The sequence below is a fragment of the Cavia porcellus genome, unplaced genomic scaffold (assembly GCF_034190915.1).
Source record: "Cavia porcellus strain 051 isolate PalLab524CR breed Dunkin Hartley unplaced genomic scaffold, mCavPor4.1 scaffold_18, whole genome shotgun sequence".
In the NCBI taxonomy this organism is placed as follows: Eukaryota; Metazoa; Chordata; class Mammalia; order Rodentia; family Caviidae; genus Cavia; species Cavia porcellus.
The window spans coordinates 46,878,724-46,949,893 of record NW_026947501.1 but is presented as its reverse complement, the minus strand read 5'-3'; the positions used below and the strand labels follow the sequence as shown (position 1 = coordinate 46,949,893).

Here is a 71,170-nt window from a genome sequence, read left to right as displayed (position 1 = left end):
CAGAAAAAAACCCAAATGGCTTCTTAAAACCATAAGAACAATGAACTGGTGGTAGTAAAAGACTCCCAAAGCACACATCCAAACACAAGTCATAACACAGCAGGACGTACAAAAGCACCCTCAAACTGATGGCACATCCAGCCAAATGGGGTCACTGTCAGCCTGATCGGTGGGGCACATTTCAGGAGGGCCAGAGCGCTGAGGAAGCCCAGAAGAAGACAGGAACAGTGTGGGTGAGAAGCAGTGATGTCCATGGTGGCGTGCAAACAGATCCTCTCCTGAGATCACCCCGAAAGGCTGTGATGCCCAGGAAGTGATGACCATGCCGCATGTGCTTCCCTGAGTAAGTGTGGACTGCTGGAAAGGATCTGTGTTGTAGTCAGGGGTTATGCGGAGAACAACCAGAATCAGGACATAGATTTTATAGTATTATTATATAATGGTCACGGGAGTTAACACAAGAAAATGCAGGAAATCTATCCGCAACATCAAAAACATAGAATTGATTCAGTCAAGGCCTAAATCCCACAGCAATGTCCCACATGAGTCCAGATAAAAACCCAGAGCTCATGACAATGCCTCCCACGAGTCCAACTGGAGGTCCAGAGCCCACGAGAAGAATTAATGCCAGGCTCTTTTACAGATCTGTGCAGGGAAGGTTCAAGGGTCAGCCGTGGAAGCCAGAAAGTCCATGCCAGCGGGGTGAAGGAGCTGTGCTGCCGGGATGAGGGTTCTACGCTGGAGCTGAGAAGTCACACTCACAACAAAGACCACGGCTATCTTGAAGGCACCACAGCCATCCTCAGTGACATGGAGACCCCGAGCTCCTCCGATGATAAGCACAGTCAGGTAACGCCAGGAAGCCAGCGTGGGACAAGTTCATCCTGGAGACCAAGCGGCACACGGCACACGGCACACGTCTTCCCCTCTGGAGCCAGGAAGCAATGCTCGATGTAAGGACCAAAGCTTCTCCAGGAGAACCAACAGCTCAAACAGCAACTTGTGGGAGAACCCACAATGCCTTAGTGCAACAACGCCTTAACACCTCCCTTCTTCTCCACCTATTTAACCTAGCAACTTTCCTCTGGTGGAGCATCTTCACTCAATGCCATGCTGATGTAATCCAGCTGGCATTAAGTTGACCGCCAGTTCTTAATCCATAAGAAGCTGCATGCATCTGGGGTTGAACTTGGACTTCCAGGCGTAACACGGCTTCGGTTCCGGCTTCAGCTGGGTATAGGAACCATTTCAGCTCCCCAGAGCCAAATCAAACAGTTTTACAATGTGGTGCCTATAAAGTAAAACAGAAGAGAAAGGCCGTGTGTGCTCCTGACAGGCTGTGAAGGGGCCTTGCTGCAGGGAAGCCCTCTGCCACCACGAGGACCAGCTCAGGCTGGCATGGGGAAGGTGCCAGGGCACCAGGGTAAGGCAGATGGGAGCTAGGTGGGATGGCAGGGCGGGGCTGGCAGCTACTCGCATCTGAGAGGAAAACAAAATGCACCAAACAACTCTGCTGGACAAATTCGTAGTCCCTGAGAATGTACGGAAGCAGGGCTTTCTCTGCCTATGGAGAGCTTCCTCTTTGAGATTCTTCAGTTTTGCTCTACTGTATTTGGATGCAGGATTTTATTACCTACTCTGTGAACGCTTTCCAGTGGGGGCTCTGAATTATTCTCCAGTGAGAACCAGGTAGGTGTCAGGCAAGGCCTGATTCTTTCATTCTTGGAAAGGGATTGTTAAATTCTGCCTAGTACACACCAGACCCTGGATTCCATCCCCAGCACTGCAAGAAAAGAAAGCTAGTAAAATAAAGAGAAGTTGGTAGTATGTTAATACGCAACATCACAAATAAATCCTATTTAATGGCACCAAGTATTTTAAAAGAAACCAGAATGAACATTGATTAAAAGCTATAAATGTCAGCTCTGGCAGAAGGGGGAAGGCAGTGTGAGCGCTGGAGTAGGCTGCCTGGAAAGAGATGTTCACAAACCAGGGGTCAGAGCAACAAGGCTTCCTGCAGAGCGGCCAGATGTGACACCATGCCAACATCAGGCTGCCGTAGGAATGCTAGAAAGGAAGAAGACACACCAGGTCAGGGGAAGCACCTGGAAAAATTTGAAAAATTCTTAAAATTTGCATTAAGAAAAAATCAAATCACATACAAAGGGCCCAAATGTAGCCGACTTCTCAATGGGTCCTTGGCACAAGAATGTAGCAGAGGCCCTGGGAAGAGACCCAGAGAGGACAGCAGGGTGGCTCTGCAAAAAGGAGAGGGCTTCTTGTCCTGAGAGGCACTGCTGCTGTGATTTGAATGCATTTCGTGCCCCCAGAACTCAGGCAGAAGCTTGATGCCCAAATCTTCATCAGTGGTATTAAGGACCGCAGTGTTTAGAGGTGATCAGGTTAGATTGGTCTATGGGAGGAGCTCCCAAGGTTGAATCCTGATGCCTTTATAGGGACAGGGAAAGAGACCACACAGACTCAGGTCCACACTCACCCACAGAGATGACACAGCCTGAGGGTACTCACATGAGCCTGAGCTGTGCTGTGTGGACCTTGTCCCTCCAGAGCTGAGAGGCAGACCTCTTTTCTTCAAAAAGTAGCCTGCCTTGGGTATTTTATTATAGCAACTAAAAGCTGACTACAGGAGACAGCGTGGTGGTGGAGGAGAAGTAGGGAGATAAGAGAGCAGTGGAGTATGAAAAGGTCTGCTATTGGAAGGAATGGCAACCAAAGAACATGTAAGGAAGCAAAGCATTTTATGAGAGAGAGGGTGAGGGGAGAGCGAGAAGGAGGAGAGGAGCAGTGGGGAGGATGGAGGAATTCCTAGAAGATGCCGGATGTGATGCTATCTGGATTGCTGTGTGTGGTCCAGAGCCAGATTCAATGAACTGAGGAGGGTGGACACAGAGGTGGCCAAAATACAGCCGCAGGAATTCAGAAACCTTCCAAGGAAGAAGAGCTTGGACTTGCACATGTTTCAAGCAAAGCCCATCTGACCGGCGGGGCCCCGGGGACGTTCTTCCAATGACATCTGGGTCACAGTGTTTCATGTGCAGAGTGACCCCATCCTTCCCTCCAGGCAGTCCTGCACCTGCGTCCTCCCTGTCCAAACCATCTGACCAGTGCCACCCCTCCCCTGGGCCCTCAGCCCTGCCTCTTTTCGTCCTCATTGCACGTCCTGATTCCTCCCCCTCTGTCAAAGCCTAGCCTCCTCCAGAAGCTTTCTGAACACCCCTGATTTCTCCAGAACACTGTCCTCGGGGTCCCCTCCACCACTCACCCAGTTCCATTCCACATACACACCAGTTACCCTGCGCTCCAGGGCCTGCATCTGTGCACATTCATCATGACCCTTACAGCTCAGACCTCGAATGTTCCCCCCAGTTCTTGGGGGTATAAAAGGCAACTGGATCTTGGGGTCACTGTGCTCATCAGCAGATTCCCCATGTCATCTCTGCCACCCACAGATGGAAACACTGAGCCAAAATGAACCTCTCCTCCTTTAAATGAGGGATGTCGTGTCCAGCAAAGGTAAGGTGACGGAGACGACCAGCCTGGCAGGGAGAGGCACCTTGCCTAATATTTGCTTCAGCTCCGGCTTTGTGAGCTTCTCTGCAGTGTTTAGTAACCGTGTTAGTTTTCACAGCCTGTGCCGCCTCTGTCTCCACCACTCAGCAGTGCCATTTTAGCACAAAAACACCCACAACAATGTGAAAACGCAGGGGACCACCCATATAAGACATCAGGGAGCAGGTCTGGCCTCAGCTTTGTCGCCAGCTCCCACTCTGAACGGGCCCTGGCCCAGGTCTGCACCAGCTCCGCCGGAGGAGGTCCTGCGGAGGCTGTGGGCAGCCAGACCTGGTGTCACTGGTGTCCCTCGCGTGGACGTCCAGGCCTCTCCTCAGGTGTGGAGGGATTCTGAGATTCTTCAAGACGATGTCAGCTCCCATGCCGGCTTTGCCGCCTGCTGCTTCCTGCAAGGCACACTGCTATCCCTGTGTCTGGGCTCCCTGAAGCCCCTGGACTCCATGTCGGTGAGCTCTGAGTGTGCCAGGCCCTCCCAATAGTATGCCACATGTTGGTTGGCTTAGCGACTGAGGTAGGATCCCTCTGGAAACTGCCATCAAGGCGGTCACAGCACTAACTCCCCATTCTGCCCTCCCTTGTGTGGGGACAGTGGCCCACCTGTCACAGCTGGAGTCTCTGTCTTAATCTCTTCTTCTCAACAGGAAGCCAAGCACAGCACACTGGAGCATCGCCCAGTAGCATGGTCTGAATGCAAATGCCTCTTTGAAGATGTTGTCCCCAGAAGCAATGAGTACATGCTGAGATACCAGACTTAAGACCTGGACACCCCCTCCACATGGCTGTCCTGTGAGGACACAGTACAGCTCCTGATAACAATCATGGTAATTTTCATAAAGAGCGTGTTGACATAGAAGGGGTCACCTTATAAACCAAAGAGGGAAACTTTCAGAAAGTCGGTGGCAGCCCTTTTGCATCACTGCCACAGTCATCGCTACTGCCTGACTCGTGTCCGGGCCTCTGTGTGAAGGCCTGGCACACTCAGCGCTCACCGACTCGGAGTCCAGGGGCAGACAGCGTGCCTCATAGGGATCTCCACCTTCCACTGAGGAATTGTGCTCACCCAGGGTCCCTCAGGGAAAACCACATAGGCTGCGATGTGATGGGGACCTGAGCTTGAAGCCCTGAAAGTGTCCCTGGTAGGCCATCCTCCTTGGCTCCTGTCACGCACCCTGCTGGAGACCGCACTGCCCAGCTACACAGGGAGGGGCAGCAGGGTTTCCACGTTTTGTGCCCTCCTGGACTCTGTTTGAGCCCCTTTCTCCTGGAAAACTCCTGCCTGTGTCCCTTCCCTGTACTCAGCTCTCACCAAGAGCACAGTGGCTCTTGGTGTCTCCTTGTTGAACCCAGTAGTGGGTGCAGGAACCCTGACCTCAAGCGCAGCATCTGAAGAGAGGGTGACCTTGTGCGGGCCACTCCTTGGTGTTCTGCCACTTGTATTTCTTTTAGATCCAGCTCTAGAGCAAAGTCTTCAAAAGAAGGCTTTCGAGGTGACAGGAGGGCTGCTGTCAGAAACAGATGCTGCTCCTTGCCAGCAGGGGAAGAGAGCCCTGGGCTCCCTCATCCCCCTAAATTCAAAAGCACATCCCTGGCAATGCAAGCACCCAGCACAGTGTTCTCAGCAAAGTGAAAACAGCTCATAACCCAGAGGTCACACTGCTTATTAATTTTTATTTTATGGAAAAAGGTAAAACAAAATTTTATAACAAAATGATAGGAGAATAACAATAGTTAATACAATGGACATTAAACTATCTTTAAAGTAGTTACTCAGAGTACTAGATATGGATATAAAAATTATGCAATCCATATTAGCATGACCCTCCCTTTTCTATGAATTAAGAAACACTAATAGTATAACTAACTTGCATTTTTCTCCCTTTTCCCTTCCTTTCCCCTTCCCCATCCGAGTGTCTTTTGCCTTTTAAATAGTTTCTTCTCATTTCACAATATCTATTGCACACGTTAGACCTTACTCTTTCAATTTCTCACACCATGGAGATAACGTGATGGTTTTATGTGAGTCTGATTTATTTCATTTATGAGTATGGTCCACTTACCTATAAAGTCTCAAGTTTATCCTTCTTTGTGGTTCAGCAGTAATCCATTGAATAAAAATACTATATCTTTTTTATCCATTACTTGGTTGATGGAGACCAAACTACTCATATCACAGCATCAATAAAGTTGATAATCCTCTCCCCCAAAAGACCAGAGCAAACAGACAGAAGACAAAAACTGGTATCAGGAAAAAAAGAAAAAGATGAGAAAATCACTACAGACTCTAAAGACAGGGAAAATGGAGAAAACTAATTTTCGACAATAAAGCCTAATAAGTTCAGCAGGAAAAAAGGGTAATCTTTTCATCAAATGCTTCTGGAACATTCAGATAACCACATGCGAAAAATAATCTTAACCTCTACTTCACACCATATACAAATTAACTTGGATCCTATATCTAAATGTTAAGACCCAAATCTAAAAATCATTCACAATAAAATATAAGAAATAACCATAGTAAACTCTGATTCAATAGAGTTCTCAAATATGACACAAAGTATGAACTATAAAACTCAAAAGTATCAATAATTTTAAAATTTGCTCTTTATAAATCAATGTTAAAAAGCTGAAAGGCAAGTGATGTGCTGGAAGAAATTATTTGAAAAATGTAGATTGGATTACAGGCTGTGTAAAGAAATTTACAACTCAAGAATAAAATATTTCTTAAAAATTTCTTAAACTGACAAAAGATTTGAGCAGATACTTAGCTAGTGAGATATACAAGGGGCAAGTAAGTTCGTGAAAAGTTGCTCAACATCATCAGTTATTGAGGAATTATAGATTAAAACCTCAACACTTCCCCACACACCCACAAATGGAAACACCTAAGCATCCATTAATTACCGAAAGATAAAATAAAGCATAAGTTAACCCTTGGTAAGGAATACTACCCAGTGAGGAAACAGAATGAACTGATACAGCTCATGGATTAACTTTAAAGTGGTTGTCTGCATCACAGCAACCAGGTCCCCTTCTCATTGCCACTAAAACCTGAATAAGTGCCACATGACTCCACTAACATTCTAGGCACAGGACACCAAGGCACAGTGACAGAAAGCAGATTGGAGGTTACCTGTGACCAGCGTTGGCTGAGGGGTTACCGAGCGTGGAGCAAAGCCGTTACCAGAAGGATGTGCTCACTCCCTGGGATCATGGTGAGGGTTCCATGGGTGTCAAACTGCATCAGACACTGCTCACTTCAAGTGGGTACAGTTCAAACAGGTGCCTCCCAACACAAGGGCACGGAAGGAAGGAACAGCCGGCAGACCAAGCCGGCAGACCAACTCGAGCATCTGGGAAGGCTGGGCTGGGTTCCAGTGCAGTGTGCCTTCTGCTGATACCCTGTTTTGCTCCATGGATGTTCGGTTTGTAGCTGTATTACTAATGGACATTGTGCGGTACGTCTCAGTGTGAGCCTTGTTTCAGCGGGCTGCTTCATTGCTGACTCTTTTGCTGCGCCAGTTGTTTTAAAGGTGGTGAGCTATTTACGCTACTAACACCAGTGTGTCTGCTCATGTGTATGTATCTGGAGGAAGCCAAGCCATAAGAAAGGGGTTAACTAGTCCTTTTCAACCATGGGCCCTTTCAGGATGGCTAAAGGACCAGAAGAGGTCTTTGGCTTTGAAATAACTTGTAGCTTGCTTTGAGTACTCAGAGCATTTTAACTATAAAGTTTATATGTTCTAATTATATAACAGTTACATGTTCAAATGAAATATTTACCAAAGGCATACAGAAAGGATAATCTATATTCATGCAGCACTTAATAATTACTGTCAATATTTGGATGTTTACTTGTAGGATTTTTAATACACTTCTAAACAGTGCTAACTACAGTATATACAAATTTTTCTTTCTTTTTTCCTTTGTTGTTGCTTTTGCTGTGCTAGGGATTGAACCTAGGGCCTCATGCATATCTGGAAAGCACTCTACCACTGAGCTGCCTCCAAAGCCCTTCTCTCTTTTGAAAATTACATCTATATCCTGTAGGTAGCTCATTGGGTGACTTCTGTGCCCACCCTGTGTGTGGGGAACTACATCTGCTCGACTGCAGTGCTGGCAGTACATTATAGAAGAAATCATCACCCACCAGCATGAGCTAGAAGACTTTTGCTCGTTTTCCTGTGTGTGACTCATGCATTTAACTTTTGCCTAATGTTCTGTCATGAGTGATCATTCAGATAGATTAAGGACACAAAGCTGTCCTGGTCACAGATAACACCCAGTATCAACTTATTGAATCATTACTATATTAATGTGCACCACTTAAAATCAGCTAATGGGGAGCTGTGCATTGTTGGCTCCCTTTGGAAACTTAACAAGACTTCCGGGGTTCAGTTTCCTGACATCAACTTTGGGGATGAAGAGGCTTTTTCAATGGGAATGTGTGCATTTGATGAATGCTAATTACACGGTTCCAAATCTTCTTTAGCCAATCCAGTTGCAGCTGCTCTCCAAGTTATTTTGTAAATGTCTGGAACAGCTGTCAACATTCTGTGGGGAAAGCTCTTCAATCAATGAATTGACAGAATGCAATACTTAGATTTTTCTGAGCAGAAGGCAAGAGTACATAATATACATCTATTTAGTGATGTAGCCAGCAATGAAAGGGAAGGATTGGTGCTGTTGTGCTTTAGAGCAATGAAGAGCATGTTCACGCTCGTGGGCACAGAAAAGATCTCATAAGACAGTGGTGCTCGGGAGGGAGACCTGAAAGTCAAATGGGGGACCAGCGTGTCCTGAGGACATGAATGAAGCAATCTTATTCCCATCAATAAGAATGTTTCCAGCGGTGCATAGCAGTGCTGTAAATCATAATTTAATTAAAATTTTAGTACTTGTTGATGTTATTTGTTTATTGTCTCAATAAAGCATTTTTTAACAGATGACATCTGGACATTTTGCTTAATTTCTTTCTCTTTTTTTCTTTGTAAATTTTCTTTCGTAAATCTAATTGTTGGAAAGTCATCAGATTGACAGCTTCAGAAAATGAAACTTTTTCTCAGTGCTGTGGTTGGAATCCTGAATGTCCCCAAAGGTCCGTGTGGTAAAGGCTTGGTACCCAGAAGGGTGCTATCAGAAGGGAATGGAACTTTTAAGAGGTGAGGCCTCAAGAGAGGAAGTGAAGTCATTGGGTGTGGGTCCCTACAAGACCTCACCCCCTTCTTCTCTTCTTTGTCTTCCTGGCCCTGAGATGAATGGTTTTCTCTGCCATGTGTTCCCTGCCATCCTCTGCTGCCTCCCCACAGATCCAAAGCACAGGACCAGCCAGTCATGGAATAGAAGCGCGAAAACCGTGAGCCAACATAAGCTTTCTCTCTTTGTTAGTTAATTACCTCAGGGGTTTGTTATAGTGATAGAAACCTAACTTACATTCAGCCTCAGCTTCAGGATGTAACCAGAGAACTGCCTTGTGCTGGGACTGGCCTCCCTGTGGCACCAGAGAAACCCCTTCAGAGGAGGAGGCTCTGATTACATTTAATCTTGGTCTAGTCTCTGCTGCTTTACTAAACCTGCAGCCTAAAGTGGGAAGACAATCGTCCAACAGTGTGGCACTTTCTGGATCGCCATGGGTCAGAATTTTAGTTGAACCCACTATTTCTTTCCACCTGCAAGTGGCCCCCAACGGAATTTTGCACCTCCATAGCCTCATTAGAAATAAGTCCAAAGTTCAAGGAAGAAAGAAGTTTTCGTCCACTCTGACTTTTCATGTAACCAGGTCCCTGCATGGACAATCATAACTTCCTATGTGCTAGTAACCAAAGGATATAACTGGAACAATAGGCTGGAAAGATTTCCTTAGTTAGGTTCTCTGGAAGAATTCACACATTCACCTCTGCATGTCTGGAATTGTTACTGATGGCCACATGCAGAGACCTGTTCCTATCTCCTAATAGATAGAGCATGGTCACCACTGGATGATGCTTCTGGGGAACTTTTAAAGAACACAAAATAATTTTAAATTTTCAATGAAGATTAAAAATAGTCCCTAGCCAGGTGTGTGGCATGCCCGTTGTCAGCCCAGCACTCTATTAGGTTAAGACAGAAAGACGCCCTCCTCTCCACAAAAGCACCTGCACTGGGAGAATCTATCTGCTGTGACTATTCTAGAACTCATCTGGGATGCACTAAAGACTTGGACTGTACATTGCAGTTCATTTTTTGTCATCTTAATTGCCTGGCATGTTAACAGCTTCCCATCCTGAGCCTCTGGTCCCCAGGCAATGGTATAGGCAGCAAGGACTTTGCCCTCCAAATGTCAGAGCTCCACACCTGCCTGCCACTTGTGCCTGCTCTCAGAAGTGCAGACACAGGTTGGAGCCAGGCTGCCCACTCCCTGTGCTGCATTGGGCCCCTTCTCTGACTATAATGATTTTGAGAGGACTTAAGGTGCCAGTGACTTTTCAACTTCTCTTCTTTTCATTTAGTTTTATTTTTGAACCAGGTATCAAAGACTAAGGCATTTCAAAGCAACTGCATATTATGGTTTATATCTGGCTGTCCCACCAAAGCCTCGTGCAGCAATAAGTGGGACCTTGGGGAGGTGAGTGGATCATAAGGCTGTAACCCATGAGCAGGTTAGTCCACTAAAGAGTTCACAGATACATGGGATGTTGCAAGGTGGAGCTTGGTCAGAAGAGGTGATTGCTGGAGGCACAAACTAGAAGGGTTCATCCCCCGCCATTTCCCCCTTCTCTCTCTTCCTGTTCGCCATGCTGTGAGCAGCTCTCCTCTGCCAGGCCCCCTACCAAACCTAGATCTGGTCAACCATGGACTGAACCTCTACAAACTGTGAGCCGAAGTAAACCTCTCCTCCTTCAAGTTGAAAGTTTCATTACTGTGTCCCAGTGATGAGCACGGTGAGTAGGACACCACACACATACTGGGTATTAGAAGGGGACTCCCCCTGCCCAAGAGAGGCACCACTCAGAGAACTTTGATGACCTCGGGTCTGCACCACAGGCAGATCCTTGGCAAAGTGACAGCCACACGATAAAAAGTACAAACAAAAACAAAAATCAGCAGATCCTGGAGCAAGAAGAGAGTCTGACTTTCAGAGCTAAGTGCAGTCTTAGATTCAAACATCTAATTTTCAAAAAAAATCAAAAATCTATGCAAGGAAGTATAAAAGAATGACCTATTACAAGGAAAGAATACCAGAAACTATTCTTGAGATAAACCAGATGATAGACCTGTTAGGCCAAGACTTTAGTTTTTAAATTAATTTTATTGCTACATTTTGGTTATATACAATGATGACATTCATCATATGGAATTTGTACCTGTGTGTGATATATCTTGATTCTTCTTTTTTCCTTCCTGTCCTTTCAATCCCTTTTCCCCTCTTTATTTACAAAAGCTTTGTTTCCATTTTTTTTTCCTAGACAAAGACTTTACACAATTGTTTCAAAGATGCTCAAAGAACTTAAGGAAAAAGTGGAGAAAGTCAAGAAAATGATGAATGAATAGCATGAAAATAACTACAAACAGAAAGAAAGTCTTTAAAAAAACAAAAAACAAAACAGGAGCTGGGGATTTAGCTCAGCGGCCTAAGTGCCTTCCTTGCAAGTGTGTGGTCGTGAGTTTGATCCCTGGTACTGATAAAAATGAAAAAGACCAAAAAAAAACAAATTCTGAGCTGAAAGCTACAATAACTGATATAAAGGCACAGGAGAGGAATACAGAGGCAGAACTGAGCAAGAATTGGTGAACTGAGAGACAGAACAATAGAAATGATCAAGAGTAAGCAAAAGAAAGAACAGAGAATAAAGTTCACAATGTGAGTTAATCTTGATTGCTGACTTGGCTGGGTTAAGGCATTCTCCCAGAGGTGGTTGCACTGTGAGGGTGCTGACCTCTGCAGGGAGTGCACCCACCAATGAGTTCATAGCTGAATGAGCTATGGGGGCAGAGTCTATTGGAGGAGGTGGGGCATGGGAATAACCTTGGGAACTGCCTCTGGCCCTTGACCCTTTCCTCTTGGCCTTTCCCCTGCTCTCTGCTTTTCAAATGCCAGGAGCTGATGGTGTCACCAGCTAGGCAGATACAAGCTGGATATGGGAGTATGGTCTATAGACAAGGAGAGAACACTCCCAGCTGAGAGTGATCTGAAATTCCCGAGCTCACAGTCTCCTGAGAAGGGCTCATCCAGCCCTTTCAGGTACCACACCATAAGTCTACAGTTGTCAACACTTGCATACCTACAAGAGACAAACCCCACATTGACCCCACATTGGCCCAGTTGCATCTCTTGAACACACACCTACATTGCCATTTGGATCTCTCTCACAGAGAAAATCACCATGTTTATTCTGGCCAAGACCATGAAAAACCAAAAGCACCCACTCTGGAGGAAAATGTAGCTTTCTGCTGTTAGAGAAACACTCTGCTAGTTGCCATGCTCCAGTCTTCTCCAAGTTCTAAAAATGTCACAAGCAACCCTGTCCTCAGGCAGTTGCTGACTCTGCTCTCCTATGTTGAAGGGGTACTTTCTTTAATAAAATCCTTTGTTGAGAGTGTACTACTTTTGCCATTCAATCAAATTGCTTGGTAAACCTACATTTTAGCTCTGTATTCCTTTGCTGTGGGTCTCCTCACAAATATTCTGGGGAGGATCCAACACCCGTATTCAATAATTCAATTCTGATCACTAACTCAAAAATCCAGTAGCACTTCCCTCCACCATGCCTCTGCATCATGATCTTCCTGCCTTGAAGTCAGCCAACCATGGACTGAAACCTCTGTAACCATGAGTCCAATCAAACCATTTCTTCCTTTAAGTTGTACAGGTTGGATATTTGGTGACAGTAATAAAAATCTGACTAAGACAAACAGTGAAGAGAACTTGAAGAATCAGAAGATCTCCATCCATCAGACTACCAAGTGCACTGTGGAAGTCTCCAAGGGTCTCCAAGAGAGAGTGCAGCAGAGAGCGTACTCACAGAAACTGTGCCCCAAACCTCCCCAATCTGATAAAAGTCATGAACACACAAGAAGCTGCAGGAGCTCCAAACAGGACAAGTGCAGAGACCCACACCACAGGAGACACTGTCAAGTGCTGGAAAGACAAGGACAGCAGCGAGGGAGGAGCAACTTCTCCATGTAAGGACACCCAGTGAGTCTACTGGCAGATTTCTCGGCAGAAATGTTCAAGGCCAGGGGGCAGACGGCTGCTGAAGGCTAACAGAAAGGATCAAGCAGAACCTGCCTGCAGCAGAGCCATCCTCCAAAGGACAAGAGAAGTTACAGCACATCGCTAACGACTGCCATCAAGAAACCTCACAGTAACAGACTCGGGAGAGGCTGCTGCTGGGACAGTAAACACGCACGGCTGCTGAGGGAACCTGTGTGGCGATTCCTCAGCAAACTAGAACTAGGAATTTCACTTGACCCAGCTATTCTTCTGGCTGTTTCCATTTGGCCCAGTCTAGGTGTCTTCTAGAAAGAGCTAAAGACATCATATTAACAGTAACCCAGGCGTACCCATGTTTGCAGCAGCATGATTCATAATAGGTAAATTTTGGAGCAGCCTGTGTGGCTGTCAGCAGATGAGTGGGGAAAGAGAACATGACGGTCACACACAAGCAGATACTGCCCCACCAGGGAAGGGTGAGCCTAAGTCCTATCTAGGAAAACGGAGGCACCTCGAGACCACACTGCTAGATGGAACAAGCCAGACACATGAGTTCAGATACTGCGTGGTTTCTCTATGTGAGGGATCCAAAGTATAAATAAATTAAAGCACAAAACAACAGATAGATAATGGGAAACAGGGAGATGAGAGTTCTGCAAATGGGAAGGGGACTGAGAGATGAATTGGGCAGGGAAGCAGGAAAGGATGAACAGAGGGTGAAGGTGTGCTGTGAACAGGTACCAGCACCCTGCGATGAATGTGACTTTTATGTACAGTAAAAATGTTCTAATAAAGGGAATAAGAGAAGCTTTGGAGGTTGGTTCCATGGGCCCACTGTGTGAGAACTGCTGGGGGGTCCCGCAGGGTGGAAGAGGGACTAGGCAGCACCCCAGAGTCACTCAAAGCACCCTCGCAGAGCTCTTGGTGAAGATAAGACGTGGAGTGTGAAAGCAAACTAGTCTTGCCAGCTAGCTTGAAACTGTACCTTTTGTTTCCAAATAATTAATTGAAAAGTTGGTGTTATTATAACTGTGGTTTGTAAACATTACATTTTATTTTCCACATAAGCTCAAAGTCAGAGGCAGAAAGTCAAAGAGCAGTTGCTAGGGGTATCAAGAAAGGGGAGGGTAGAGTATTACTGATCCATATCTATAGATTCAGTCTTGCTAGGTAACAAGAGTTCTGGATTTGGAGCTCTGGATGGTCGCATAAAAATATGGATGCGCCTGACAGTGTTGGCTCCAAATAGTTAATGTGGCAAACCTTGTGACACATATTTCATCACAGTTTGAAGAAGCAGAAGATACTGACTGTGGTGGTACACATCTGTAAGCCCAGCACTCAGGAGGCTGAGGCAGGAGGAGCAGCACAAGTTTGAAGACAGCCTGGCTACATAGTGAATTCAGGTCCAGCCTAAACTGCACAGAAAGACCCTGTCTAAAAAAATAAAATAGAGGAGAAGGAAGAGGAGGAGAAGGAAGAAGAGGAAAATTAAACATCAATATCAAGGTAAGAAAGAAAATGTTTACATGTGTGGGACACTAAACCAATGGAGGAAAATGTTCAGGAAAGGCTGGAAGGACTTTCTCAGCCAAACGTTTGTTCTCAATCCTTATTTACTCAATGGAACATTTAAAATGTAAGAGATAATTTTGTTTTCACTACCAATCTTGTTAGATAACATTTTTATTTTCCCTTTGAAATATTTAGCTGTCATTTACTTAATAGGTGGCTGTTTTCTTTTTGATGTTAACACTGGTCCACTGTTAACATGTGTTCTTAGCAGGTAAAATATGCAAGCCTCTACCTCCAAACCTAACACCATTTCTAGTGCGCTGGAAATCTAATTAGGTTGTTCTGGGAATCAAATAAAGTAAAATACGTTTAAAATGCTTTGAAAAGCATAAATTATTGAATAAATATAAAATAAAAATTTTGTTTTAGGTATGGCTTAGAAATCAAATTTGGAAAAAAAATCTTATTAAGTAGAAGTCTGTAAAAATAAAAGATAGCATTGTGTATAGTGTGCCATAAATTCATTTTAATTAATTCCTAAAGGTGCTGAACTTTTGATACTTCAATTAAATAATCATTACAATAATTCCTATATAGAAATACACAGATGCTGGGTCTTTGAACAAAATGAAATGAAAATTTATACAGATGCCTGACAGAAAATGAAACACCAATACATTTTTTAAGGACTCGTAGAAAACCCTGCAGAATGAACTGGAAATAAGAAAAGAGATGTTTTCCAAATCGCTGGCCTTCTCCTTTCCCCCCACACCAGGGAAACCAGGGCAAGCTGTGTGCTTAACTCTCACGGTGATCCTTAGCTTGATTAACTGTGCTGTATTTGCCTGCTTGTTCTAAGTTTAGAAAGCATTTTCTACAGGGTTAAAAATTGTCCGTGGTACTGATTTGGGCATTAAAAAGAGATGCAGCACACACACACACACAGGAGAGAGAGAGAGAGAGAGAGAGAGAGAGACCCATAGATGGTCAGACCTATACTCGGTTAATTACGTATCAAGACCTATTTAGCTGCAATATAAACAGAAGACACATACAAATGTCCTCACACATTCTCAGTTTAGGAAAAAAAAATCAAGTGGCAAAATTATGAAAGATAAAATCTCTATGGCATGGAAATTGAGGTGCAGTCCATATGTGACGATTCCTTGAGATAGGAGAAAAAGATAATTTACATTGTGCATAACCACTCACTGATCAACTGTGCACTGACTGCTTACCGTGAGCAAAGCATGGTTCATGCTGGGGACACTGAGAACAGAGCTGACCAGGAACCTGTCCTCCAGGGGTTTTAAAGGGACCAGAGTTCAGCTCCCAGAACACCCGGCAGACATGAAAACTACACCCCTACAACGTGTTGCAGAGACAGTGGGTTATAACCTTCGACCCCCATCCCAATCTCCTTCCTGAAATGGAACTTTATGCTCCAGGTTTTTTGCCCTGGCACTGCGTAGAAAACTGTCAGCAACAGAGCATCAAGCAAAATAGTCTCAGAACGGTCTCCTTCCTCCACCTGAACAAAGCTTGAGTAGCAGGGCTGCCAGAGGGCAGCTGCTGGGCTGTGGCTGCTCAGGGCAGAGACCACGGCATTGCAGGGACAGGAAGACTGTCTGTTCTCGGGGTCCACCCATGGCCTGACCACCTTCCCTCTCAACAGTTCTTCACGCGAATTGACCACTGGAAATGAATTTCTTCCTACTGAAACCAATGGGCATGATTTCTGTCGCTTGTAATTGACTACATGAAGTGATGCATGGTTGTTAGTACAATGTTAATAAAAGGACAAATCTCTACTGATATCTCCTGCATCTCTTTTAAAATCTAGCAGTCATGCTAATTCATACTATTAGTTTTACCTTTCCTGCTACAAACTGCAGGAGCTCCTAGGATTTCAAAACTGCATTTTTGATTCTGAAAACATAAAGAAGCACATTATATTGACAGGGTAAGAAGTTACAAAGAATATAGAGTCGGGCATGGTGGCTCATGCCTGTAATCTCAGCACTTGGGAGGCTGAGGTGGGAGGATCGTTGTGAGTTCGAGACCAGCCTGGGCTACAAAGTGAGCTCAAGGCCAGCCTGAACTGCATAGGGAGACCTCATCTCAAAAAAGACAAAAAAAAAAAAAGAAGTTACAAAGAGTACAAACATTTGGCAACTGCCTGCCCTGCGGTCAGTATTCTACATCTGCAGTGTGTAGGCCATGTAACGAAGAAGGCAGGGAAACGGGTTTATTTTGCAAGCATAAATACCTCTAAGTTTCGAAGGTTATCAGGAGTGTTCCTCTAATAGTTTGGTTAGAACAGTGACATTCATATTTCAGGAAATCTGTATTTCCTAAGATAAAATGTTTTTTGGGGTCTATATCAAACTAACATCATGTAGGTATTTACAATTTAATCACAGAAAACCATCCATAAGGAGAGGAGATAGTTCAGTCACATACTAGACGTGATGCACTCACTGAAATCGGATACAATTGCAGATACCAGACATGATCCTGGATTTCGGAAAACACTTGGAAAAATGAGCCATGAAGTTTCTTTGGGTGGAAATGGGAAAGCAGGTAATGCAAATGCTGAAGTCATTTAAGGATACTGGAAAATAATTTTTAATCACATGATTTGATAAATGGAGACACAAAATTCTTATAGGTATTATTCATTAGGATAGGTTAATTGCCTTCACTGAGTTTAGAAGTAGTTCGGCCAAGAGTAAAGAAATGAAATAAAGAAATAGGGTTTCTATATTTTGATTTCCAACTCTATAAAACATTTAGGAGATAAAACATCTTGACCCATTTGAGCATGTACAGTGTTTTGCTTCCTGATTTCTTAAATCATTCAGCAATTCTTTCGTGACTGTCACAGCCTTTCTAGAATTAGCTTATTTATGTAAATACCCTGTTCCCCTATGTAGCTGTCAACCTCTGAGGCAGGCATCCATCATCTTGCAAAATGTGTATTAATAGATATTAGCTGGTATAAATGAAATAGACACTGTAGTTTACATTTTTACTTTAATTCCTGAAAACACTAACATTCAATTTTCTAGCTGGGCAGCAGAAGCAGTGGGGATGTCAGGAGCACCTTCCATGGCTCCAAATCCTTTTCTCTGGAAGAATCCTTCAGGCCCCACAGCCTCGGCATGAATAGTCTTTGCTGTGTAAGCAAAGCCACGGCACTCTGGGCTCTGTCTGCAGCAGGAAGCACCTATCAAAGGCACATGTGTAGCCTTCATGGGAAGTCGTTGGCAGGAAAGATAAACAGAAGCACAAGGAAAATCATAATCTTAAAATTGTATTTTTAAGAAAACTGCAGCTTCAGGAATCAATCAAAGGTACCCAAGGTTACAATACTGCTTGTCCCTTCCAGGAAACCCTTACTAAAAACTTTTGAGTGTCTCGAAGATACAATAATATTGTACATTGGGCCCAGGACTGAGCCTCTGATGTTTCACTTTTCACACTTCCACAAATTTCACCCTCAGGGAACAGCACTGTCGATCCTGCGCTGTATCCCTGACCCTCAAAAACCCGCACCCTGCACTCTAACCGGTCACCTGATGACTGCAGGTGCACACTGCGGATCACGTCCTAAGGACCCAGCCCCAGACTATAACACATCGCTCCTGGGACCCGCACTGTCCCTGCCCAGTGTGTCCTTCCTCCCTCCTCATAGATCTGTGGATGCCCTTCACTGGTGAAGAGTTGTGTATAATGTGTGTGTCAGTATGCACGTGCACACCTAATCATTGTAATTCCCTTTTCTTGATGTTTACACATGTGTCTTATTTATTTCACTACTGTGTGTGATCTCAAGTTGCATCCATTTACCTATAAAAGGCTCCAGTTTATCCTTCTAATATGGCTGAGAAATACCCCATCATATAAAAATACCACATCTTTTTTATGCATTCCTCAGTTGATGGTTGTGTTGCAGTCAGGGGTCATGAGAAGAACAATTAGAATCAAGACAGAAACAGAATTTACAATATTATTTTATGATGGTCACCCAGAGTTAAACTCAGAAAGTGCAGCAAATCTGTCCACAACACTAAAGACCCAGAACATTCAGCCAAGGGCCTGGATTCCATAGCAATGTCCTGCATGAGTCCAGATGAAAGTCTAGGGCCCATGACAATGCCTCTCATGAGTCTAATGGGAGGCCTAGAGCCCTCGAGAAGGACTCATGCCAGTCTGTTTTACAGATCTGTGCTGGGAAGGCTCAAAGGTCAGTGGTGGAAGCCAGAAAGTCCATGCCAGTGGGGTGAAGGAGCTGTGCTGGTGGGTTGAGGGTTCTACACTAGAACCAAGAAGTCATGCTCAAAATAAGAACCAGAGCTGCCCTGAAAAGTACCACAGCCATCCTCAGTGACAGAGATCCTGAGTTCCTCCAACAGATAAGAACAGTTGAGTACATGCCAGAAATCCAACATGATGAGTTTGTCTTGGAGATTAAGCAGCACACATCTTCACCTCTGGAGCCAGGAAACAATGCTTGATGTAAGGATCAGAGCTCCCCCAAAGTGAATCACAGCCACTCTCACCAACAAGGTCCTGAGCTCCTCTGATAACAATGGTTGAACTCACACTGGAGAACCAACAGCTCAAACAGCAACACTTAGAGAAACCCACAATGCCTCACTCTTCTTCTGCAAGTCTCTATTCACGCTGGCAACTTTCCTCAGGTGGAGCATCTATGCTCAGCACCATGCTGATTTAATTCAGCTGGTGTTAAGTTGACCACAACAGGTTGTTTCCAAGATCTGGCTATTACAAATTGCACTGCTATAAACATGCACGTATATCTCTTTGGTATGATTTTTTAAAAATTATTTGTGGAAGATATCCAGAAAGGAAATAACTAGGTTGAATGGGAACCCTAATTCTGGTTTTTAAAGGACTCTACACACTGATTTCCACAGTGGTTGTAGCAGTGTAATTTCCTTTGGTACAGTATTTCTGATTGGCTCCATGGTCCCTTAAAATCCCCATCCTGTGCTTCCTTTGCTGCCTGAGAAAGTTCAAAATGAAAATCACAATTGCAGAACACTTCTCAGGTTCCAGGTTTGGGTCACGACTGTGGACTACTTTGCATTTTCAGGCTACATCTGTTGACTTCTTACAAGCTCTGCTTTTCAGCTATTTCTCTGCTGTGTAAAGTGGCCCTTCCTCTATTTGTCCCAAAATAATCTTTTAATGCCTCACGGAGTTTTACCTGGGTTCTAGTTTTCTGAAATTCAATTATTAATGTATTTATTTGCACCATAGTCTTAGTGACTTTATTGGTTTCAATTATATTATTCATTGTTCATTTTCTTCTCTCTCTCTCTCTCTTTTTAAAATTCTCATGGTCCTAGTACCCTGACTGTATCCAGCCCATAGCCTTGGCCATTCAGTGCTCTTTTGCTAGCTCATCTTTTCCTGCACTCGTTATTTGCCCAGTGGAGCCCAACTCCTTACTCAGGATGGTTGAAAGGGGCATTCATCAGGCCCGGGGTACAGCTCAGCGGCAGAATCCTTGAACAGCTTGCACACGGCCTGGGGTTTGGTCCCAGCATCACAAAAGAAAAGATAAGGCTTAGTATTATTTCAAATAGAGGAAACACTTTGAATCCCATCAACCTTCTGCAGTAACTGATTTCATGGTCTACAAGCACTTCGTAAAGATGTCAAAATCTACGTGAAGAAATTGCAGATGCCGAGAAGGAAGAGCAGGCCCTGCCCACATGGTCCCTGGCCCGGACCTTGTTTGAAGATATTTTCAATGCACAGTGAATGGTGCGGTTGATCCACCTTTATGTTCCACATAAATCTGTTTTATTTTTGTTAACTTTGCCTGGAGAAATGATGCTTGAAGCAGCACAACAGCAGTGACTGACAGCTCCCTAGGTGCATTGTCAATTTCACAGCGAACATAATTGACAGCTCCTAGGTAAGGAGCAGATGTGGAGGAATTGGGTCTGCACTGAGCAGTGAAAAAAGAATCACAGAAGATACTTGTTCTATTTGTTATTTATTAAAATTCAATTAATATGGTGAAATGTATGCATCTCCAAAAGATAGATTTACATCTGGGCTGAGAAAGATTTTGTTCTTAAATGGTTATAGAAGCTTGCTATATAGCAATGTATACTGAAATTACTTTCTAAATATTTTGCCACTTCGGTGAATTTTGTGATTCATATTCTTACATCAAGTATACAATTTACCTAACTGGGAGTGGTCTTCATAACTAGAGACTTTCCAAGTTGTGGATTTGAATATCACTTCCATTTTGTGTTCTGGGCACCTGCCTGTGTGAATTAAGTTAAAAATCTGTCTATATTAAAAAGAAACAAATCTGAAATTGCATTTCTAAGTGCACAGGCTGTGTCTCAACGACAGGGTGGTTGCTTAAATAAAGAAGCAAACTACAGTTAAGGTCATGTTGCCATTGGTCCCCCACATTCCCCCTGCCCCGCCCAGAACAGAACGGAGCTCACTGATCCCTTTATCATTTCTACTTTTTTTTATTCTTGCTGTTTTCTAAAGCAGTTCTGGAAATCCTCTTTCATGAGTATCTTTAGGATGTGTGACCAAAATCACAGTGAACACGGCTACCAAGTGCCACCGATGTAAAGGCAGACTCATAAAAACATCACAGTCTTTCCGCATGAACCTTATCCACCAGGCCTGGAACCATCCCCAAAATCCAAATGACTAAGTAAATGCTTTTAAGTTAAGGACACAGAGGCAGCCATGACAACCCACATACACTCAGGAAGGAGGGCTCCACTGCTGCAGAAAGTGACAAGATCACGGGGCTAAGTGTGCCCAAAGTGAGGGAGCGGATTTAGAGGGCGTTTAATGAGAAATGTCTTTTGCTGTAATTTTTCTAATTGAAGCCTTTACCATTTTCCTAAACACCACTTCATATACCCTCATCAAGTGAAAGCAGAGACTTGAACAGGTATTTAGACACCCATTCACAGCGGAATTATTCACAATACATAAACGGTTGGACTAGGCGAACTGTCCATCAGGGGATGAGTGAATAAACCACACCAGGCCATGCATACAGAGGAATATTAGGCAAACATTAGAAAGGGATTCTGACCCATGCTACAGCATGGAGGGATCTCGAGTCACCTGCAGGGCGTTATGCTGAGCCTTGGGCCTCTGTACAGTGGGCCTACAGCGGAGTCCCCAGAGATTTGCATCTCTGGCAATCCCATGCTCATGAGCCCTCCATCAGTCACACTCTCAGTGTAAACTCACCGTGCTGGGTGCTGGCTCCGTGACTCCTAAGGTGATGGTTGAGATGTGGAGGCTAGTAAGGCTCTGCTGGGGGATGGACGTCCACTCCCTTCAGAAAGGGCCTTTCAGGAGAGAAGAGCCAGAATGATGCTGGCCACCTTTTATGACTCAGATCCAAGCGTATCCGCCAACACTTCCTCTTCCTTCTCTTTCTACGCAAGTCTTTCCCTCCGGCTGGCACTGGAGGAGGAGTGGCCTCCACACACCACGTGGTGTTTTCCTACCAGTACCATGCGTGTACTCACGGGACTGCTCTAACAGCCATACACCAAGTTGTCTCCGCCCCATCTTGTCCATGCTGCCCCTTGCCCTCCTCCCATGTGTATTCATTACCCTAAATCATGTGCTTACCTTTGTCTTGCTTTCCTTTATGCTTTTACTACCTGAGGAATAAACCCTTCGGCAACGTCTTGCTCAGTTTTCCCATGTTTCAACTTTACATGGCGCAATCACACTGTGTGTGCACATGCGTATCCTATCTTTTTTCCACTGGGCGATCCCTCTCCGTATCCCTATGGGTGTTGCGGTTCCTTTGCTGTCATTGCTCTATGATCCTCCTTTATCCATCCTTCTGCCAACAGAAAGGTTAATTTTTTTTATACAAAACATGTTGCTGTGGACATTCTTCCCTTTTTTTGTACCAGGGATCGAACTCATGACCTCGCCTTTGCCTGGCAGGCGCTTATGCCACTGAACTAAATCCTCAGTTGCTGTGAACATTCTTATACTTGTCTCCTGCTGCAGTGTAATATCCTTAGAAATGCAGCTGACTGTATTTTTGAGTGTCTTTGCCTTGACTTTAGCAGGTCACTGATTAGTTGATTTATTTCATGCGAGCTGCATTAATTTACAGTCCTACTGGCATTTACTGGTATGCCTCATCTTAGCAACACTTGCTGTTAGTTCATTATTTGGACTTTCTTGGTGTTTGCAAATTGACTGCAGAACCGGGACTCAACTTACATGTGATTCTGTCTTACTGATGTCATGACTGATGGTTATGATGTAATAGGTGCTCAAAAAAGGAAAGAAAAATAAAAGGAAACAAAGCTTCAGCCATTTGAGGAACTACATTTATAAAATATTTTAAATGTATCTTAGCACACTCCAATCTTTTCCTCTCCAAATTAAGTGCTCAGTGTTAACCTGTAGCACTCTTTCCCCTGACTCAATGGCTCTCCAGGAGATTTAATGCATAGTGTAAGTGGTGCCCCTCCCCAAGTGAGAAACGTGCTACATTTGCTTTACTGAATTTTTTTTTTTTTTTTTTTTTTTGGTCTTTTTCCTTTTTATCGGTACCTGGGATCAAACTCACAACTGCCTGCTTGCAAGGCAGGCGCTTATGCTTATGCTGAGCTAAATTCCCAGCCCCTTTACTGCATTCTTGTAGAGAGGCCACACTGACTCCATTTTGTCTGGACACATTCGGTGGACAATGTTATGAGAAAAGTACAGGCCTTGACACATCATCCCCACCCCAAGGTAAAAACACGAAGTCCTGTAAGGTCAAGAAGTAAACAAGTTACATAATTTGAGCATGCGCAACTTGAGTTTCCTTGTTTATCCCAATAAAAGCTACTTGCTTAATAAGCTGACCTGCAGCAGCCATTGTGCTGACCCCTTGGTGTGTGCGACCCTTTATTTTCCCTTTGCTTGCAGAACTTCAACACATTCTAACAGAAGAATGTAACAAGGTTTTAAAAATAATGAAAGAAAAATTCTCCACTTTTAACGCTATTATCAGTAGTTTATGTTTCAACATAAATTATTTGTAATAATATTAATTCTGCTTCCCTATATTTGATTGTTTTCTAGTCAGTTAAATTTCCACTATTAACACATACATTTTTAGAAATTCTGCAATATATAGGCACTGATATAAGGCATCCATTTTAGTGAGCTATGAAATCTGGGCTCCCAAATGCTAGTTCATGGACCTCTGCCAGTTTCGCATGGACTTTTCATTCATTTAAAACATAACAATGAAAACAAGTTGGGGAGCTTTTCATACAACTAGATGCATTCCATTTAAAGCCCTAATATTTATTATGAAATTATGCTGTTTCTTTTTTCATGATCAATGTTTTGTTTTGTAAGACAATGATGTTATCCGTGGCGTATGTTTGCGCGATCACTTTGCACAATCTCAGACTTTCTGGATTTATTTTACTGATACTTCAGGCTTGGAAGCCTTCAGGAGTGGATTACTGGATGTGATTTGGTGGTAAGCACCAGGACTCTGGGTGCTGGTCCTCGGGCTAGAGTGACACCGCGTGAGAGTGCGCCAGGTGCTGGAGCTGGTCTCGACCTGGACGCTGAGCAGCGAGGGTAGTCCGTGGAAGCGATCTCAGTGTGCGAGGGCGGGCGCGAGTCCTCGCGGCCCCAGAGCCACCGGACGCAAGCGAGGACTGCAGCAGGTGCGAGAGGATGCGGAGGGAGGGAAGTGTGGTTGGTAGTCTCCGCCGAACCGCCAGGTCCACAGACGACTGGCGGTACAGCAGCGGGCATGGAAGAAAGGGCTGGTCAGAAAGCCGCGTAGACGTCAAGGTCCAAGAGACTTGACAACTGGAACCAGGTGTGTGGAAAACGCGCCCAAAGACATCCGCTAAATCCCCTGCTTCTGTGACCCCGCCCAGGGATGGGTCAGGTACACTTTTAGCCAATGAGCGGCAAGATGCGCCTAGCCGCGAGACACGCCTTGACTCCTCCCGACAGCCTCGGGGGCACAGCACGCGTCAGCGCCTGCGCAGTGCTGCACCCTCGCCCCGCCCTCCCGGGTGTCCCTCAGCCAACATGGCGGCGCCCTGTGCGTCCCTCGGCGCGGTGGTTTCCTGCCGGCTGTTCCTCGGGAGTCGGGTCATCCTCGCCCGGAGCAAGGGGCCTTGGGGAGCTTCGGCGGCCGGCCTGCAGGCAGGAGCCGCACCCCAGGTAAGGCCCGAGAGAGCTGGAGGCCGCGGTCGTGCGGTCCCTGGCGGCTCGCGTGTGCTCAGACCGGGACCCGAGATCCTGGGTGCCGCGGTGGACGTTCAGGCAAACCGCTGCCGACTGCGCGAGTGGGGGCCTGGGTGTGGAGCGGAGTCCAGGTTGGGGGGAAGCGGGCTGCCGCGGGCCGTGAGACTCGGTGGCACCGTGATGGTCCTGGGCTGGGCGTGTTTTGCCCCGCGCGTATCCTACGGGTCACTGAAACGAGTTTCAGTAAGAGTTGATTCACCAGGCAGCGTGAGTACGGGAGAGCAAGTCTCAGATCTGCCTTCCTGAGGGTAGAACATGGGGGTTCTTCTGGGAAAGAAGCAGGTGGCGCGAGGCGTGGGTGGCTTAGTTGTACCTCATCAATCACGGGGCTCCTTCTGGATCCACGTTCAGGAGATGGCAGTGTCAGCTTGCTCCAAGCATGGTGTTTCGGCCTTCTGATGTCACAAGCTAGGCCACCCATCACACATTTGCATAGGCCCAGAGGAAGGGTGGGTGGTTCCAACTATTTGAGTTACCTCCAAGGTCCCAAAAAACGGTCTGGGCAGCTGTTAGCACTGTGGTCCCTGTGGCAAACTAATGGAGCACATTGCTTGGTACTTCGTCACCTCAACTGGTAGTGACAAAAGCAAGTGAAGCTAGAAGGTACATTTAGCTTTCCCCTTGGTTTCCCTGGTGACAAGTGGAACTAGAAAGTGGCAGGAGTCGAGTAGGATCAGCTTTGCTGTGCAAAAGTACTGCAGTTTCTTTACTTGTCATAAATGAAGATAGCATTCCACTGTGAGCACTGGACAGTTCCCTTTCCTGGAGTTCTACAAGAGCTACCCATGAATTCTTTAATTGTTTATCAGTGCAACTTAATAGACAAATACTCAGCTTTCTATATATTTCTGATTTTTATAATAGGAAAAAGCAGTAGACCAAAATTTTTTCCGTATTTTGAGAAATACTGCTACGAAATACTGGTAGGAGGGCAAGTGTGTGTGTGTGTGTGTGTGTGTGTGTGTGTGCCTTTGAGACACATTATCTTGCTATGCAGTTCAGCTGCCTTGTGCTGACTTTGTAGTCCAGACTGGTTTTGAACTCAAAATGATCCTCCTGCCAAGTGCTGGGAATACAGGCTTGCACCACCAAACCCCACTGAGCTTCTTAATTTTTAGTTTCACTAAGCACTCTCTTCATGCCTCACCTTTCCAATTTTACCTAACCAATATGTCTTTGTTGGTTTGGACCAGATCCCAGCGAAGAATAATAAGTGACATATTTTGGTTTCATTGTAAGCACATTTCTGCTGTCTAAAGTTATCTTTTCATTTCTCCTGAACTTTTGGAGGTTAGAACATCCTATATTTATCCCAGCCTCCCTTAGGTTTACAGTAATGCCTTAATTTTTTGATAAATGGCTAAAAAATGCTTTGAAAAATTAAAATTAAGTTGTATTTGCATTAGGTACTTTATTCAGCTCTATAAATTACTTATGCTCCCTCCCAGGTAATGTGTGGTGTGTGTGTGTGTGTGTCTGTATACATATATATTTTCTAAGTTTGTTAACAATGAAAATGAAAACTTCTTTGGCAGATAAGTTGCTCCCTTTGAGAGTTTAACCTGTCCTAACAAAGATAGATTCTAGTGCTCCTTGCTTTAATTATGAAAATGGCTCTACATTAAAATCTTTGTTTTCCTTATGGAGCAATTTATAAATTTCTCACTTAAAGAGAGCCTGATATTTTTTTCCTTCTAGAACAAAATGAGCGAATTTTGTTCTATTTTGCTTCATAACTGTAATTAGGATAGTGACTGCATTCCTTATTCATCGATGCATAATAAAGTACCTTGAAATTTAGCAGCTTAAAACAACAGACAGTAGGAATCAGAGTTTGAGGACCTTGTCAAGTCCTCTTGCCCAAAGTTTCCTACAGCAGAAGCCCAGTGTTGGCCGTGTTGGGGGCCACCACTTCCACATTGTCCCAGTTGTGCTCTTAGCACGATTTAGATCTTTGCGGATCAGCAGCCACCCTCTGTTGGAAACCAGACCCCTTTGGAGGGCAGCTCACCACATCTGCTTTCTGTCAGTTTGGTCAAGAAAGAGTGAACAAGTGGGTGGACAGTTTTCTAGAACTGAATCTCAGAAGTATCATTATCTTTTTAATTGTAGTCTGCTTATCAGAATCAAGTCACTAGAGTCTGCCTGCACTTGGGAGGAAGGGGTCACACAAGGGCATCAGCCTCAGGTACAGAGCAATACTAGAGTCCTCTTGAAGTATGGGTGACAGTAGAAGACCCTCAGGTGCCTCTTGTGTTACTGTCTCAGTGTCTGATACTCAGGGCTCTGTCCTGCAGTTGATCTGTAAACTCCTCAGGGTAAGAATAGCACAGCCCAAAGCCTCTGCATCCCTGGCGAACGCCAACTATAGCAGCGTCTGCAGGGAACTCGGTGCTCACTTCCTCGTCAGCACCATACCCGCCCAAGGCACAGCAGGCAGGGGCAGAGGCAGGAGGATAGCATGAGCTTGTGAGCCCAGCAATTCCAGAGTAGTCTGCGCAGTAGAGCAATACCCTGTCTCCAAAACCCCCAAACTGAAAACGCTTGTGAAAAATTCCTGCGTGTGTGCGTGTATATGCATGTCCCTATAGGTGTACGTCACACTTGTTCTGTTATTCTTTTGCCAGATAGGATGTGTAGCTTCAAGAGTACTTCACCTCTCGTTTTTCGTGTTTCCTTAACTCATCATGGCAGTTCTCATTTTAACACCCCTCAGTTCTGCTTTATAATGATTTGTCTTAAAATCTAGTACAGGGCCGGCCCATCGAAGTTGCTCAAACTTGTTAAATGAACTTGTAGTTTAATTTTTAGAATTTCACTATGAAAAATATCAAGTACATACAAAAATAGAGTGTAACAAATCCTGTGTATCTGTCAGCAAGCATCAACAGTTACTGCTTTGTCAGTCATGTTCTCTCTGCCTTCACCAAGTTGGTCATTGCAAATTCAAGATATTTGTATTTTACTTGTACTTAAATACATATCTCTAAACAGATTTTTTAAAAGACGTAGCTTCCTTGCCACTACCATATCTAACAGAATGAATAGTAATTCATATCATCTATTTCTCATTCCCAGTTCAAATTTTCCTGATTGTCCAAAAAATAATTTTTGATAATTGGCTCATTTCAGCCACGAGTCAAGCAAAGTCTGTTCATTTTATTTGATTGATGAGTATTGTCTTAATTTTTAAGTTTGCTGATGACTATCAATGATGAAATGATCTTCCTAGGTTGTTTAACCTAGCATGTCTTCCCTCATGATGGCACCCCAGTCTCCTCCAGAGGAATTGGTTCTTTCCCATCAAATATTCCACAAGGGAATATTTTAACATGGGCCCCTCATCCAGGTAGCCCAGGAGACTGTCCCTGCTTGAGGTCTGGAGTATGGGGACGCTGCAGGTAGAGACTGTCTCACTTGGACAGCATTCTGGCTGCCCTGTGCCTGCTTGGGCCACGGGCTTCTAGCCCTTCAGCTGCTGGTATCCATGCACCTGGCCTGCTTTCAAGTGTCCTGGAGACCTCTAGCAACCACCTTCCTAAGAACACAGGTGAGCCAAAGCAGCTGCCTTGGCTTGCACAACTGTGCTGTGCGTGAGTCGGAGTCTGCTCAGAAAGGTTACCGCAGTCATTGTTGATCACCTTATATTTTGTTTTTACATTATCTATTATGTCCATCCTTTTGATTTGATCGACTCTGTTCTGTTATGTCACATTTGGTTTTACTCTCTTCAAAAAAAAAAGTAATAAGAACTGTGGAAATAATAAAACCCAAAATGTGTAATTGTCATTGTACAAAAGAAAGGAAAAGAAAGTGCTCTAAAGGATATAACTGCATATATATTTAAGTGTATAGGCTAAATAACCATATTACTGAGTTTTGTTGGATCACTGAACAAAACTGTTTGCATTCTCACTGTTTGAGAGTCCACTTTGTATGCTTTGGTTTTGTGGCTTGAACAACTATTTCTAAGATAACGATATGTAATCTGTTAACTAGTGATTTCCTACTGTTTATTCTTTCTGAAATCTTGTATGACTTGTACTCTTTTTCCAGTTTTTTTTTCCTCCTTATATAAAATTAAAAAAAAAAAAAAAAAGGTTACCGCAGTCACTCTCGCGAGTCCTCTCATTGCTTTTTCTATGCAGATTCTCTAATCTGACTTCAGTCTTTGCCTTTTAAAAGATTCCTCATAGTAGTTTTTCTTCTTTTCCTATTCCAGTTAGAAGCATATTCTTCTTTGTTCCATTTCGATCCAATTAAACTAACAAGAAACTTCCTAATACTCCATTAAAGTTACCACTGTCTGCGGCCAGTTCGGGTAGCATTGCTGGCAGGACGTGTCTGCTTCCTTGGCAGCCTGCTTGTTTGAAATCATATGTGTGTGACCCACTGGTTGTCTTCAGCAGGAAACAAATCTGTCCCATTGTAGCTGTACTGTTCCGGAAACACTGTCTGGGGAAGAATTTGCTCTCCTCTCTTTCTGTTTGGAAATAAAACATGTAGAAAATTTTGTTAGGGATTGTTCTTCACAGTGGCAAAGAAATTCTTTCCAAGAAGTCTTAGGATTTTGTCTAAAGATCTGTGTTGTGCATACTATCAACCTCATGAACATAGTAGATTGTACTAGCACCGCGATGAACTTCTTTGAATATAAATATTTTTGTATCAGTTCCTTGCTGGAATAATTTAGAACTTTGATAGAAAAAAATTTAAAAAGCCCTGTGATCATTAATTGTGACTCGTCAACTTGTGAGAGTTACCTGGCAGATGATTGGCATGTGTAGTCTGCACAGTGAGGAGGGAAGACCTACCAGGATATGTGTGGCACCAGCCAATAGGGGTGGAGCCTGGGTGGAATAACAAGGGAAAGAAGGAAGCTTCCCCTTTTATTCTTTGGAGGAGCTGTGGTCTTGGCCACCAACTTTGGACATTGGTCTCCACTTCCTTCCTGAAGGAAACGCTGCACCACACTCCATTGAGCTCCAGGCTTTCAAACTTGGGTCAGATCACAGACTAGAGTTCTATGTCATACAATTTAAATGAAAAGCAAGGGGGGAAATATTCTAGAGAGATTTAATTAGGTGCTGAAAGGGTTATAATATTTCAGTGTTACAGTGTTTCAACAGAACTGAATTCCTGGTAAAAATTATGTCATGGGAGTTTGGAAACCTTGTAGCACTGAAAGAAACAATCTACCCTAGGGTGTAACTTCTGGAACCAAACAGTGTATCAGATATACCACTGAAACCTACTAAGGAACTCCAAAGGAAAGGAAAAGATCATTGACAAAATACTAGGTGGTATATGAGTTTCTTTTGTAGTGTTGTAGCTTATATCCAGTATGAATGGTTACTTACATTTTTTCTAGTTTTTTTCTTTCAGCCTTTCTGTCTACATTTTAAACTTCCTATCATTGCTCTTTGAACAGGAAGTGTCCAGTTTATCACACTGAGCACTTGTCCACTCGGTGGGCCGTCTCACTCCTGTTTCCCGCGTCCACTCGGTGGGCCGTCTCACTCCTACTTCCCGGAGAAACTGCAGTAACTGTCTTTCTGTCTGCCACTGCACCTTGCTGCAAGTTACTGTCTCTTTGGGCAGCAGAGATCTCTGTCTCCTTGGAACTCCCCTGCAGTAGCTTCCTGTCCTGAGAGTCACACAGGTAGGAGGGGAGCACCTAGGCCTGTGGCCCACACTCCATTGGACATCTCAAACCCACATTTCCCAGGTTGAAGTCATGCTGGCCTCTAGATCTTGCTCCTCTCTAGAATTTATTTTGCAGAATGGAGCCACTGATGCTGGGAGGCTCAGTCCTTCTCCCTGGGGTAGGTTGGTGACTCAGGTGGACAGTGTGGCGTTAGTGACCTAGGAGAGTATATCCAGGATTTGCTTGAACCTGGTTTGGCTTAGATTATGAATCGTTTGCTTCACCTGGGGAGAAAACAGCCTGGCCTGTGACTTACACAGCCAGCAGCACACTCCTCTGACACGGAGTACGCGGGAGTGTGGCCTCTCCATGTGATGGTTACTTTTCAGCCTTGCCTTTGCCTCTATCTCTGAGGCAGAAGAGCACTCACTGTTCATTTTGAATGTAGGAAGCAGCCTTCTGTGTTCAGAGCAAACAGGGGGGCGGGGGGCAGATAAAGCAGGAACAAGCCTTGTAAAGCGTTAAGAGACCTGAGACGGGTGACATGGCTGGGGAAGAGGGTTGGTGTGCATGGCACTGGCCGGGGCATGGTGTAGAGAGAGCTGCAGCTATAAAGGAGCAGGGCGCCTTTACCCATGGGATCACCCAGGGCTCCTGCAGCCGGGAAACCTGGAGGCACCAAAGATTGTGCCCTGCATTTTCCCAGTGCAGCCACAGCACTGTGTGGCTGAGACAGCAGAAGGGGTGAGCACAGTAACTGAGGGGCAGGGCAGGCGGAGCTCCACAGCCCTGGAAGTGAGACAGGACCTATGTGCCTCAGCGGCACCCTGCACTGGGGTCCTCCCTGCTCACTGTCTGCTCGAAACACGGGCAACAGTACGGCCCTGGATTAGTGACACTGAATAAGGAGAAACGCCTGTGTTGCTCCTGAGGAGAAATAAACCGGAACATGTAGGGATATTTTAATTTATTTTATTTTATTTAGATAAGGTCTCTTAAGTAGCTTGAGTTGCTCAAACTGGGCTCGAACTTGTGATCCTTCTGCCTCAGCCTCTCAAAGTGCTAGAGGCGTGCACCACCACACCTGGCCCCCTGGAGTTTTTACCTGCCCTTTCTTATCTGGTAACAGTTAGAGGAAACTTCTTTCAATTTGTTAATTTGTATTTTAATTTTTGTCATTCACTGGATATTGTAATATTTTCCCTGTATTTTTAAGTTATATCTACAGTAACTGTAGTGATGAATTACTGTAAAGGTGACCCAAGGAGTGGGGAAAGATGTGGGAGCAGTGGGCTGATGGGGTGTGAGTGATGTTATGTTCGTCACAAGGGAGGGGAGCAGATGACTGAGGGCAGTGTGAAAGCCTGACCATTGCTTTCAGAGTGTTCAGAACTGTCAGGGCAAGATGAGATCTTAGCAAAGCCAGGACCAGAAAGAGCTGTCTGGTTAAATCCAGCTGCAGTAGAATATTGTTTAAAATTTTTTCTCTGATTCTTTTAACACCCTCTATTGAAGGCAAAATGTTAATGCTTCAGAAGGAAACTCCTTGTGTGACAGCAAAAGTGACTTCACAGCAAGTGTGATAAGTGTGATAAGTGTGATACAGGGACTGATGCTTTGAAAAGATACAACTTTTATTTCTACTTGCATGTGGAACCAAATTAGCAAGAACTCTTCACAGCATTTAGTAAAACAGTTTTGGCATCCTGTCTTTACCTTGTCTGCTTGTCTGTCCTACAAGGACCAGGGAGTAAAGTCCCATCTGAGGCACCTATTTGAAGTCCACAGCTGTCCTTCTCCCTCTGGCATGCCAAGTGCCCGCTGTGTGAGGGTCGGTGCCGAGGTCCCTGCCCACTGCCTTGGGTGTTCTGACCTGCAGATGTGTTTGCCTCCTCCTGAGGAAGGGGCTTCTTCCTCCGCTCCCCTTGGTGAGTGTCACAGCCTGCTGCTGTTGGCCAACTAGTGTCCACTCTAGGGTCTGTCGTGTCCCTTGCAGGTCGTTTTGACACGAATGCACTGCGGCACTACTACAGTAGGTTAACCTGTTGGTCAGTGAGCTTTTGAGCAGACAACAGCTTCTGAACTTTGGTTTTGACCTGTCCTCCAAGTACCATAGTAAAGAAGATAACTGTGTGAATACCCGGCTTTATTTAGGGACAACCTGCTAGAGCACCATTTAATATCCAGTCTTTTCTTTCCTTTTATATTTCCTGATAGCTATCAAGGCTAATTCGTACTACAGTTGTAACAACAAAGAAAAATGTTCCTGCCTCCAGACATGAGCCGTACACAGAAGACTTTATTAAAAAGCAGGTTGAAGAGTTCAACATAGGGAAAAGACACTTGGCCAACATGATGGGGGAGGACCCAGAGACTTTCACGCAAGAGGACGTTGACGTAAGTATAGTTCACACTGGCCGGGAGGTAGTTGCTGGGGAGCTTTGGCTGTTGGACACACTTTTCTTCAGCATAAACCCTTATGAATTTAATCAAGCTTCAGAATAAGGAAAAATGCCACTGTATTTATTGCACATTGGAACCATGATGCTCAGAGAGATGCCGTTCTTATTCAAAGCATCATAAAGTCAGGCAAGTCCCCAAGTTTAATGAGAAGTGGATCCTGTCCTTGATTCGAGCTCACAGGAGCCCCCTGAGAAATGGCCATACTGTGGGACCTCCTTCCACTCTAAATGGTGAAACAGATGGTGAGGACGGCAGAGCCAAGGCTGTAGGGAGTTCCCCATGGAGACTGAGACCCGTGGGGATTTTTTTGTTTGATTTTTGGGTATTTTGGTCCTGGAGATCAGACTCGTGACCTCATGCTTGACAAGTAGATAGTTGTGCCGCTGAGCTGAACCCCTGGCCCAGACTCAGAGTTTTTATCTCATGAGCTAAAGTGTGACTTTGCAGAATGAGGGCATGTCTAGGTGCTGTGACAGCATGACTCGGGGTTCTGCTCTTGGTCCCCTCTTGAATTATTTTATCTCTGCATGTAGTAAAAGTGTTAACACTGCTTTGCTAGACAGAGCAGAGTATGCAGCAGAGGAACCTTAACAGCTTTGAAGCTTGCTCTGGTTTTTAAACCACAACACTTATGTCCCATGGTATTTTACACTTACTGACAAGTAGCATCTTCCTGGAGACTTAACATTTTATATGATTTCGAGTATATCAGTGTGTGTCTAGCGATGTGTCCGAGAAACACATGCAGATGTCCTACTGTTTGTGTGCTCGCACTCAGGAGTCTCACAGGGCCATCGGTATACCTAGGGCTCATCAGGTACAACGTCCCTGGGCCATTGGCTTCCTATGCCTACGTGGGGATCCACATCTTCCATAAAACGATGGCGTCTTCACATGTAACCTGTTCCTACAGATAGCCTGGATGCATTCCCCCAGATACCTTAAATCTCTCTGAATGATAGGCCCTGAGGTAGTATAATTGCTGTAAAAGTACTTATTATGCTGTATTAGGAATAATGACAAGAAAAATAGCCCGTATGGATTTAATATAAATGTGATTTATTTTTTAATATTTTCCACTTAGGGTAATTGAATCCATAGCGGCAGAACCCACAGAAAATGAAGGCTGATTATATTATTATCTGTAATCATGTTATGATTTTACACATTTTTCTTCAATTCCCATCTTTTCGTACATCATTCCTGTTTGTAAATGGTGCTGAAGTGTCTCGTGGGCCCAGACCAATGTTTTTGTCTCAGTTGGATTCCTCACTGCCCTCCTGCGTCCAGGGTGTTGGGAATTGCAAACCTCATGGCTGCTGACCTCATTTTTCATCGTAACCTGGGTGGGACCGAGGAAATTGTAGTTCTGCAGTGCTTTGGTTTTGTCCAGGGTACTGTGATCTGTGCTCCCTGTCTTGAGTAAAGGAGGCCGAGCACCATTTAAACACAGAAGTACACAGAGTGGAGAGGTAGTGCTCGTGTGCCCCTTGTGTCACAGGCCTAGGCACATGGCAGCACCTTGGAGGTATTGCATAATTTTTAACTAACATAGCTGCATACTCAAGAACTAGTGATTTTTTTCCCCCCAAAGAAGAATTGAACAAAAAGTAACCAGTATCTACTTAATCAAAAAATACATTATTTTAAGAACTGAAGAAAAGGTCAGAGATGAGACAAGATTTTCTCCTTCCCTGTTTAATCTTAGGTGCCCTTTAGAGATAGACTCGTGTTTTAGCAGTCGCACGACAGATTTTCTTTTTTAAATGCAATGTAATCTCCTTTTCCCTAGACCTTGTCTCCTGAGACAGCTTCTTTTGCTGTTTCCTATCCTTTGGTAGCTCCTTTGTTCAGATATAATTCACATAACATTTAAAGAACACACTTTATTGGCTTGTAGTGTGTTCCCAAGTCAGGTAACCTTGACCAGAGTATAATTTGAGAACATTTTTTCCATCGCAGCATGAAACTTCGTGTCCTGAGATTGCCACCATGGCCCTGCTGCACAGCCAGGGTGAACCTAGGCTTGCTTAGCTTTTAGGGGGAAGAAGCGCTCGGCAGCCCCTGAGTCTTGTCTGAAGATGAGATGGTCCCATGCTGCACATATTAAAAAGGCGTTCTATTTGGAGAGACTAGCTCACTGCTTGGCTGTTTACTTGGAGTGTTAGTGTGCAGTGTTAAAATAATTTTGGTGAGGATTTAATTTACACAGTAAACATGGCCTGTAATTTAATTCAATTACCTAATTAAAAGTCTCTTCTCACAGTAATTTTCACATAGGTAAGTTAAGTGCATTGTTTCGGATAAAACCGTTAGTTATTTTTATATAGTTTTGCAACTGGTTTTTCTGTACTGTTCAGTTGCTGTAGTACAAGAGCAAAAGCCACTTATGAAATGTATTTAGACAAAATTACTTAGGGTTTAAATAACTTTTTCATATACTAAAATGTCCAGGTATTGGCAACTGACATGCTGGTGTCTATCTGAAGTGGTCTCGTAATACTGTATTATGAGAGATCGAAAAGGACCCTACAGCTTAACAAACACATCAAGTTTTAGCACTATACTATAGTTCAGGTTCTCAAAGTGTGGAATTGTTTCCCAGGGAAAAGATGGCCTCATTGTGTGAGTGGTGACAACTGTTTCGTTTGTCTGAACTGTGTGTGTGTGTGTGCGTGTGTGTGTGTGTGTGTGTGTGTGTGCATGGTATATACATGTTGGAAGTGACTTCGTGGCGTTACTGTCATTGTATTTAATGTACTAAAAGTCTTCTTTGCCTTGAGGCAGTGGAGGAATCATGACTTTTTTTTTTTTTTTTTTGTCTTTTTCCTTTTTATTGGTACCAGGGATTGAACTCATGACTGCCTACTTGTAAGGCAGGCGCTTATGCTGCTGAGCTAAATCTCCAGCCCGAGGAATCATGACTTACATGAAAAATAGTTCCTCCTTTAAAATAGATAAACTTCACAAGGAAGTTGAACTTCTGTGAATGCCAATGCAGAACCTTCTTACTGGTGTATTTTTTGATGAAGTGCCTCATACTTGGAGTGATGTGGTGGGGGAGGCAGGACCTGGATTAGGAGAGTCCTCGCAGTGTCACTGGCCAGCTAGCTGGTCACAGCTTTGTCACTGGGTGTTTATGACTCTGAGACGCCCACTCAGGATGGAATAAGGATCAGGAGGTTCCTGCAGTGCTGTCAGAGGTGACAAACACAGCCGCCCCTGTCTGGGTCACTCCTAGGCACTCTAACTCCCTTTGTCACACACATCTTTGTGCAGCCCGAGATGGGGCTGGGATGGTCATCTAAGGTGCCGCTGAGTGCATGGGTTCACTGTCGCCTGATCTTCAGGGGAGGTGGCTGCTTCTCCTGCAGATGACAGGGCACACAGCAAGGCCCCGTGGATGAGAGTGTTGGCCACTCTCCCCACACAGCTGCCATGATTCTGCCACGCGTGACCTGTGGGCTCCCCAGAGCCTCAAGTTTTGGACCTGTTAACTGCTGCACTGTATTAATTGGATTTCCGGTGATGATTATTACCAGAGCATTAGAGTCTATTCATGATATAATTGTTTTTGACATTGTTATTTTTGTAAGAGGTTTTGCCTTATATATAAACTTTGAAACCTTGTAGCTGATGGGTATGACTTAGCATTTCCATGCTGGAAAAATGCTCAGTTATTAAAAAATAATTCACCCAAAATCAAGAAAATACGTGAACTTTCATTGTAGTTGCTGTCACGTGTGTAGAAGTCACACTGTTCTTTTAGAATGTGTTTGTCTTTTTAATATATAAATTAAAACTAGATACCATAGTTATCCTTTTAGTATGGTGGGGATATTAAAGTGAATTTTCCAGATAAAAGTAAGTTATTTTTCATTGTTATGTATAATGAAAATAACCACCACAACCTGAAAACCCATGTGTGCATGCGTTTGCGCACGGGTGTGTGCATGCGTGTGTGTGTGTGTGTGTGTGTGTGTGTGTGAGAGAGAGAGAGAGAGAGAGAGAGAGAGAGAGAGAGAGAAGGAGAGAGATACCAAGGAGCCTTATGCACTCCCTGCCTGAATTCCTTCCAAACTACGGCCAGTAGGTTTTTATTGAGGGTTTCGAAGTTATGTGAGATCGTTTGGTACCCAAAGACTGCTTTCTGCACGTGCATGGGTTCGTTTTGGGGGTGACATTTCCCAAGCCAAGCTGGCCTCCCAGCTTCTTTGCAGCAGCACTGAGCATGGGTTCACCCTGCCTGTGCCAGTGGGAGCCGCTTCCCACTTGGAGCGCTCTGTGCTGCCTCTGGCCGGTGCCTTGTGGCTGTGTCGCCTCTGCACAGCTGAACCCATTAGGTGGGTGACTTGGCCTGGTGCCTCCTGCTCAGGCAGCCCACAGCCCATCCACTCCCTCGGCGTTCACTGCATCTTGCACCTTGATTTCTTGGTGCACAGCTTTATTTCAGGGAGCTGAGGAGATAGAAATCTGGCCTCACTGAATTGTGCGTGTATTTGTGAAAATTAAACCATTTTACTTTTGTGCTAGCGTTTGTAAGGAGGCTTTTTAAATAGTGCTGATGGAAGTCAGTAACTAAGAACCTTTGGCTGGTACTGTGATTTCATAGAAATAATTCTGCTGTGTCCATTGGTACTTATGTTAAAGTTACATCATTTCAAAGATGTATTATTAAGGCCATAGTATTGTATGCCTGTTTTGCAATTAAATATATTTGAAAATATTTTAGTTACTATAATTGCAAATTAAAAGGAAATTGGGCATTTGCAAATACAGGCTCCCTGTTCCAATGAGAAGAGCAAAGAGTTTTTCCTGTATACCCTGGGAGAGGAAGCCAGATCCTCTCTGATGAGAAGGAGCAGCTCAGAGGCGCTGGGCAGTAAGGCTCTGACCACGCACTGACTGTTTGGAAGCAGCCCTCCACTGCTCCGTTCCAGGTTCCTGCCTGGTGCCAGTGGGTGCACGGAAATTCTCTCTGGTGGTGCCAGTGCTCCTTAGGGTGGGGAAGTCTGTTGGTAGGTGCAGATCGGGACAGGTTCCGTGAGGAAGGGAGAGAAGTTTGGGCAGAGGCTGTGGGTGAGCACTGGTTGGGAGTACTGGCAGGCCAGCAGGCCGGGGAGGCCCTACCCCACCAGGCGGAGGGCGGCTGTGGGGCTCCTGACACTGGGGTACCACGGCGGCTGCCCAGTGGGTCAGGGTGGCTCGGTTTCTCACTCTTCACAGGGCCCAAAGGATGTTTTTCCAGCAAACACAGGAACACTGAGGGCCCTCCCTGTTTACATTTTCCTTTTGAGTGAAGCATGTGGAAGTTATAAATTGTAGATTGCAGGTATTTCACTTACGTTAAATATGGATGCAGACTTGCGCTTGCATTTACTAATGCCTGCATTTCGAGAATTAAAAGTTAAGTTCTACATTACTCTAATTTCAGGAAAAAAACCAATAAATTGATATATAACATGCTGAAGTATACCAATTACTTTTTAATTGGTACTGTAGACCTCATCTGAAAGCAGAAGGTTTTGTTCCTTAAGTGTGAATATGCTGTATGAAATTTCTCTAATTGATTTGCTGTGCCCATTCCATTTGATGTATCATTTTTCACGATATTTCATAATTTGTGCTCACTTCTAATGAACAGAGTCGTTAGGACAGGCATGCCTAAGTACAACTGACAGCTAACATTAGGTGCCAGATGCAGTTTATAAAGCTATGTAGAACTGCAGAGAACAGTTTAAATAAATTAGCACCTGTACATTAGTCTCACTTGCTGGTAATTTATAAGCGAATCAGTAGAGATGACATTTAGGTAAGTCATTGATCAAGTTAACAGCTGCGAGCCCCTGCCCAGCTGGGACATCTGATTAATAGAGATTGCATTCCTGACCTAGCTTCTCCTGGGCCGGGAGTCCTCGGTACCTCAGCGTGAGGAGTCTACCAATATAGTCAGGTGGCTTTGGAATTTACCAGGGCTGTGGTTAAAACCTAAAAACATAATTTTAAAAAGCATGTTTACCAGGACAGTTAGCTTCATTCCATGACTTACTTGGTTTAAAATTCACATCTTTTTTGTTCTTTTTCCTTCTTGCCAGTAGTTTTTTGAGTTCACACTGAGTGTGCAATGTATGTGCAAGGTAGCCATGTTCTAAAGTGTTGTGTACCTAACAGTAAATGTATTCTATTTTTTCTTGGAAAGAGCAGTGTTTTTTGTTTCCTATTCTTGTGCCCAGCCGAACACTGAACCTCAGCTGTGTGTGTAGCAGCTCCTTTCAGTGTGGCATTTACCCCTCACAAGACCTAAGTACTTTGACGTGTTAAATTCCACATAAACATTAAAGGTTAATATAAGGAATATCGAGGTAGAACTTAAAACATAAAGATCCACACTCACCCCCGCATCCCAACCCCTGGCTCTGGTTTTCCTCAGTGTGAATAGGAGGCTGAGGGCTCCGGGCATGAACAGCCTCAAGGCAGAGTGCAGGGCAGTGGCTTCAGCCTTTAGTTGTCAGGTTCCCCTCCCTGGATCCATGTCCCGAGTCTGGTTCTCATACTGAGCAGGGTCTCCTGGAACACACAAACCCAGCCTGCAGCATAGACACACCTGGCTGTGTCTTGTGGAAGCATCTGCGGAGCCATTCATGGGGCACCGGCTAACACAAACAGTTTTGTTTTGTTTCGGGTGAGGATTGACTATTTCCTAGTGGGAGTGGTAATTCTCCCTATAGGTTGCCTCAAAGAGAAGAAATTCTTGTTTCAGATCATGGTAGACTTTCTGTTCCCTCTGTTGCAGTTGACAAACTCGGTGGGAGTGGACTGGCCTTGATATAGAGGAGAAACACGGTATCTGCAGTCCAAGCTTGAGGGCAATGGCAGGGCCATGGCAGCTCCTTCTGGGGCCTGGCAGCTTTTTCAGGGCCTCAGAGGCCACCCCCACCCACCCCCATTCACAGTCCCTTCCCGCCACATTCCTTTGGCTTGGATGGCTCCACCTCCGCCTATCCTGGTACTTAGGTTCTCACTGTGCGTACAGATGTGTGTGAGTGACATCATGGGAGGGCTGCTGAAGACCTAGCACTTTCTCTGCCTTCAGGTTTTTCTTTTCTTGTATTTCTAAACATCTCCCATGAAAATCACATGTGAAATAGGGTTCCCTCCACAGCTCTGGCTACTTACTCTATATAATAACTACCTTATTTGAAGCAACCTCCTGGTATAAATTTGTAGGCCAAGTTCACTGCTCTCCATCGCATTGGAGAACTGTGTTTGTGGTTACTGTGTGTTTTGGGAGGCCAAGGCTTAGGAGATCATCCCGAGAAAGATCTTATCTCACTGAAGTGTTTTTCCACAGCAGAGCAAAGCTGGCAGATCTGAGCAGGGAATGGAGAGCTTGGCAAGCTCTTGAGTGGGCAGCTTTTGAGAGAAGCTGATTAAGGAAGCCAAGGCTGCCAGGGCTGGGGCCAGAGAGGTCAGGTGCCCTGTGTCTCCAGAAGAGCTTCTGCAGGGACCTCCGCCATCCTGCACATGGGGTTACAATGTCCCCAAGGACTGTGAGCAAGTGTGAGCCCCTGAGCCTGAGTGGCCCCTGTGGCTCCCAGGGAGGCCTGGAGCTCTTGGTGCTACTGGGCTGAGAGAGGGTTTGACAGGAAGACTGGTTCTAACAGGCCACAGCTTGCAGGTGCCACTGGCCATGTGCCAGTATCTTTAACTTAATTACTACTACAGAACATGGACTCGTCTGTCTCTGGTGCCCTGGGCACCGACCCACCGAGAGCACAGCTCTGCCAGACCCTCTCAGTTGGATGATTGTGCCTCATTTCTTCCCATTTGGGGACTTGTATATTGTCTTCTGTTATTTAAAAGAAAGACAGCGTACACTGGGGAATACAAGTGATATCTGTAGGTGCAAAAAGTGGTTACTTTGTGTGTGCACCTGTATTTATGTAGCAGTAACACATGTGTTAGAACCAGAGTTCAGAGACATCAGAACTTTTAGATTGATAGCAAAGCAGTAAATATTTATATACTTATGAAGAAATTGTAGTCATACAGAAGAGAAGTTGTACTGTGTGTAGTCATGTGACCATTACCTAGATTAAATAACTTCTAACATTTTGCTGTGTTATTTTCAACTGTATATTTTTTGGCTGAACAACTTGGCAGGGTTGGGGGGGAGGTGCTTGGATTCAAACCTCACACCTGCCTGGCGGCACTGTGCCGCTGAGCTGTCTCCGCACCTCTAATTGGTTTCTGAAATGAAATACGAAGTGTATTCCAATCATGTTCCTCCCCCCAATACTTGAATGTGCATCCTCAGCAAGGGAGGGCCGCTTAAATCACTGCACCACCCTCACATCTGCGGAGCGGCAGAGTCCATGTTCCGGGCCATGTCATTTCAGGTCACGTGTCCACTCTCCACTCTTGACTGCTGGACTGTTGGGGTTTCATTTGCTCTGGCTGTGGAGAGAGAAACGCATGACACCCACTTCCAGACGTGGCAAGGTGCAGACAAAGGCTTGGTAGTGATGTGGGAGGAGGAAGAACTGGGAGGGGGGGTGACAGTGGGACATTGTCCAGACTGGGGAAGCAGATCCGGCAGCCTCTCTGCACCCCTGCTGAAAGGAGGAGAGCACTGTGGGGAGACAGCTATGGGGGCTCCTGGTTGCTCAGACAGGGCCTGCAAGGCAGACGGGGTGCTGCAGGCTGGCAGTGGGGGTGGGGAGGACGGGAGGGTGGAGTGGCTGAGTGGTGTGAGTGGAGGAGGAGGAGAACTGGAGGGCCAAGCGGCCTGTCCTTTCTGTTGTGTGTGTTTTAATTTTTGATTTACAAACAACTGCCTTATTTTACTTTCTGTTCCCCCTCTCTTCCATCCTCTGCTCTTCTTTTCACTGAGTTTGCAAGGTTGCGTGATGCTTTGATGCCTCTGCTCTGTGGGCCTTTCCTGCAGGATCAGTGTGATAGTGTGTGCTCTCGTAGCTAACCAAGTGAGGGACCTGAAGTTAACAAGTGTGAGCTCCTGTGTTTTTACGGAGATGTTGTTTAAAGGCAGGCTTGCCTTTCCTGGCCCTTCCGGCTGAGTTGCAGAATGTTTCAGCGAGTTCCCTGCTGGTCTGTTTTCATTTTTTAAGCCAGCAGTTACCTGTGAGTCCTAGACCTCCTTTGCACGGCTTTGGCTCCAGGGTCCCGGTGAGCGTCTCGTGGCCTTTCTTCATCTTGGTTTCTGTGAGCAGTCCAACTGTGGAGTGGGTTCCCCAGTTTTCACTTCCTCCTGGACTGCTGTTTGTGATCACCCAGGTGCACTCGTCTTCCAGTTTGGGAGAGATGCCAGCAGCTGCTCAGCACATCTGGCCAGTGGTGGTGTGAGTTCACCTGCTCCTGAGCAGTGCTGGTTTCCTGTGCCGAGGTGGTGCAGCCGTGCCTTTGGAGCCACCCCACTGAGAAGGTGACAGCCACAGGGTTGCAGCTGACATGGCCTGCAGCTGAAATTACCATAACGTTTGAGTGTCCAGTGAGCATACACACACCTGCGACATGGATTGGCCCATTGTTGGCATGTCAGCACATTCCTGTGCCTTTCTTTACATATAAAATAGTTGTGCATGTCCACTGACAATTGTGACTGTCACAGGTGTGACTAAGCGCATCCTGTGTTAGCTCTAACTGCATGTGCCCTCCACACCAGTGTCTGCTGTTAGCACACCTGCCATTCAGCGGTTCTGAAAGGTCCCACGTGGTATGGGCACAAATGGTGAATGTTTCCTTTTTCTAATTGCAGTGGAAGACACGTGGTCATGAACCCCATCACAGTGTGCATTCCCCCTTCTCCCCAACACACATGTCTACCATCCTTACCACTGTCTGCAGCAGCTCGGGAGTCCTCTCACATGAATGTCTTCAGAAGGCATGATTGAAAACCACTGATGCCGCTGCTGGGTGCTGTCCTGTGGAAAGATGGGTTCATAGAACCTGACAGTTAAGTCCTTATGTGCCTTATCTGGCACTGTGCTTTTCCTCAGAGTCAAAATGACCGTATAAGGAAACGTTTTCGTCAGTTCAGGATATCGAGGCAACCGTGACAACATAATTAAACACACGAAAGAGAGCCTCCAGAACTGCTGCAGAAAGCGGCAAGAATGAGGGAAGAAGTGTGTGAGAAGTGAAGATGGGTATGGGAGGGTGACAGTGTATCTTTTGTTGTAATTTTTTTTTTTTAATGGTTAAGTAGTCTCCAGATTTTTCAGTCACATCTTGTCTTGTGCCTGAATTCCTGCCATTTACCCCAGCATGTCTTCATTGGATGTCTGGTCATTTTGTAGACTTCAGGCCACCTGTGCAGCTGTCGGTGGTCTGGCTTTCCAATTGCTTCTCTGTGACCAGATTGAGGAAGCATAAAGGACGTGACTTAAGTGATGTGTGCTTAGCACTGCTTCTGTCCAGAGGTGATGCTCCACTTGCGCCTGTTATGACAATGTGTGTGACCAGGGCTTTAGGTAAGAAAGCAAAAGCCTCACTTTCCCCCTTTGTCACTAGTAGGTAGTCTCTAGGGTACTGTATGGCATCCTTGTGAATTTTCTGCTCCCTGGTAATCTTGACGCTACTGGCTTCAGCATCCTATCCAGGATCTTCCCTAGGATTGATAACTAACCTGGAAGTTGAAAGTGACCGTTTTCTACCTCTGTCACCCCTTCTAGTTTTATCACTAGTGTTGCTCTACAAGGCAGCTTTCAGTGCCTCCTTGCCCCAGCCTAGGGCTTGTGTATGTGTACATGCATACACATAGGTGTGCATGTGCGTTTGCGTGTGATACAGGCGTGGTCCCAGCACGCAGGGGGCTGTGCAAGAAACGGGATGCTGGGGATGTAGCTCAGTGCAGAGGCTCTGGGTTCAATCTCCAGTGCTGCAGATAAATAAGTAAATACTGTAGTCCTGGGTTTGTATTAAATTGCATAAATTAAAGAGCATTCTAGGGGTTTCCCTTTTTTCTTTTATATTTACACTTTCTGTTCTACTTGGAAATTTTGATCCTCCTCAAATTAAAACATATTTCCTCTCCAGTAACACATGAAATATATCAGAATTACATTCACAGTATGCCTGTTATAATCCTACCAAGGGAAGTTGGAGATACTTTTGTGCTTTTTTGTTAGAAGTAAGGTTTGTTTCTGTCTGTGTTTTTAGAGTCTGTTCTGCCAGGTTTATGCTCTGATGTGGAAAGTGTGTGCCTGCGCCTGGGCTGGTGGCGGGCACAGCTGTGCCCTGTAGAGTCTTGCCCAGCTCGCCCATCACTCACCCTACTCCCAGGGCTGCCAAGGCCAATGGCTCTTGTTACCCCAACTTGAACTTCTCTTTCTGACCTTTGCACAAAGGGGCATCCATGTATGTGCCTGTGCCACTTTCCTTGCATGCCGCAATCTCTTTCAGTCTCCCAGTGACACCGTGCCCCCAACCCCCGCCAGCCTTGCCTACTCAGGGACCTGGCGGCCCTTGGGTGTGTGTGGTCTCACAGTCCCGTGAGTACCCTGCACTCTGGTTGTAGGGAGGGGGATTCGTACATGTGGCATCCCCCCACCCTGCTTCTGTTCCGCCACTGGCCTTCTGCCACTGAGGTGGCGGCCTCCGGCTCTCGTGTCAGCAGGCGCTGTGTCTCTTCCTGGCCTCAGCAGCAGTGACAGACTTCTGTGCTTCTCTTGGAAAGTGCCGTCTCAGTGGTTTCATTGTGCTTTTCTTCCGAGTACACTTGAGCTGTATTTTTCTTTGATTCCTGTAGTTAAACATGTCAGTCTTTTTAATGGCTTCCGAACCTTGAGTCACAGTTAAGAAGCACTTCATGTCAGGGCTGTAGACGGATTCATGCCTATCAAGGGCCAGTGCTTGCCTGCTTACATTTTGGATGCTCACCTCTCTGAGAGGTCTGACTTTATTCTGCTGTGTGTGTAAAGTTTGGATCCCCTTCTCTAGTTCTGAATGCAGATGTCTCAGTGTCACTTATGAAAAGCTCCCAGGAGCACACAGCCTGGCCTGGTGGATTCCATCTCCCGCCCACAGGTGAAACGAGGACAGCACTCCTCTGGGTGGTGGCATCAGAGGCCCATCCTAGGGCTGGATCTGTGGGCGGCTCTGGACTTGCAGGGTACCCAGGTCAGGGGAGGCCCGGCCGCAGTGCAGTCTCCTCCAAAGCGGAGTGCTCTTGCTGCCATGGTGCGATGAGAGGAGGGTTTCAAGGAGGCCTGGGAGCCCGGTACTTCCCAGGCCGCCCAGGTAGTTGTGGTTACTGGAAAACATGTAGGGAAGTTTGTCACACCCTGGAGCTGACTGCAGACAGGCTAGGGCTGCTCCCGTCAGGATGGGGAGCTTGCCCGGAATGGGACTGTCCTTTCCCAGGTGCGCCCCTATGGGAAAAGCCTCGCAGAAGGAGCTGGTTTGGAAAGCTTGGGGCGGGCTGCGCTGTGGCGCAGTAGCCTGTGCATCCAGCAGGCAGAACCTCTGTGTCCATCCCTGCACCTGAAAGTACAGTCAGGTCAGACTGCCAGGGAGCGCTGAAACAGCATTCGAAACCACAAGGTATTGTGGTGGGGACACCAGAGCCTGCGTTGCCCTTTGCATGACCAGCGGCAGCGACTGTCCAGGGCACTGTACTGCTGCAGTCTATGGAGCACTTCCGTAGCGGCATGGAGTGCATGCTGATCTCCAGAAGGGGTCAACATGCTGAGAGCTGACTGTGGAAGGGTGTCAGTAACCAGCACGAGAGTCCCAGTCTGGAGGGAGGCTGCGTGCAGGGAGGGAGGACTGCAGAGCTGGGAAGGCTTGTGGGGCCCTGCTTCGGTGCCTGCCCCCGCCGTGTTGACTGGTTTTCATTATAAGGTGCGTTGTTTTGTGGCACTGGCTAATTAACCTTTGTGTATTCTTTTCAGAGAGCTATTACTTACCTTTTTCCAAGTGGTTTGTTTGAGAAGCGAGCCAGGCCAGTAATGAAGGTAGTTATCTTAATTTCTTTTTAAATTTCACTTAGTTTATGTGTGGCAGTAATTGTCTGATGCACTTTAAATTTATTTTACAGCATCCTGAGCAGATTTTTCCCAGACAAAGAGGTAAGTTTACCGAGGAGCAAAGCCGTTTCTCTCGCTGCAGTGCTAGTGATGGGACAGCAGTTCGAAAGCTCCCACGGTCACGGTCTCCTGGCAGAGGCCAGAGAGGCTGTAAGCCCAGTACTGAGTGACTGGATGGGTGGAGTTAGGTCCAGTCACAGTTACGTCTGTCCTGAGGTAACACCAAAGTTTTGCGTTCAGAAGAATTTAGTATAGATCTGCTGCCAGCTCAGTTACCTTTTGTTTCTTTGAAATCTTCTAATTTTTCATCATCTCAGAAGCACATTTTCACTGAATGTGGGTTTTTCCTTTTTGTCTTCTACTCGGTGATGTAATTTGCCTCCTGTTGCTGCTGATACGTTGTTCACCATCATCCTTATTACACCCCCTGTTTCTCTGGCTTCTTTTAGGATTTTTCTTTTAAATGCATTTTTAAAAATCTTAAAGAAAACTCCCAAGCTTTAGCATATTCACAAGAAGGCCATAATTCACATCTGACCGCCAGGTGGCTCTGACTGACTTTGTTAATAAAAAGACCAGTAGGGGTGATGAGACCTGTGTGTACCACCAGGGTTTCCAGCCTGTGGGGACATGCAGTGTTATCCTGGAGTGAGCACTGTGTTTACTGTGGATTAGAAGACTCCTACTCAGCGTGGACTGGTGCTAGCTGTCGGTTAAGTTAAAAACTATTAATATGAAAATTGTTTCTTTGAAAGATACTCAAAAAGTAAACCAAAATTATGCATCTTTTGGGGGTGTCCCTGGAGGTGCATGTGCACCTCCCCACACGCCCTGTTCCTTTGAGCCCGCTGCAGACCCATCCCCAAAACTTGGAGCTGTCATTTCCTTACCGAGAAGCAAAGAGCCTTAAGGAGCCCTCTGAGGAGTCTGAGTGCGAAACGTCTATATATCCATGGATTTTCCCCTTCACCCACACTGAAGCTGAATGCAACTTTATTTTAGCAGCTTGCTGTTGAATTTGAAACTTTTAACTCAGTTTTAATAGAGACAGCAGTGTCTTTCCTGTTTGCACCTAAATTTCATCTGTGTACAAACTCATTACAGTGACTGTAGACATCAATACTGCAGTGATAAGTGGCCTTTGGGGCAAACAGTGACTTCCTGTACCTGTGCCACAGAAGCGTGTCGCTGTGGCGAAGAGGTGAGAGCCCAACGTGTAGGTGGCTTGATGTGTTTCGAGGTAGAGATTGCTAAGGCAGCACATACTTCCATAGGAAATTTGTTTCTGTCTATTACATTAGTGTTTCTACCAAGCCCTAACTTTCAGCCTCACAATTCTGTTCTCCTGTTGCACTTCACTCTTTGAAATGATAGCGTCTGTCTTTTTATGAATATATTTCTGTTCCCCACTTCCTCACTTCTTGGACATGCGTGACCATAACATGCATAACATAAACCGGACTCCAGCTCCTGGGGAAGTAAGGGGCCACACTGGGCAGGTGCATCCGCTGTAAAACTACCGCTCACCTCACAGTATGAGCACAAGTGCAGTGCTGGGGTCATGGCCGTTGTGTAAATATCCCTTGTGGCAGGGGCTGCACTTGGTCCCTGTCTAGTTTTCAGTTCTCTAGCTCCCCACCTGTACCTTTCCTTCTCTTTGTTCCACGCCTCTCCACTGGTTGTTGCTCTTCTAATTCACCTGCTTGTTCTTTGAAGCCTTGTACCGGTCGGTCTCTCATCGTTAGAAGTTTGTGGTTCTCGAAGCTGCATTGGAACAGCCAAAACCTCCCTATGTCCCTGCACCCCGTCCGTGTCTTCAGGATTGTCTTGATTGCAGTTAACTAGATTTAAGTAATACCCTTAGAGTTAGTGAGATGTTTATTGCTGTGCTTTTTCTAGTTTGTACTTTGTAAACATAGGACAAACTAATTTTTGTGGGCTTAGAAAATGACCATGAACTTTAGATTTGGGAGGATTATGCTACTCATACTGCCATTTCCCTAATTAAAAGGTGGAAGCTTCTAGATTGAGTTAGCATAAGAATCATGCTGTGCCAGTGTCAGAATATTGAGAAGATGAAGATGTCTCCCTGCTTGATGGCAGCAGCACGAAGCACCTCGGCCGCATGGCACAGGCCGGGGTGACGGGGGCTGGGGAACTGTTCAGCTTGACAAGGGCACTGGTGCATACTGATGACCCTGTTCCCACCCAGTGCGCTTGGCCTTGTGTATACCGGTGACCCTGTCCCCACCCAGTGCATTTGGCCGTGTGCGTACTGGGGAACCCTGTTCCCATCCAGTGCACTTGGCTGTGTATATACCAGTGACTGTCCCCACCCAGTGCACTTGGCCCTGTGCCTTGTGGCACCAAACCTTCAGCCTTGCAACACTGGAAAGCAGGAGCTGTTAACTAATGCCGTAAGGAATACAAACAGCACCTCAGGGGTGTATAGCTAGGGATACAAGTACAAAGAGTGGCCCTCGCTCTTGCCTTAACTGGTCAGCTAACCCAGGGTCTCCTGCTTTCTACAGCTGAGCAGCAGCCCTCACTCCTTTTTTAAATTTTAGTTTAAGACCAGATCTTACTAAAGTGGCAGGTTGACATCAAATTTGTGATCTTTTTACCCTGGCAGCCCAAGTAGCTAGGAGCATGGGCAAGCTACTGTAGCCAACAGAAATTACATTTACAGGCTTTTAAGACACAGGACAGTGGAACCAGTTCCTGTCCAACCCTGTAGGGTGTGGATATGGCATCAGGCAAGACAAACATACATATAGATCATTTTAAAAGACCGAAAGCAAATGAAGTACTCGGTTTAGGAAGTCAGTAGAAAGAATAAATTAATAATGAAAAATTAAAACAAAAAGGTGAGATAAAAAAAAAACAGTTCTTTAAAAAAACAAGGAACTCACTTCTGGCAAATTTGATCAAGGAAAAAAGCATAAAAGAACATATTAAGTGGGATTTTTAAGGTTTTTTTTTGGGGGGGGGGTTGTTTTTGGTTTTGTAGTGCTAGTGATTAAACCCAGGGTCTCATAAAGGTTAGGCAAGTGCTGTACCACTGAGCAGGCAGTGTCAAGCATAGTATTAAAAATTTTAAATAATAACATTCAGAGGAATTTTTAAGTACAAGATTGGTATATGGATTTTATTCTTTTTATTTTACTCTTTTTATTCCCCAAATAATAGCTAACATCCATTGAAATTTGGAATAGGCCAATCAGCATTCCCAGTGCTTTGTATGTATCAAAACCTTCTCAATAATTTTCTTAGGCGCACACTGTGATTTCCCCACTTCTCGATGTGGGAAGCAGAGTATATCCAGTGTAACATATCCAGGACTTGTGGCTGGGAAGTCGCCAGCGGGTAATAGATCCACGTGACCTTAGGACACAGCTGTGAACGGCCTGGCACTGACTCTCACACAAGGGCTTTAAGAATAGCTCAGTCTTCACGGCTGTCGTACTTTAAAAATGCAGATGACACAAAACACAGAGAAGTCCATGTTGTGACAAGGCCAGGCCCAAGACATCGTGCCAGTGAGTATGCGTACACAGAGCAGGGAGAAAGGAGAGGAGCCAGCTACACTCTGAGATTCTAGGGTGTGTTAGAGGAGGTTTTCCTCCGGGAGTCTCAGAATAGTTAACATCAGAAATGTATTCATGGAATTCTGTGTGTGAAAAGCAAAACATACGTATAGAGGAAAAATAAAATCACCTAACAAAATTGAGCTTTGACCTGTTTGGTAAAAGTGCTTACACGGAAGTAAGTGTTTAAGGACAACTGTCACAAGAACAGAAACTTAGCAATTTCAGAATACACCTTTCCATTCCATGCAGAGTGAGGGTGCCCACTCGCTTCTCTTAGGATTTTAAGTAGAGAAGAAAAGCAAAACACACATGGCTTTCAGTGCCTCCCAGTTAGGACAGTCAGTTGTTACTCGTCGATGCTGTGATTGTCTGCTGAGAGAGTGAAAAACATTAAACCATAAATGGCATCTGAACTCCAACGTTGGAAGTGTGCATGGCTCTAGACACTTCTGTGAGCACCTTTTATGAACTGCACTGCAGCGCAGTAGAACGGTCACAGGTGTGCACACAGAGAGAGGTGGGGATGGTGCCAGGGCAGGGCTGTCCTCGATGCGGGCGGTGAGTGAGTGACCATCTTTCTCTGGCTGTGGACATCTAGCCAAACAGGAGCCACTCTAAGGACACTGACTCCCAGATGTGCAGATCCAACCTGAGACCTGCGTACGGACGTGCATGTGTGTTCTCTGCCTTCAGATTCCTTTAGCAGAACATTAAAAAGTAGGTTGTGTTAAGAAGGTGACACTTGAGTTAAGACTTCTAGAAGTTATTATGTGTCCTTGGCATTAAATTCAGACTGTAGAAGAGAATTGCATAAGATGGTTAATGGAATAAGTATAGAGCTGTCCATATTTTTAAAATGACAGATGTTATGCCCTTAAGTCACAAAAAAAGCAAAAAATAAGGATGATGATCTATTTTGAAGATTAAAAAATTCTCTTTCACAAAAAGATTAGAAAATTTGAAGCATGGTACCCAAATAATGATATCTAGAATGAATTACTCTTAACCAAAAAGCTTAGTAACTAAATGGGCAAAAGGAGATTAAGCAACTCATAAATGAAGAAATAAAAAGTAGCCAGTAAACATCTGAAACTATGGGAAACCACAGCTCATATCTGGTACCACAATAACAAAAAGACTCTTGCCCCAGGAGATTAGAAAAGGCAAATATTGCTTGTCAAGAAACAAATCAGCAACAGCCTAACTATTTATCACTGTATCACTGAGGAGCTAGAGAGACCAGCAGAATCAGACCCTGGAACATACGCAATTGGTCAAAGGCGGCTGTTCTTGTTGTGTGTTGGCACAAGTGAGAAGCCGGGCTGGAAAAGCAGCTAAAAATAGTGCAGTGTGTTGTAGATGCAAGATAACATCGCTGAGGTTTGTTTGCATTAAAAAATACACAAGGCCCACTCAGTTTCTTGCAGATGCACGTCTGTGAGGCAGAGTCCTGCTCAGCACACTCTCCCCTCGCCTTTGCTAAGGAGCTATGATCTTTAATCTCCGTAATAGCAGTACGTTACTTGTGTGACTGAAGTCATCTATTTTGGAATCTGTACTTTGTTATAATTAAATGGGAGGAGGTAGGATGAACAGCAGAAATCATAAACTGTTTACAAATAATAAGATGGAAAAATCTGTAAGAGACTTACTTAGAAAGTCGTAAAACTTGAGTAAGGCTCAATCGTGAAAAATCTGAGTAATTGGAAAAAAGATTCCACATTCTTACAACAGAAGACAGTATTCCAAATTGCTGTTCTCAAGATTAGTAAGTTACCAGTCAGTGTCATGGTGTGCTTTGGGGGTACCTGGTCAAGGTTCAGGGTGCAAGAAGCAGCAAGGATTCTTGAAAAGGGGAGTGAGGGCATTCGTAGCACCTTGGGTTGAGACACAACAGGAGGCTGTGACGGTCAGAATGGTGTCTGGGGTGCAGGACAGGTGGACCGTGCAGCAGAGGTGTGTGCAGTCAGGCATAGGCTTCTGTCAGGCTTTTGTGACATCTAAAATACTTCCCCCCCACCCCCAAATTTTAGCATCTTGGCTGCAGGATGCACTTTGCAAGTAGGCTAGACTTTGTGCATGCAGTAGCTCACAGCTTTCCCTTTCACTTTGTGGTGTGATGAGGTCCTGCCTTATTTACTTTCTTGTCACGGGACAGAATGCTCATCACCCACAAGTTAAAGAAGAAAGGTTTATTTTAGCTCACAGTTTGTAGAGGTTTCAGGCAAAGTGGCCTGGCAGAGGAGAACTGCTCAGGGAAAGGCAGCCAGAACAAGAGCCTTTCTCTTCCTTCTTGGATTTCTTCCAGGTTGCAAGCCTGTTGGCTAGTGTTGCCCACATCCGCCCTCCTTACTACAACTGTCTTCTACACTCAGAATTATCGTGAACCGATTAGTGGGCTGATCGATCCAGTATCACACACCCATGATCGGGTCATCTGCCAAAGCCTCACCTTTGGGCACATAAGGCTTTGGGTGACTGTTTACGTACAAGCCATAGCAGGTACCTTACGCCCGTGTCGGCCTGGGCTGGTTCCCTGCGCTTGCTTCCAGCAGGGTCTCCAGAGACAGGCCCAGAGGACACAAGCCCTCTTCCTGGACAGAGTGCTGGCTGGCTTTCAGCTTCATACAGATGATTTCCAGATAAATTAAATATCTGAACAGGAAAATAAAAATTCTAGAAGAAAATCGTTGGAGCGAAGCTAAAACTTTTTTTTTAATTTAAGGAGTAAAAATTGTTTCAGAGCAATAGGAGGGTAACAATGGTTATTTTTAAATTATTTACTCAATAGAAAATAACACTTAACTGTCCAAATAATGTTAGCACAAGCCTTTCTTTTCAGTGAACTTAGAAAAATTAGTAATGTAACAGTTTCATTTTCATATTTGCTTTTTCCTTCATTCTTTTCTCCATTCGCCTATTAAAGTTTCTTTCCTTTTGAAACATTTTCCCGCATTACAGTATCTGTTGTACATTTTGGATCTTACTCTTTCAGCTTCTCACACTTGGGAGACAATACAATGTTTACACAATGAGTATGGTCTCAAATTGCATCCAATGCCTTAAGTTTATCCTTCTTTATGACTGAGTAGTAGACCATTGTATAAAAATATCATATCTTCTTCATCTGTTCCTCGGTTGATGGGCATTTGGGTTGCTTCCAAGATCTACCTATTACAAATTGTGCTGCTAGAGACACATGGGTGTACATATGACACAGTGGTATGATGTTTTTAATTCTGCTGGGAAATAGCTGGACCAAATGGAACCTCTAATCCTAGTGTTTTGAGGAGTCCCCACAGTGATTTCCACAGTGGCTGCACCAGTCTGCACTCCCACCCACAGTGGAGAAGGGTCCGTTTCCCCTCAGCTCTCTTGGAGTTTGTTGCTGGTTGATTTCTTGATAAGAGTCATTCCTTCTGGGGTGAGGTGGATGTGGAGTGCTGATTTAATTTGCCTCTCTTGAATGACCAGTGATGTTGAATGTTTCTTCATGTATTTATTTGCTGATTGCATTTCTTCAGAAGTCTGTGTTCATCTCAGCTGCCCATTTTTGGATTGGATCTTTAAACTGGAAGGACTCATTTTTTTGTTTGTTTGTTTTGTTTTTGAGTTCTATATGTTCTCGATAGTAATCCTTTGTCCGAGGAACAGCTGGCAAACGTTTTTTTCCCACACTATGGGTTATCTCTTTACTTTGTTGATGGTTTCTCTTGCTGTGCAAAAGCTTTTTAATAAGATGAAAACCCAGTTGTTGATTGTGACATTTCCTGTGTGATCAGGGCTTTATTTATAAAGTCTCTGCCAACACCAGTGTCTTGAACAGCTTCACCTACTTTGTCCTCCAGCAGCTGTAAGGTTTCTGTTTTAATGTTCGTATCTTTGATCCAGTTTGAATGTAGGGCATAGTGAAGGACACGGGTCTGGTTTTCATCCTTAGAGCCAGTTTCCAGCACCATGTATTAAAGAGGCCGTCTTTCTCCCAGTGAGTGTGTTTGGCACGGCAGCCGAGTGTGTCCACAGTTGTTTCTGCATCTTCCAGTCTGTTCCATTGCTCTTCAGGTTATTTTTTTGCCAGTGTCATGCTGTTTTTAGCACAGTAGAAGCTGAGGCCTTTTAAAGCCCACCTTCTGGTGGAGCAGGGGTTTTTCATAGAGATGAGGGGACCGTGCTGCTTCAGGGCTGGTGGCCCTCAGAGGCCCACACCAAGGTGTCGTGAGGAGGAGGCTCCCAGAGGCTCCTTGCGGAATCCATCTTAGTGAAGCGGTTGAGAGGACCCAGCAGATTCGATCTTATGATGCAAAGTTTTCATTTCTTAATCTCAAAAAATGCCACAAAGCAGCAAGTAGGTGGCACACTGAGAGAGAAAGTTCCCAATCCTGTGAGGTGAGGAAATGCAGTTCTTGTCTCAGTGCACAGGGTTGCTGCAAACAGGTGAGGGGCCGACTCCGCAGAAGTGTGGCCAAAGGTGTGGGCTGGTGTCCGGCTCCCTTGCCGCAGCTGTGCCCAGAGCTGTCAGATGGGGACAGTCGGCCGTGTTTCAGAGGAGGTACACAGAGGACCCTCGTGAGGCATTCTGCTGAGGACGCTCAGAGATGCATCTGCGCAGGGTCGAGACAAATGGTGAGGATGTGACCCCACATAGAAGGGTCGAGTCCTCGGTCTAATTTATGAGACTGTGCCTGTTTCTGGTTCTCTGGGTGCTGCGCTGTTGACTGTCGGTTTTCTCTGGATGGCGAGACCTTTATGTGCTCGTAGCCAAATAGAACTTTGCTTTTTTTTAATCTAACAAGGTAATTTGAGATATTTTACATGTTTCTATGTAAAACAAATTATAGAGATTCTCATGGTAGAATATTTTATTAAATATAAACATTGTTCTTTTAATGGATATGAAATACTATTCTGAACATTTGCATTATAGATGTGTTAACTATAATTCTATATATTCTGTAACTATAACTTAACTTTTTATTTTAGAAGTTAATGGGAATTACAAATATGCTCCCTAACTACAACTAATGACAGCTGTTTGATGTGTCACTGAGTATATTTTTATTTGTATCTGGCATTTCCCTAGCAATGCAGTGGGGAGAAGACGGCCGTCCATTTCACTTCCTCTTCTACACTGGCAAACAGGCATATTACTCGCTGATGCACGTGAGTATACCACGTTCATGATAAGTAACATCAGCACGAGCTACAAAGCCATTCAGCTTCAGGAGTCGCTGAACATTTTGCCATGGACGAAAGTCAGCCTCCTGGAGGGAAGACAGGATGCCGACGAGAAGCTCCCTGCTTTTATCTGTGCTGCTGTTCAGAACGTGTCTCAGAATGGTTTGCCCTTCGTGCTCTCTTTCCTGGCAGAGCCGGGAATGTAAACGGAGGCATGCACAAGCCCCCAGTACTACCCTGCAAAAGAGTGTTCCTGAGGGGCCAAGTTCAGTTTCTAGGGGAAGGCTGCCCAGGTGTGGAGTTGCCAGGGCCTGGGGCGCTGACTCCATCGCTGCTTTTCTTGGTCACAGACCACTTCTCTCAGGTGAACTGAGTCAGGAGTTGAGCGTGCAGGCCCAAGAAGCAACCTGGGAAATGATTTTCCTATATTTGGACTTCCAGCTGCTTTTGAGGGTACCATGAGGGTTTTGTTTAGTTTTGAGAGCTGCCTTTGATGGTGTACAAATTGGGAAAGTTCCCCAGAATTACTGTGAAAAACAAATGCCAGCGTCCAGTTTTAAACAGCAGAACCTGCTTTATTTTTAGATCGTGGTGTCAAGATCTGCTTTACCCATTCTGTGATTTTTAAGTCATAATGTTTCTGGGGCTTCCCCCTTCCACAGTCGGGTTTCAGTGTATGAACTGGTGAACACACTCACGCTCCCTCTGTCTTTTACTTATCTGGTGTCTGTTTGTGCTCCACAAATCCAAAGGACACAATCTCCACTTGGCAGGTGCATTTATTTCTCGGGAAGAAAAGAAAGCCTTCTCTTCGCTTTCTGTTGACCTTGGGCAAATGAGCTTCCTGCCCCAGCGGGAATGAAAGGGGTGACGGATGCAGAGCGTGTCTTTGCTGAGTAATGGTGCTGGGCCGCCTCCCCGCTCCCTGCACAGCCCGAGGCCGCCCAGGCCCCCCGCTGCTCATTTAAATAGGTATGTCAGATCTGCCCTGTGCTGCTGGTGTGATCCGGGGTAATATTTGTGAAGGCTCCATATGGACTTGAGCCCCCTGCAGTGCTAAGAAATAATGTACAACGCTTCATGGTGCAGACACAGATTTTCCCTGCAAAGGGGTGCGGAGCTGTGCCTCAGCTGTCGGAGAAGATGATGGAGCTGACGCGCTCGGCCTGTCAACTTGTTACACGGATGGCTTGCACGCAGCGAGGTTGTGGAAAATCTGTGCCTTTTAACTTTCCTACTTAATCACGGTTGTAGCATTGCCTTTAGACTGTATGCTACATTAATTCTCTTCCTGCCTTCTGCCTTTCATCCCGAGTTTCACGGGGAAGAGTAAAGCACGAGGGTCTCGTGGAGCCGATCCAGCAGCTGTCATCTGACAAGCCATTTGCATTTGTTTGGGCTGGAACCGTGCAAGCCAGGGGCGAGACGTTTTGTCGCATTCCATCATAATGAAATTACACATTGTATGAGGCCTAACTTTATTTTTAGTTTGTTTTCCTGTTTGAAAAGAACCTGGTTTCTGAGAGGATAAAATCTCACTGTGCTCCCTGACTGAAATATCTATCGAATTCTGTCTGGCTACATGGTCTTTCTTTTCAAGGAATGCAGGTTTTGTGGCACACAGAGGGGTTCCCTGTGTGCTTCTGTTTTAGTTCAGCTCTGTCACTGCTGCTTTGTTTGCCAGTCACTCCAGCATCCCCAGCAGCAGATGTCGCAGTTCCAGCTGGGGCAGGGGCACCTTGACTGCGGGGCACCCAGCGGCTGCCGTGAGAGACGCTGATGCTCTGACACTGCCCCAGGTGTCCACTGTCCAGCTGCAGAAAGACCTAGTGAGCAGCAGCATCCCATGTGCCTCCTGAGGTAGGGGCACCCCCTCTCTGCTGCATGATCACTGGGAGCCGCCCCTGAGCGCACGTAAGCTCTCAAGACTTGGGACTTCGTGGCTGTGTTTCTTGCTGTTGGTGTGATTCAGTTCCTGTGTGACAGGCCAAGGATGCTGAGCAGCTCTGCTCTCCACGCCAAGGGCCAGCTGCAGCAAGAGCAGGGCAGGGCCATGATGGGCAGCTGTGTGAGGAGCCCCTGCACCCGCTCATACCCCTTAACGTTGCCTGCCAGGCCTCCTGCAGCTGGGCCTCTGTGTGCTGCCACCCTGCAACTAACAGATGAGCCTCCTCATGCACTCACAGCCTGCGGCAGTGGGAATGCTCCCAGGGATGCCGTCTCCCTTCGACCTGCATTTGGTCCCACCAGGCTTTGCAAAGAACTGGGCAGGATTTGAGGAGGGACCGTAGTGATGAGAACTGAAGTGAGGTAGGAAAACAGTGCACGCAGCAAGTGTCCAAGTGCATGAGTGTGCTCTGCTCCCGGCTGGCAGGGCCATTTCCTATGGATGTGACTCATGAGCCCCATGTCTTCAGATGCCTGGGGAAGCTCCAAAACCCCATTGGCCTTACGGCATTATTAGTAAGACAGACGTAAGTAACAAAACAATACAACAGTACCAGTGTAATGCCTGAACAAGGAGAGGTACTTTCCAAAGAATAAGCGACTTCTGAGCCTCAAAATGGTGTTGAGAGCCATGGAGGCCTTTGTGCCTGGTGCCCCCAGCCCCGCTAGCTTCCCGCCTGGCGTGGAGAGATCCATGTCCTCAAGCACCCCTTAACTAGTATAAGCTGCGGGCTTTGCAGACACGGTTCACAGTGGAGCAGCCTCAGTTTATGGTTTAGGAGCAGAAGAAAGAGAAAGAGAAAAAACAAAAGTTTTCCAAATGTGGAGCGAGGCTATAAGGGGAAGGTGTAGGTGCGCATGGAAGTGAGGAGCTCAGGGGCCTGCGCAGAAGGAGCGGAGACACGTGTGTAGATGGCGCATTCGCAGCCCCTGCAGTCACTGTTCTGTTGGAGCAGGTTCGTTACTTTCAGACAAACGTCGGTCTAAGGTTATGGGTTGTGCTAACACCTATTGTTTTGAAACAGAATTCACTAAAAGCAAGTTCGAAGTGATAGCTTCCGTGACTGTCACTGGCTGAGAGCACTTATAGAAAAAGGCAGCTTCTCAGGCACAGCTGGAGGGTCAGGCCGCGGCTGTAGCTAAAGAAAGTGACTGCTTTGCCCATTGCTCTCAAAGGCAGTGGACCGTGAGTCCCTTTGTGCCCAGGCTGCCCTTTCATGTCCCATCAAAGCTGTGCTGGGAAAAGTGGCCCAAATGTTGGAAACGTTCAACAATGTCCCAAGAGGCCTTACTCAGAGCGAGTCCCCAAAGACAAGGTGGGCGTCGCCATAGACTCAGGGGAGGGGTGTCCACTGGCAGCTGCCTTGGCCTTGATGCTGGAGCCACATGCTCGCTAGAGGACTCGGTGGGCAGCACCACACAGAAGCGTCCACACAGCCTAGGACGAGCAGCGCAGGGAAGAGTGGCATTCTCAGTGCTTCCTCTGCATGAAGGAGCTGTGCTTGGCACTGGGCAGGCTCACAGCGGACACCCCTGAGATGAGGGACCGGCGGCTCAGTGCCTACCCAGACTCTGTGCAGAAACAAGACTTCTGGTCCTGCTGGCAGAAGCTCCTGGCTGTGCATCTGCAGCTCCTCTCAAATGACAGAAGACCAGTGCCCCAAGAGAGCTGTGGCCTGGAGCCCAGGACACAGCAAGCCCAGGGGACTCGGCTTGGGGCTGTTTCCAAGTTCCTCGTGGCCACGTAGAGAACTCTGAAGACTTGTGGGTGTGGTGCTGTTTCCTCCAGGACCAGGATTAAAGCAGTTCCCGTTGGAGGGAATTGTTGCACCCCGCCAAGTGCGGGTGCGGGTTCAGGGAGGCTGGGGCTATTGCTGCAGGCTGCTGTGTGCTGTTCTAAGAGTCCTTGGCAGCAGGCATTAATTCAGTAATGAAGTCAGCGGTAGGAATTGGCGTTCCAGGGGTGTCCTTAATGTATGCTCTCCTCTCCTATGAATAATTACCATTATGTATCTTTTATGCTCCTACTCTAACAACTGGGAAGATTAACTTTTTTAAACAATGGATCCAACTTGTTACTGCCTCTGCATTGCTTGCAGTTGGGTTACTTCTGCTGTGATGGCACAGAGGTAGGCGGTGCAGTTATAACTGAAGAGGTTGAACCTGATGTATTCAAGGCTCCCTTCGTTGCTGTCGCCCAAACCGTGCTCTTCTCTAGCATCCAGATGGCAGCTCTGTTAAAGCACCTGCCCTTTTCCATCAGGCAATATCACACATCATGAGTGGCATCATTGGACGCGTCCACTATACCAGCCCCATGTTCACAGAGAAGCGCAGTGGTCTGCTGTAGACCTGACCCACCTGGAACTGAGGTCCTTGGCAGTGACCTCTGTGAATTAGATTTATACGTGCTCCACTTGATATTGTGTATCCCAGAGACCTAGAAATTAGTTGGTAGTTAAGACTTTTTTTCCTGTGGTTTTTTAACACAGATTTTAAGTTACTGAGCTAACCAGTAATTGCTATTAGTTTGTTACTGTTTATCTTTGTGACTTTTCCTGTGCCACTGTCCTCCATGAAATGCTGCATTTCTCTCCTCAAATTGGAATTTCCACAGGATGATACGGCCACTGCAGACTTTAAAAGGCTACTAAAAATCCTGCCACCCACACTCTTGGTAGGGTTTTACTTTAAGCATTTCTTTTCTGCAACCTGAGCATCTGGTATTTTCAAATTAGGCACCTTCTAAATTTGACTCATGCATTATGGAAATCTGATGGCATGAGGGGTGGAAAGGCTTGCTTTGATTTTATGAAATATTAATCATAGCTGTGATTAATGATTCAGCATTTCACATCTGGGTTATTCTTGTCGTATTTGAAAATTACACTATTAAATACCCTATATAAACTTAGTGTAGGTGGGGTCACTCTAATTCTCTAGTGTCCCCTAAAATCAAGTGGAAACTTAACAATGTATCGGTGATAATCTGTGATGTTGATGATGCTTGGCATCTTCCATACCCTCAAGAATTTTTTGATGTAAATTAGAATGCATCTTCAGGGAGTTGAAGCTGCAGGATCGACTTTCCAGAGCACTGTTGTCACTACCATGGCAGACTCTCACGAGCAGTTTTGTTATGCAGTAGATGGGGAATCCGTAGAGATGCCGCCCAGTAGAATCTAATCCATTACCCCTGGGAAGCTGCCCTTCCTCGCCAAGGTCAGGCACCGTACCACTCCTCTCAGGAATTTTCTTACATGGAGAAGCATGCAGAGCTGGCAGTATGGTCAATAGTAGAGCAGATGCCTGGCACCGTGCAGCCCTTGAGCCAAACCCCACATTTCCCTCCCCCGGAAGGAAGTCTGTAGGGCGGTGTCATGCTGTTGTGGGATTTGTTGGGTCACAGCATCAAGCTATGAGTGTGTGCCTCACAGGAGCAGAATTTACCATTTTCAGAGTTCATCCTTTCCATGGCTGCTTTTCTCTTTTCACATTTTCTTCACCCGGTCATTCCCCTCACACCATTTCTAAGTTGTTATAGATACTAATAGACACGAAGGAAATGCATGGCAGAATGGAAGAATCCTCTCAGAAAAATAGGAACTTAAGGTAAAGAACCTTGTTCAAAAGGCATTGCAATCTTATGATTAGGTTGGCAGCCTAAACTTTGACCTGGACCTTACTTATGAAGAAGGTCGGTTGTTAGTATTATAGAAGCTTTGGTTATTCCAGAAAACTAGTGACACGCTTTCTAGTGGTAGAGGAGCTTCTTACTGTTGTTCTAGGCTCATACTTCCTTAGCCAGCTTTGAAAGCCCTCCCGTCTTTGCCCTTTGCACTCTCCAAACCCCAGGCCTTGGGACCAAGGCAGCTGTGAGGATGCGAGAGGTAGCTCAGGGCAGTGTGTGCTTGGCCAGTGTGAAGCCCAAGTTCCCATCCCAGCACACATGTGCATATATGCATGTGTGTGTACATGTGCGCATGCACACACACACACACACACACACACACACACACACACACGTGAGTTAAAGGTACCCTAGCCACACTTGAAGGCTTTCCAATTCTTGGGAGACCGACTGTAAAATGTCAAGTTGAGTAGCAGGTACAGATTCTAGATGCAGGTGTTCACACACAAATCAGTTCTTACTCTGTTCGTGGTGGACAGTGAGTCTTGGTTTTAAACGTGTGCGTGTGTTTCTCCACTGCATGTAGTGATGGACTTGCATCAGGGAGGCAATCCTGTAGGTGCAGGGATGGACTGACTCTGTTTGCCCCTTCTGTGCCTCTGTCATCCCCAGGCTTCCGTGTGCGTTGCTGGCAAGCTTGCTAGATGCCCTCAGAGGTTCCCCTCAGCAGGTTTGGCAGGCTGGAGAGTTCCTTGCTTCTGACTAGTTCTAGGTTTGATGCTGCTGCCACCTGCCTGGGCCTCACCTCAGGGCTGAGCTGGAGGATTTGCTTCTGTCTGAGACACACGGGCCTCTGGTACTGCAGTTCACCCGGTCTTACAGCTTCTGAGTGTGGCACCCATTCTTTTTCTGTGTATTTTCCTTTTCTAAACTACTGGTGATACTGCCTTTAGGGGAAACAAAAAAGAAAGCTCTTCTGTGTCCCCCGGACAAAAAGAAGGAACATTTCTGTCTTGCCCTTGGAATAACACCGCAGCTGTCCTCCCCGATGTGTGATGTATGAACTCAGAGACTGGGGCTTACTCTTCAGTATCATTTCTCCCAGGGAGAGAAGCAGACTCCTAAAAAGAGACTGCAGATGAACCAGTACTGAGGTGGTCAGCCCACACCCGGGCGAAGAGCACCTCAGAACAAACTGCTACGAGTGGCACCCTGGCAGCCTGGCCAGACCCCCAGAAGCTGCCACCTAGCCCGAACTGCTGACTGTGGAGGTGCACATTGCATCTCCAGGGGTAACAAGTGTGTCAGCCGGCCAGGCATGTCAGAAGCCTTCATGATTAGCAAAAAGCACTGCATTCGTGTCATCTGCAGTGCTTCCTTTTCCCACGCTGAGGAGCAGACCCAGGCACCGTGGAGCACCTGGCTCAGCAGACGTGCTGTGCCTGGTCATACATGTGGGCGCTCACGGGACTGAAGGTGAGGCCTCGAGGCAGAAAAGTCTGCTCGGCTGCAGGCCCCTGCTGGGCAGGTGCAAAGCCCTTAGTTTGATTCCTGGTTTAAAAGAGAATCTAAAAAGTCTGTTGAAGAAATGAAGTTTGATCATGCCACGCTGTTAGGAGGTCATTGTGTTGTTCTGCTTGTGGTAAACTCATTGCCTGGAAAATATACTTCACAGATAGCCTGTTGCTGGATTATTTTTTACAGATTCTCACAAAATGACAGATTTTTCTCTACCTATTACAGTTTAAAAATTGATACACATTCATAGACTTTAAGTGTCAATTAATAGAAATAAAATAATAAAAATACCATAAAAAGTTTCTTCTGAGATATAGATAACGGGGTGCAGTCTTAAATGTTACATAAAGTTAAGTCAGGTATTTCAGCTATAAGTATCATTAAGTCTAGTAGGTAGTTTTCTAAACTTAAAGTACATATTGCTGTCTAAACTGTGATATTCCTTAAGGGAGGTATTGGTTTTGTTTTTGAAGTTTTTATCCTGTTTGTGATGCTCTTAAGGAGAATAAATAGCTGATAAATTGTTTCTGTTGTGGGAATCACCCTCCCTGGAGTGCAGACGGAAAGCGTTTGGGTTGCATGTGAACAGGTAAGGTGGGTGCACTCGTGTAAAACTGCACACTCACTGAAATGCCATACTCTGGTTGGGTGAGCAACAGTTTTATTAAAAGCATTTCCACTCTGTTTCCTCCGCAGCTGGACCAAGGAGGCCCCTACGAAGGAGCCCTCCTCATGGGAGAGCAGTGTAGCAGCACCGAGTATGGCGTGCCTGCCGCTCTCACAGTAGCATGTGTGCTCTGTTTGCACAGGACATATATGGGAAGATCCTCCAGGCTGAAAGTCGTGAAAGTCAGTTGCCGCCCAAGAACCTGCTGCCAGCAAACACAGAAGTCATGTAAGTCCTTGTCTCACGTTAGAATACAGCGAACTTTGTTGATCCAGAGCATGCCACGCACTGGCACTCCAGTGTTCCAGCATCAGTCAGTACAGTGTGGGGCTCCAACCAGTGGGTGACTTGTTTAGGGGGCGCTGGGTCACTTCTTTCAGATGTATTGAGCAGTGATTGCTTCGCTGTGTCTGGGTTTGCCGTCCTCTGAGCTTCGCTGCACACCACAGTGGCAGCCGTGGGCCTGGAGGGTCCCGGGCTTATGCTGTCACTCGGCAAGCGTCCGTGGGTCAGATCCATCAGCCTGTGTGACCGCGTTTATCTGGGGGCTACCTACTCCTGTGTGCCTTTGTTCCTCTTCTTTGTCTCCTTTTCTTCCTTTTCTCCTGTTTTTTGCAAATCTGTAAGTGCGCTACATTGAAGCTGTGAATGTGTTCCTAGTCTTATCTCAGATGTTACTAATTCTTGCGCCCGTTGGCAGCTTGCTCTGTGTCCATGGGTGTGTTCAAAGCAAGTCCCACAAGCGCAGTTGTAACCTTGAGGACATCAGGTAGCTTTTAGATGAGTCCACCCATTACAGCATATTTGATTCTTCTAAACATTTACTAGAGTCAGTGTCTTCTCTAACGTAGATTGTAGAAATAGAGTAATATTTCTCAAAAATGGTTTACTTGGGTGAAAATACTTTATATGAAAATTGGTTTCCAAATCATGACTTGCTACTGTATGTAGGATCTTTTGTGATATAGTTCTAATTGCATGGTTAATTAAAAAGAGAATATATGTGATATTTTAACAGAGATCTGATTGGCAGCAGATGGCTGATTAAGGAGGAACTAGAAGAAATGTTAGTGGAAAAACTGTCAGATCAAGATGTGAGTAATTAATCTTTTTAATTTAAGGGGACCTGTGCCGTAAAAATGCAGACAGTTGCTGGAGTGGGGTCCTGGTAGTGGGGTTCCTCGGAGGCAGATGTTCCTGCACGTGCCCCTCTGGTTAGCATGGCCCCTGGTGATTTCTGAAATGGGGCAGGGTGTGTGTGCGGTCAGAGAGTGCTATGTCACCCCGTTAGGCAGTTTTAGGAGCACAGAGAGGCCTGCATAGCTCCAGGCTCACAGTGAGCGCAGCTTGGAAGGAGGGTGCAGCGCAAGGCTTCCTCCCTCTCCCTCCTCCTACCCAAGGGTGCTGTCTGTGAGAGCAGCCCTGGTGTCCTTGCACCAACCCTGCCCCGGTCCTCAGAGCAGTGCAGGGCCCTGGGGCGCCTAGGAGTCGCCTGTTCTCAGCAGTTCCCACAGTTTGTGACTCCGCCCGCGGCTCTTCTGCCTTCATTGAACTCTGTTTTGTTAGATTTCTGATGTAGCTCCTCACTGTGGAGGAAGGGTGATGTTTCAAATGTTTTCATGTTCTAAATTGAGGTGATTTTTCTCGGCGGTTTTGAGCAGAGATAAGGGTCACAGACCCTTCTGAGAAGGCTTTTTCCTCCTCCCTGCGGCGGGCACTGTTGGTGCCGCAATGCTGGTAGAGCCAAAGTCACTGCTGCTTTGCTCCTTTAACATGATGGAGAAATTCATGATTTGGAAAAGTTGCAGTTTGCTTCAACAAGATGTCAGGCATTTGCTTAGTACTGGGTCCTGAGCCATTTCTGATAACCTTGGCCAAGTGTGCCACACTGGAGTTAGTGTAGGACTCTGTGCTTCTTGATTGAGTGTATCTTTTCATTGTTTCCCTGCTGTTGGACTGCTTTGATTTTATAATTCAGGTTTGTCCCAAAGATTTCATGTAGGAGTGCACCAGTGAAATAAAACAGACTGTCTGTGACATCCTTCGTGCTTTCAGAGTACTGAATATTAGGAGAATCCAAGTGTGTGGCAGTGCCAAGATGAAGGGATCAGGGTGGGCAGTGACTTCTGACTCCAGCCCAGTTGGCCAGTGAGGTTGTGTGGTGCCAGAGAAACATTTGAAGTTTAAGCAGCGGTCAGGAAATGTATGTGAGGTGCACAGAGGCAGGCTGAGGACACAAGCCAGGCTAGCCCTACCAGAGGGGAGAGCAAAGCTGTTAGGGGCCGAAGGGGCGTATGTCTCAAACTTGAGAATCACCTCCCTTACTGCGTCACAGAAGCTGTGTTTGAACCGGTTCACTGTGAATCTACTGATGAGTCTTCACTGTTTCAAAGTGTTACTGGCAGGTTTTCAGGAAAGAAGCAAATGGTAACAGAGTTGAGTGGGATTTTTAGGGCTGGCGAAAAATATAAAAAGGTTATGAAAAACTGGGTTTCATAATCCATATTAACGAAGGGTCTCAAGTGTTAGTTGTTTCCTTCTCCATAAACACTTTAAAATGATTATCCTGGCTTCTAATTTTAAGGGGTTAATACCAAGTTGTTTACTTTCTAATCACATGTTCAAGAACTATTAAAAAAAATGCACAGAGTAGCAGGGATAATTTATTTCAAGAGGTTGCCCTTTAAGTCAAGTATCTCTTGAATTTTTAAATAGCTTGATTGTTCAGTTTTAAAGGAAATCATAAACATTAAAGTAACACAGCTTGAACAGCCAAAAATATATTTGCCAAATGTATTATGAAATATAATTTAAGAGGTACATTTTCTCAAAATCAGGCTCTTTACATTTTACTCTACATAACTTACTGCAAATTATTTCTAATGCTCCTTTTGATACAGTTCTAATAGAGTGCAAATTATGCTTGAAAATCATCTAAATATTTTTTTTGAAAATGAATTTAAATCTCAGCTTCATAATCATACTACAGAGAAACTGACTTTTCCTTGAGGTATAAATCCCTTTGTTTCTTCTCACAAGAAAAGGCAAGCCCTCCAGACCTGTAGGGAAGGCGTCCTGCGTGCACGCGGTCTGGGAGGCAGCGTACAGTTGGCGGTAGTGTCACCTGTCAGAAGTCACCAAGGAGAGAGGCGTTGGGTGGATCATTGTATAAAATAAAAGACATTAGCAGATGTGGCTACACTCACCACCCCTAACGGTGCTGTTGTCTGCAGTACGTGCAGTTCATCCGGCTGCTGGAGAAGCTGCTGAGGTCGGCCTGCGGCCCCGGCGAGCAGGAGCTAGTGCGCAGGTTCCGCAGGAGCGTGGCGGCGCGGTCCCAGCAGCAGCAGATCCCGCCCGTGCAGCATGATGCACAAGGCGCACCCTTCAGCATAGGCCAAGGTAGCAGGCCGGGCTCCCCTCCTCTCCCCCCCTTGCCCCGGGCTTTGAGGTTGCAGTTGGGTTGGGTTGCTGGAGCCATACTGGATTTCCCAATTGCAAGATTCTCTCCAAGTCTTAAAAACTGGTCCTGACAGTGACCAAGGACACCACGCAGCCTGTGCCTCTTCCTTCTCACGTTTCCAGCTGGTAGGATCGGTGACGTGTTACAGCGAATGCCTCGCTCGGACACTGAGAACCGCAGTGCGTCTGCACGGCGGTCCTGAGCTGAATCCCAGAAAACCTCGGGGAGGCCGGCTCAGTCGCACAGCCAGCAGCTGCGGGGGGCCATGGGGAGGTTGAGGGCCCTGGTCGTTTTCAGCAGTTTTCCCAGGACCTGCTTGATGCGTTCCTTTCTCCCCATTATAGTTCATTGCACTGTTGCAATATTCTTAATGCTGTATTAGGAATATTCTGTTTGTCAGGTAACTGACGTTATGTACATTGTTCCAGGGTTGGGTTTTCCTTTTCTTTTTTTGCTGAGACAAGTCTCACTAGGTTGCTGGGGCAAGGCGCCTCTCATAGCAGTGGAATTGCAGACATGCACCTCCGCACCCAGCTTTATTTTGTTTTGTTTTGTGTTTTAAAGAAGTTAAATGAATACGAATGACTATATAAGCCGTTAAAACTAATTTAAAATCACGGCAGTGTTCCTAAAATGGAATTGAGGAACAGAATGCCCCATGATAAGCTTTCCTATGGTGACTGTGGTGTGGCATACATATCTTATTTTTGCCTGACCTGTGTTAATCCTGGAAGCCTCTGAAAGACAGGGCGGTCTTCTCTTATCCTTGGAAAATTAATTTTAACCTGTCTTCGAGGTTTTTACTAACAGGAACTTAACACTTTAAAGGCAGGAGGAAGACTGCACAAGCGGAAGCAGTCGTCACCGCGCAGGGCAGTGGAAGGATCCAGGTGAACGGCGAGGATTACCTGCACTACTTCCCGGTCCTGCAGGACAGGTGGGCAACGCTCTGAGTTTCCGAGGGGGCCGTGCCTCGAGCGCCACTGGCCTCCAAGACGCTGCTCCCCACCAGCCAGCGCGTGCTCCGGAAGGAAGCCCTTGCAGTTTTCCATTTCTGGAACTGCGCGTTAACTGCTTCTTCCTCCTCTTTTCATCGGCTCATATTGGAATTCTAAATTCTTAGATTCTCTGAGCTCTGAAATGCAGTCCATGCAGAACGCAAGAGAAGCAGGCTTCCGCCTTGGCCCGTGGAGGCCAGAGTGCCCCACACAGGGTCAGCCCCCAGCCACCGCAGCTGTTCCTGCGCTCAGGCTGAGGGTGAGGGACGGACAGGACACTGGGCAGGCTTTGAGGCCTCAGGGCGTCTTCCGGAACGCCTGCCCCGCCTCGGATTGTCCTGCCGACAATCAGGGGAACTAGATATGCCTCCCGGGAGCAGGCAAAGAAGCCTGCTGTTTGCAGGTTACAGGAAGGGCTGGCAGGCTCTGCTGGTCCCAGCGCTAACGGGGGTGTTTGCTTTCTTGAGCTGTGTATCCCCGGGAGAATCAGACGTGATAAACAGATGTTAGGGTTCCTCTATCCCCTAGACGTGCTCGTATTCGAGCTCTCTGTGAGCTGTTGAGAAAGGGCCCTTCCTGAGATGATTCCGTGTTCCCGGCCTCTGTCTTCATCCGCAAGTCACGGAGCTCGCGTGGTTGGTTCCTTCCCAGCCCTCCTGCTCCCTGAGTGGCAGTGCCGTGTGCACTCAGCGGGCTTCTGGCATCTGCTCTCAGGGCGGCGGAGGGCCCGCCTCTGGCACGCATGCGCACTTGTGAATTACACTAACCCTGCCCTGCTGCGGCTGGGAAGGTGAAGCGCTTCCTTTGGGAGGAGCCTTAGGGAGACCGTGCCCCGGGGGTTGGTCACCTCAGCACAGGGGCAGCTGACTGGCAGTTTGCGCGGCTAGGGCTCCTCGTGGACTGCGCAGCAGGTCCAGCTCTATCGACCTCACGGCTAAATTGCACCCATGGATCAGTTAACCACATTTGCTGTCGTTGCTCCAGAGAGCAGCTGATGTTCCCGTTCCACTTTCTGGACCGGCTTGGGAAGCACGACGTGACCTGCACCGTGTCCGGGGGCGGGAGGTCGGCGCAGGCGGGAGCCCTGCGCCTGGCCATGGCCAGGGCTCTGTGCAGCTTCATCAGCAAGGACGAGGTCGAGTGGATGCGGCAAGGTATGTGCCCAAAAAGAGCGAGCAGAGTTGGACACCGCGCATGGGGCCCCGAGACCAAGGGGTGATGTAACTGCAGTGTGAATGGGAGCTGGAGCAAGAGACGGTGGCACCGCAGCTGTGAAGACTGAGCCCCACCTGGCGTCCAGTCCAGGGCAGAACACAGCATGGCACATGTGGGCCTCGCCCTATCTTAACAAGCGCTTAGCTCTGCATGGTGAGACGGCATGGTCAGTTTCACCGTAGAAATCGGCCCTACTGCCTAGTGACAAAGCACTCAGAATTTCCCAGAACGTACTGGGAGCTTCGCTGTTTCCACTAGGACATTCGCTTGGCTCCTTCCCCTTTCCCACACCTGTACCCTGTCACCTGGGGGTCAGCACAGGATTGCCTGCACGGTGTGGACTAGAGCGTCAGCACACGGCAGGCCAGGGAGGCAGGGCCTCTTAGTCCACCTGTAGTGCCTCTGGGCCAAGGGGACCTCCCGTTCCCCGGTTAGCTGCTGGCTCTCACACAGCCTGTGGCCCAGGTTATCTAACTTCTCAAGCTCCTCAAAAACCCACTTATTTATAAACAATTTGCCATCCTCTGAGATTCTTATCTACTTTTTAAAATACAATTTAACAGGACGTGACTGAACTATTTTACTAGTGTGAGCCACTGTGCATGTCTGAAAGTCACAAACATGGTGGGTATTCAGACAGAAACTTAGGTCTTCCTTGTGTTTTGCTCAAAATATTACTGCTTTAGTCCATGCATGCCTTTCAAGAACAGATAAATGCAAGGGCTTGTGAACAAATACAGGCGGGTTCCCCTTCCCTAGCTGGCTGGACACGGAGCGGCCTCAGGAGAATGCGCATGTGTCCTCCAGCCTGGTCTCGAATCCAGAGCTCTGGCATCGGGACGGCCCTGAGCACTGCCCAGCCACTGCCTGGGATGCAGCATCAGCTTTGCCTGCTCTAAGCCCTCGGCCCTCAGCTTGTACTGAGCGTGAGTTGTGGCGGGAAGGCCTTCCTCACAGGCCGCACCCGAGCTGTGTTCTGCAGGCCCTGGCCATGGTGTCTGGGCTTCACACACTGATACCTGCCTCTGTCCCCCTGGGCATCACCTGGCTGTGCGCTGATGGAACCTGCACAGGGCGGGCCGGGGTTTGTCAGAGACACTGGGAGAATGTCGAAAATGATCGAAGGCAGAGAGCCTCGGCGGCGGGATCCGAAGGCTCAGGCCTCTGACGGCAGGGCCTGGGGACTGTGGGGACTCACCCACTGCGCCATGGGGCTCCTCTGTCCCATCCATGCCTCACTGGCTTCTCTCTGTGCCCAGCTGGCCTGCTCACCACCGACCCGCGCGTGCGAGAGCGGAAGAAGCCGGGCCAGGAGGGCGCCCGCAGGAAGTTCACCTGGAAGAAGCGCTGAGTGGCACCGAGGTACTGCGGTCCCCATTGCAGGCCAGGCTGGCAGCACTGCCTCCCTTAGAAACTTTGGGGCCCTGATGGGATGTATTTTTAAGTGAGGCTTCTTAAAAGTTACCATTAAAAAATTAAAACTCAAATCCTGTCTTCATTCTGCTGCTTTAAACACTTCAGAAGCACTTCCAGAACTACTGAAAAATCCTTAAACCTTGGCATAGGTATGAAAGGCACATGGAGCAAATCCCAAGGCGTCACCACCTGGGGGAGGCGGGTTTCCAGGGCCAGGCCTCGGCGCATGGGGCAGAGCTGCTCTCCCTGTCTGGGTGCCCACTGGGCTGTGATCAGTGGCAGGTAACGCAGCAGGGCCACTGGTCACACAAGGGGCACACAAGGCAGCAAGAGGAACAAGGGAGAGGTGAGACTCTTCCCCTACCTTGTGTTGTGTGCGGGTTCCCTGCCCTGTACTGGGTGTAGCACTCACACCCTTAATCCTAGCCAGAGGGTGCCACCCATCAGTGGACTGATTCCTAATCACACAACCTGGATCCCAGCACCACACACTAGATCCAGCCACTGCTGAAAAAGCCCTGTGACTGCAGGAGTATCTGGGGGACATCAAGACACAGACCGTAACAGCACTTGACATGCACATAAAGTGGTCCTGCAGGTGCACAGTCCTGTGCATATGGAAAGCTCTTGGGCCTCAAGCCCCGAACTGTGTGCCCCGCATATGGTAAATACCATACAAAGCTGCAGACACAGCAATCTGGGAGCACCTCAGGTGGACACTGCTTAGCCTCCAGGAGCCCCAGAGTGCACCACAGCAGAAAACCTTCCACCCTAGACGCTGAAAGGAGCAGCCTGGGACCAGAGCTCCTGCCCATGGTTGCCCATGGGTGGCGCCTGCACTCAGCAGCCTGGGGCCCTGGACCACTGTGATGCAATCCCACGAGGTGCTAATGTGCTTCGGGGGTGGGAGGGTGGGGGACACAGATTTCAGCATAATTAGGAGGCTTGAGGAGGAAGCAGAATTGAAGCCAAGTCCTCCTGGACGGTGGAACATTGTGTAATTAGCATTTGCTGTCCATGGCTAGAACCTCCTCATGTACAGAGGCAGCACGCATGGTACCACTCAGGCGGGCTGGACCTTAGTGCTGTGAGGACTCGTGACCCGTGGGACTTGGGACTAGGCAGGGACCTGCAGGGAAATGCAGGGATGCATCATGTGCAGTGATCACCCTGAACCCCATCATCACAACATGGCCCCCTTTTTATTCTTCACATGCTTGCTCCCTGGACAGTAAACCATCGATAGAAGTTGAAAGTCATGTTGAGCACCAAGCTGTAAAAGCTACCAGGGCTCAGCACTATGAGCAAAGCCCTCCCAGCAACGTGCTTTTTTGATAGTTAACCTGGCTCCTCAATTTGAGTGGCTTCAGGAGCTGCATAGGGGATTACGTCACATACTGGGTATGTCTGGGTGGGTCCTGAAGGCGAGACCTTGAGGACTGTATTCACCTCCGCCTCTTCCTTTCTGGTGCTGTTCCCAGTGTTCTGCTTCCAGGCCACTGTGGAGTGAGCAGCTTTGCTCCATCATTCCCTTACACCACAATGTTCCTGCTTCACCAGCTGACCCTGGACTCCACTCTTTGGAACCATGAGCCCAAACCAACCTCCTCCCTTAGACTGTACATGTCAGGTTTTTCCCAGTCACAGGAAAGCTGACCAATGTGTTGTCATTTCACAGAAACTGTAAATGACTACTAAGGCTCGAAGTGTCCCAAAAAATATTTTAAAGGAAGAATTTAAGTCACAGCACTATATTACTTTTCCTTCAA

The 71,170-nt window shown here is 46.4% G+C and overlaps 1 protein-coding gene across 2 annotated transcripts; it reads left to right on the top strand.

Annotated features, from left to right (window-relative positions):
- Positions 1 to 24,358: 24,358 nt before the first annotated feature.
- On the top strand, positions 24,359 to 69,472 carry Mrps9 (mitochondrial ribosomal protein S9). Of its 2 annotated transcripts, XM_063229743.1 has the most exons (12): positions 24,359 to 24,541; positions 32,490 to 32,669; positions 45,647 to 45,709; positions 45,793 to 45,823; positions 54,452 to 54,531; positions 62,452 to 62,537; positions 63,328 to 63,403; positions 65,543 to 65,711; positions 66,601 to 66,709; positions 67,755 to 67,924; positions 68,745 to 68,911; positions 69,245 to 69,472. In XM_063229743.1, exons 1-11 carry the CDS (start codon positions 24,407 to 24,409, stop codon positions 68,882 to 68,884), a joined length of 1,239 nt encoding a protein of 412 aa, XP_063085813.1. In that variant the 5' UTR covers positions 24,359 to 24,406; the 3' UTR covers positions 68,885 to 68,911; positions 69,245 to 69,472. The 2 variants fall into 2 exon arrangements, with proteins under 2 accessions (XP_063085813.1, XP_003471789.2); XM_003471741.5 differs by lacking the exon at positions 68,745 to 68,911.
- Positions 69,473 to 71,170: the final 1,698 nt, after the last annotated feature.

What these genes read in the sequence shown, in the direction of transcription:
- Mrps9 (XM_063229743.1), top strand. Translation starts at nt 24,407, where the DNA reads ATGGCGGCGCCCTGTGCGTCCCTCGGCGCGGTGGTTTCCTGCCGGCTG. An exon ending in CATATTACTCGCTGATGCAC is followed by an intron (nt 54,532 to 62,451) that starts GTGAGTATACCA and finishes CTGTTTGCACAG; the next exon opens with GACATATATGGGAAGATCCT. An exon ending in TTCCCGGTCCTGCAGGACAG is followed by an intron (nt 66,710 to 67,754) that starts GTGGGCAACGCT and finishes TCGTTGCTCCAG; the next exon opens with AGAGCAGCTGATGTTCCCGT.